The sequence below is a fragment of the Perca flavescens genome, chromosome 16 (assembly GCF_004354835.1).
Source record: "Perca flavescens isolate YP-PL-M2 chromosome 16, PFLA_1.0, whole genome shotgun sequence".
Classification (NCBI taxonomy): domain Eukaryota; kingdom Metazoa; phylum Chordata; class Actinopteri; order Perciformes; family Percidae; genus Perca; species Perca flavescens.
In genome coordinates this window covers 30,865,108-30,936,651 of record NC_041346.1, presented here as the reverse complement: position 1 = coordinate 30,936,651, position 71,544 = coordinate 30,865,108, and the positions used below count along the sequence as shown (strand labels likewise).

Here is a 71,544-nt window from a genome sequence, read left to right as displayed (position 1 = left end):
TACTGGTATGGACCTGTGTGTCTGATATATTTTATACTGGTATGGACCTGTGTGTCTGATATATTTTATACTGGTATGGACCTGTGTCTGATATATTTTATACTGGTATGGACCTGTGTGTCTGATATTGAATAGTGTATTAGTTTTTTTTAGAAGGATCCCAGTAGGTGACACCTAGTCTTCTGCATGACACTACATTACGGCTTACGTGCAGTTTAGTGTCCCAAATGATGAGGGTCTTATTTGAGACAGGTTAAAGGAACACGCCGACTTATTGGGAATTTATCTTATTCACCGTAACCCCCAGAGTTAGACACGTCCATACATACCCTTCTCATCTTCGTGCGTGCTGTAATGCTGTCTGACGGCTCCAGCGGCATCAGGCCAGCACAGAACATGCAGGTGACTGGTTCCAGTAATCCTACTGCTCCGAATAAGTGACAAAATAACACCAACATGTTCCTATTTACATGTTGTGATTTATAGAGTCACAGCGTGTACAAAAAACAACGTAACATGAGACACAGCCGTCTTCTAACAGTAAACAAACCAGGAACTATATTCTCAGGCGGAAGAATATAGTACTTGGGCGGAGTGATATGCTCGCAGCAAGCCTGTCTGAGAATATAGATCCTGGTTTGTTTACTGTTAGAAGATGGCTGTGTCTCATGTTACGTTGTTTTTTGTACACGCTGTGACTCTACAAATCACAACATGTAAATAGGAACATGTTGGAGTTAGTTTGTCACTTTTGTCACAATTGGGAGCAGTAGGCTAGTTGGAACCAGTTACCTGCAGGATCTGTGCTAGGCTAAGCTAATGCTGGAACCGTCAGACAGTGTTACAGCACGCACGGAGATGAGAAGGGTATGTATGAACTAGTCTAACTCTGGGGGTTACAGTGAATAAGATAAAGTCCCAATAAGTCGGCGTGTTCCTTTAAGGTTATGGTTAAGGTTAGGGTAGCACAGCTAGTTTAGCAGGTTCATAATTAATTAAGGACATTGTATGGGGAATTTGGGACACTAAACTGCACGTATAACCTACATTACTTATTATTAGCACAGTAACACACACACACACACACACACACACACACACACACACACACACACACACACACAACTACAAACTATATGACAGTACATGACTCAGCATAACACGCGGGTGTAGAGTTAACATGTAACGTTAGCTAGCTCACACAGACAGAGAACCAAAACATATATTTAACGTTATTATAACAACAACAAAAACAAACATTAGGGACATGTTGTGAACACACAACGTTAAAAGCGATGCTTACCTGTCGGGGATGCCGTTTTTCTTGTTGTACCGGGACATGTTAAAAGTCTCCTTCTGTCTTTAATCTAACTATTTAAATCCTAACAGACCAAACATGAACGTTACCACGTGTAGCTCCAGCCGCTTTTAAAGCTCAAGATTTCTTTATTCCTTTACTTTATACTCACTGACTTCAAGTAGAGAGGTATCTCTGGTCATTTAAAAACACTACATTACTATAGTAGTTTCCATATTTTAAGAAACTAGCCGACTGTTGTCTCGGAAACTGAAGGCAGCTGCCGCCCTCCGGTGTGCCCATAGACGTAAACTGCAGTCGCGTGTGGATGACGTAACGGTGACGTTTCCTGCGGAGATGTTCTGCACTCCGCCTCTATTGTCCCTCCTGAGTTGCCGTAGCTCCTCACAACACCGTCTTGTGATGCTGAGGAAGGTCGCGTGTGAAATCCTTCTGCCCTATTTTATTGTTTTCTTTGAAAGTTGTGTTGTGACCCTTCAATATATATTGTCTCGAAGTTACTCCGACATTAACTAGCTGTGTTGCGACGTTTTTACGGTTAAATATAAGTTGTAACGCTGCTTTGTTTACCTCTTTTTCTTTTCGCGCCGTTTTCTTGCTGTTCCTGTGTGATGTAAATAACGGAGGAGGCTCTCCAGTCCATGTTGAGAGGGTAAACTCTGTTATTTCATGTTTAGGAGCAGAGAAGCGGACAGTAGGAGACAGTAGACCAGAAGCCATTCATGTGAGATTGTCTTCTGCAGGTATGTGGAGCTCTTTGTTCGACGTTATATTCTCGTTGTTGTCTGTGCAGTCACCCAAACCCACGGGCTGTTTAACTTTACCCACTGAAACTGTTAGAAAGTATAAAACATAGTTTCTCATGTTTTTCACATATATTGTTATAATTCAAGTAAGGTTTCCCCAGTCTGTTCTAATTGCTGCTGTTGGCTAGCAATGTGCACATTAAGAGTTGATTGAGATACTATTAGGGCTGCTCCCTCTTAGTCGATTAGTCAACTAATCTGTCGTTTTGGTCTTAGTCAGCTTAGATCTCTTTAGTCCATTAGTCATGTTTGATGCTTTTTTCATGCTGAATGACTTATTTCCAAGAAACATAGGAGCACATCTCTGGTAAACACAAGAATTAAAGGGGTGCTTTTGCATGACTCTTTGCGGAGAAACTCAGATTTACAGATTTGTCGATTAAATCAACTAATCGATTAGTCGATACGATTGAATGAGTGTTAGTCGACTAAGAATTTCTTCAATCGAGCACAGCCCTAGATACTATTCTTTAATGTAATTGTTATGTATGTATGGTAGAAAATGAGATCACTCTGAGACAGTACCGTCTTGTATTGCTGAGGAGCAGAGGGGAGATAGTAGGAAACAGTAGACCAGAAGCCAGTTAATGTGATATTGTCTTCTGCAGAGCAAATACATTTTAGAAAACCGTCAGCTGAAGTTGTTTCCATACCCTGTCCACCTCTACTACAGTTGCGTGCTATATTTCATGGATCCATTTTGTACTTATTATAAAAATGAAAACCAATAAACATAAAAAAGAAGAGACAGAGACACAACACCTGTCCCCTCCAGAGAGACCTCTTATAGGACCACTGAATCCTCATAAAGACCCTACAACGTGACTAGTGTAGTACATATAACACGCTGCATTTTAGCATTTAATATTCAAATATAGGCGTGTATATATATATATATATATATATATATATATATATATACTGTATATATATACGATATATCACATATCACGATACGATGTTATTGCGATTTTAAAGATATTGCAATATTCTGTGATTATATTGCAATTTATAACCTTTTTTCTAACTTCAAATTTCTCCCAATTTTAAATGATGTCCTCAAAAGGAACCTTTGTCGACATCTGTTTCATCTAAAAATATACATTTCTCTGTTTCTTCATCTCACTTCAATGTTATTGCTGCAAAATGGGATTGTCACGCAGACAAACTGACCAACACATATATAATAAAAGATCAATACTTGCCGTCTGTGTATCGATACAGTATTGCCACGGAAAATATTGCGATACTATGCTGTAGCAATTTTTCTCCCACCCCTAGTTTACACGAAGGCTAGTGTAAAAAGTACAGAGGATCAGTCATTTATCAGTAAAAGAAGACTTAAAGCAGGCTGCGGTCCAGTGTGAACATGCTTAAAGGTGTCGTCAGGGTGGAGGATAAATACTGATAAATCATGGATATAAAGTATTTATTTTTCTTTAATTGTGTCTGTAAATGTACGACTCTTTCCCTGAAGTGGTAATGACTGTAAAACCCTGTTTTTATGACACACAGAGACACACAGTCGTTGTCACTGAGCGAGAGGTGAAATGGCGCAGAAAGGAGTTCAGCTGGACCTGGAAACCTTCTCTTGTTCCATCTGTCTGGATCTACTGAAGGATCCGGTGACTACTTCCTGTGGACACAGCTACTGCATGGACTGTATTAAAAGCCACTGGGATGAAGAGGATCGTAACTACAGCTACAGCTGTCCTCAGTGCAGGAAGATGTTCACACCGAGGCCTGTCCTGCTGAAAAACTCCATGTTAGCAGATTTAGTGGAGGAGCTGAAGAAGACTGGACTCCAAGCTGCTCCTGCTGATCACTGCTATGCTGGAGCTGAAGATGTGGCCTGTGATGTCTGCACCGGGAGAAAACTCAAAGCACACAAGTCCTGTCTGATCTGTCTGGTCTCTTTCTGTGAGAAACACCTTCAGCCTCATTATGATGTAGCTCAGTTTAAGAAACACAAGCTGGTGGAGCCGTCCAAGAAGCTCCAGGAGAACGTCTGCTCTCGTCATGATGAGGTGATGAAGATGTTCTGTCGTACTGATCAGCAGCTTATCTGTTATCTCTGCTCTGTGGAGGAACATAAAGGCCACGACACAGTCTCAGCTGCAGCAGAAAGGACTGAGAGGCAGAGAGAGCTCGAGGGGAGTCGACAAAACATCCAGCAGAGCATCCAGTACAGAGAGGAAGAAGTGGAAGTGCTTCAACAGGATGCAGAGTACAGCAAGAAGATCTTCACTGAGATGATCCGTCTCCTGGAGAAAAGAAGCTCTGATGTGAAGCAGCAGGTCAGATCCCAGCAGAAAAGTGAAGAGAGTCGAGTCAGAGAGCTTCAGGAGAAGCTGGAGCAGGAGATCACTGAGCTGAAGAGGAAAGACGCTGAGCTGAAGAAGCTCTCACACACAGAAGATCACACCCAGTTTCTACACAACTACCCCTCACTGTCTCCACTCATCCAATCAGAAGCGAAGAGGACATATACACAACCAGAGCCCAAGACCAGAGCTGAATTCTTAAAATATTCACGTGAAATCACACTGGATCCAAACACGGCAAATAAAAATGTGTTATTATCTAAAGGGAACAGGAAAGCAACATACATAGGACAACCTCAGTCTTATTCTAGTCACCCAGACAGATTCACTAACACGTCTCAGGTCCTGAGTAGAGAGAGTCTGACTGGACGTTGTTACTGGGAGGTGGAGAGGAGAGGGAGAGGAAGAGTTTATATAGCAGTTGCATACAAGACTATGAGAAGAGCACGGGTGCAAGGGTGGGACTTGTATGACTCTGGATTTGGATTCAATGACAAATCTTGGGCGTTAGATTGTATCGACAGCAGTTCTGTATTTTTTTCCGACAGAGTCCATGCTCCCGTCTCAGGTCCCGTGTCCTCCAGAGTAGGAGTGTACCTGGATCACAGTGCAGGTATTCTGTCCTTCTACAGCGTCTGTGAAACCATGACTCTCCTCCACAGAGTCCAGACCACATTCACTCGGCCCCTCTATGCTGGACTAAGGGTTTGGTATTGTGAAAAGGAGTCTGGAGTCTCTGCTGAGTTGTGTCTAAACTGAAATAGGCAGAAGTCATTTAAGGGTTAAATTCTGTGTTTTAACTCTTTGACTTATTTAGTCTCCATGTTTGTTGCTGAGAGCTGATTCTTGTGACATTCTATTTTTTAGACGCTATTTTTTTATGTGTTTACACATTTTTGTAGCTTTATTTTATTATTTTGCGTTTATCAACATTTTTAGTTGACATGTATTTGCTTTTCTAAAAAATAAGAAAAACATTCTCCGTTACACACACATTAAGGGGCAGTGGTGGGTTAAGGATGCGAGCATGGGCCCGGTTCATCTAGATTTACATATATTTGTTTGGCGGACCAAATGTTGTTATCATAATCATAATCAATAACTCATTCTTCTCTTTTACATAGCTGAGATTCTGGTTCAAACAAAGTGATTGTGTGGATGAAGTGAATGTGTTGATGAAATCATTGAACAAGAGTCTTTGAACAGACTTTACTGATGGGATGTGTGAACAAACTGAAGCTTTACATGGTGAATAAACTAACATGAACAAAGTCTTTTCTTCCTGTCTTCATTCCAGGGTTTCAGACAAAGCTGACGGAGAAAATGTGAAACTGATATGAGAGTATAACTGAGGCCCTTTTCCTCCTGAAACACCACAAAGTACAGTGTTCATGTTTAGAGTCAGTCGGTCTCTGTCCTTTCAACTCTCCTCACGAAAACTGCTCCGTCACAGAGAAATGAGCAGAGTTTTCTATCACTTGTTGCTTTCTACAGCCAACATTTCCTCTCTGCACTGAGTCAATAAATATTAAACTAAAACTAACTGTTTCATTAGTAGTTCCTCTCCCCCACCCGTCAGCCCTTAATATTACGTAACCGCATACATTGCCAAAAGCCACAAGGGCGTAACTGCAAAGCATTATGGGTGATATTCCCCTCTGATGTGACCATCATTGTTCACTCACTCCCTCTCCCCATTGCCTGGTCGTATCTAAGGTCCGTCCTATTTACTGGAGCAGTGAACAACATTTGCATTGCAAAAAGCAGCTCATGGGATGTAATGATTGTTTGAGGTATTAGAGAAACAGCAGAGCCGTGCAGAGACCTGTGAAGGGGCAGGGGCTCAAAGTTAAAAAGGGGTGTATGGTCCCCGATTTGAAAATACCACGGTGTTAGGGCTGTGTATAGACACAGTTTAGGCCATGATACTGATGTTACAGTTTAATATATTATCATGTATTACAAAAACTGTAAGCAAGGAGATATAAAAACCTGTCATCATATAAAGAACACACCACTATGTGTACAAAAAACCCTTGTGTTTTCCTCAGGTCAAATTTGACCCCTTTTAAAAGCTTTTTTATATCACAAATATGGGTTTCTTTCAACCAAATTGCCCCAAAATAACCTGGATGCATGCATGAACGTTGTATGGAACCCTGACAACATTCTTTACAGGTAAAATTAATCATTACTTCCATTGAATTTGTTTTTTTTTTATTAAATTTTACAGCATTTGAAAAAGAAGTGTTTTAAAACAGTGTCCTGACTAAACTTTGACATAAACCAGTCTGTGATCCACTCAACACCCTTAACTAATAGTCAAAATAATTCATAATTTCTGTTTTTTTAAACTTAAAAAAATGAGGTATAATGCCATTTAAGTTAGGTTTATTTATATTAAATTTTGACCCGAAGGAAAACAAGTGGATGGTCAACAGGAAGACCGGGGGGGTCTGGGGCTCCTATAAGGGTCATATACAGTATTTACTGGTAAGAAGTAGGGCTGGATCCAAATATCAGACTATAGGGTTATCGACTTGTTGGGTAGGTATTTGATTTTCATTTTGGGATTCGCGTATACGTTATTTTTAACGTAATAGATTAAAGCAGTGTTACATGTTAGCATGGCCAGATGCTAAGCTTGCTATTAAGTGTCTGAGTGTGACTGACCTGATGTAGTACAAAAGTATCATAAATCCTCTATATCAGCCAGTTTCAGGAATTATTCATAGAGTGCTTTTAGTTATAAGATGCTTTAAAATAAGAGGTAAAACATCTCACCTCACCTCACCTGTGTGTGTCAGGTGGGAGATGGTGTGTGGCTGGGACAGGTGCGAGCGGTGCTGTGTGTGTGTGTGTGTGTGTGTGTGTGCGGTCGGTCTGCTGCAGTAGCAGAGTGTGCGTGAGAATGATTGAGTGAGTGATTGAGTGATTGAGTGAGTGAGTGTGTGTGTGTGTGTGTGGGCTGCTGCAGTAGCAGAGTGTGTGTGTGAGTGTGTGCATGTGAGTGATTGAGTGAGTGATTGAGTGAGTGAGTGAGTGAGTGAGTGAGTGTGTGTGTGTGTGTGTGTGTGTGTGTGTGTGTGTGTGGGCTGCTGCAGTAGCAGAGTGTGTGTGTGAGTGTGTGCATGTGAGTGATTGAGTGAGTGAGTGAGTGAGTGAGTGAGTGAGTGAGTGAGTGTGTGTGTGTGTGTGTGTGTGTGTGTGTGTGTGTGGGCTGCTGCAGTAGCAGAGTGTGTGTGTGAGGCGTCTCGTCAGGCAGAACGTGAGGTCTCTTCAGCTGCAGCAGGAAGTCCTGTTCAGGATCTGAGGAACAGACACACACACATCCAAAAACACAACACCAAAATAAAAACAAAATGGGCTCAGCTACACACATACAATAAAAATGAATGAATAAAGAAAGAAAACTTATGCAGCAAAGTACTCTCTCTAATGACTGTTCAGAAAAATCCCTGTAACATAATATCATTGACAATTGGGGTCCAAATAATTCAGATATGGTTCCCAAACTTTATAAAATTGGTTTGATTTGGAATGTATCACACATGTCAGGTATTCAGAGGTACTAAATCAAACACCACTTTATGCCAGCTCTTAACAGTTGGCTGTTTATCACTAATCTACTGCAATAATAGATTCTTCCTAGCTGCATAGGTAAGAATACAGAAGAGTCTCTGGTTTTTAACACTACATATCTAGCAGTGAGACCAAGAATAAGAGACATTGGGTCCATCTGTCATTTTACCCCAAGTAGCTTTTCCATTTCTATCAAGACATGAAATTCTGTGTCTCTGACCAATGTTATGTCTCCGTCTGTCTCTGTGTGTCTCTGTCTCTGCAGATCAACCCCTCCCAGCACAGCTGTGAACCTGCAGACACACCTGTCCGACCATATATGGACTTCCCACTGCAGGCTGTTACATGTCGAAGGATCACGTGTGTTCACGTCTCGCAGTGTTACGTAACTTCGTCCTTTTCCTTCTGTGCTGGGAAACGACACTGTGCAATCTCTCTGCACGTCTCCCTCAGGTGGCTGCTGAACATAAAAACAGGGTTTTACAGTCATTACCACTTCAGGGAAAGAGTCCTACATTTACAGACAGAATTAAAGAAAAATATATACTTTATAGCCATGATTTATAAGTATTTATCCTCCACCCTGACAACACCTTTAACCTCCTGAGACCCAGCCCATTGACTTATGTCCACTGTAGTGGACATTTGAGTTTCATTCCTCTCCTTGGAATCTTTTGTGCAAGTCTCTTAATTCCTGCTGTACTGTACAGAGGACATCCTGGGCTTTTCAGTGATGTGTTATTTGATTGGCTGGGAGGCCGGGAACCGCCTCTATCTTTCAATCCAAAATGGACGGCATAGGAACAAGCACATTTTATGGAAAGATAAGAGATGAGTCAAATATTGTTTGTCTATGGTTTTGTTACTATGATAATCATATATTTTCTTGTTCATTAAGGTGTTAGGAATCATATATTGAATTCTGATAGAAACTACATTATTTATCTTTTGAAAAATTTGCCATTTTATGAATGTCAATTATAGTGGACATCAGGACTATCTTCAAGTAAATAATGACTCCACATCTACCAAATTTGTCTTCTTTCGTACTCAAATGATCCTGTTGTCCACTACAGTGGACATTCTTTAAATGAATAAAAATAAAAAAAATTAAATTGTAAGATGTTTTTTTTAACCTTAAACAGGTATGGAATCACAAAAAAATCTGATTAGGAAAAACAAAATTTTCCTCGGCTCTCAGGAGGCATGTTTACACTGGACCGCAGCCTGTTTTTAGTCAAAGGCCTTCTTTTACTGATAAATTACTGATCCTCTGCACTTTTTACACTAGCCTTTGTGTAAACGGCTACACCCCATTCATGCAGTATTTTATATTAACTTGTATTTTGTAATTTTCTTATTTCTTCATATGTGCATGTGTGTGAAGAACTTTGTAACTGCGTGTTTTTTAAAAGGCTCTGCAAATAAAGTGTTACTTACATTTTACTGTTCCTCTATTGAAATGCTCTCACACACACTACTTAAACGCTCTCATACACACTATTGACATTATTTCAACACACTACTTAAACTCACAAATATACACTATTGAAATGCTCTAACACACACTACCTAAATGCTGTGAACAAGTGATAGAAAACTCTGCTCATTTCTCTGTGACGGAGCAGTTTTCGTGAGGAAAGTTGAAAGGACAGAGACTGACTGACTCTAAACATGAACACTGTACTTTGTGGTGTTTCAGGAGGAAAAGGGCCTCAGTTATACTCTCATATCAGTTTCACATTTTCTCCATCAGCTTTGTATGAAACCCTGGAATGAAGACAGGAAGAAAAGACTTCATGTTCATGTTAGTTTATTCATCATGTAAAGCTTCAGTTTGTTCACACATCCCATCAGTAAAGTCTGTTCAAAGACTCTTGTTCAATGATTTCATCAACACATTCACTTCATCCACACAATCACTTTGTTTGAACCAGAATCTCAGCTATGTAAAAGAGAAGAATGAGTTATTGATTATGCTTATGGTAACAACATTTGGTCCGCCCAACAAATAAATATAGATCTAGATTTCTTTACAAATGTCCACAAAGAGAACAAAGTGTGTAGGATAACGGAGGTCTGGTGCTTTCTCTCTTCAGAGCCATGCAGTGGAAGGGAAACTAAATACACTTTGAGTTTGATTTGATTTCTGTGTCACGCCAAACATTTGGCCCATCCCACATGAGATTACAAGACACCGCTATTTAACAGACATCTTCCTGTCCCGCAAATACATAACGTGGAGAAATACATAAATAACAACAACTAATATCTAGAGAACATCTCGGTAAAAATCTTTTTTTTCTCTTCTCTCAGGATTTCTCAAGATAACACGTGAACAGCCGTCTCACTCTTTGAGCATCATCCATATTTACAAAATCAATATTTGTTTGAATCTGACTAAAACAAAGCATAACCTGTTCACAATAAAAAGGACAGTATAAAAGAAAATGGAACTCATTTTGTATATCATTTACACACCACATCAGACAGATCCTCTTTTCCTCTTCTACAATAACATATCGTCCTGTTTCAACAGTCAAAGGTAAAACACCAGATCTCAACTAAGCACATAGAGAGCTTTGCCTTTTGGACTAATTATATACAACATGATTCTCTGAGCCATATTCAGGTTTAATCATCATAAAAATACACATTTTTGTCTTAGTCCATATATCGTCAGCCCGTTGCTTTTTGTCTTTAGCAAATGCAGATTCTTTAAACAAACCAATATTTAGCTTTTTATTATTCAAAAAAGACTCACCAAACCCATAGTTACAAAACAATATGCATATATCTTTAGACCATGAACCAATAATGTGTTTATCCCAGAGAAATATTTGCATCGTCAACCTATTTGCATCCATATGGAGTAAACAATTCCATAAATGAGCTATACATACCTTCCAGCGAGCCTCACATGATTCCCATCCCATGTCTCCCACTAAAGACAGTTTTGGTGCATATTTGTGCACATCCAAAAAATATCTTTTGGCACCATTTTGTTCTAATTCCCAGATATTTCTAAGGCCTCATACAAATACATCAATACAAATATTCATCAAACATTTAGAGCGCAGAGAAGTTTTCATGTTTCAAACAGACACAGGAAGGAGCGCCGCCTAAAGAAACTCAAACATTTACACAACTAATGACAAGATGTCAAAGTACTGCCCAGAATGTTTGATGGACAGTTGATCTCGGTGCAGTGAAGAAAGGCCACACCAATCAGCTCTCAGCAACAAACATGAAGACTAAATAAGAGTTAAAGAGCTGCATCTTTGAAGGTTTTAAAATAACTTCAACTTTGAGTAATTTCCCCTCAGTCAACACAGCAACTTTACTTATGTTATGGGACTTATAGAACCAGAAACAGACAGTTTCTACCTATGTTATGGGACTTATAGAACCAGAAACATCAGACAGTTTCTACCTATGTTATGGGACTTATAGAACCAGAAACATCAGACAGTTTCTACCTATGTTATGGGACTTATAGAACCAGAACCATCAGACAGTTTCTGTCTCTCTTTAGGTGTCAGGAAGGGAAAAGGAGTAATCCTCTTAAAACAGTTAGATACAAAACAGGATGGAATAAGAAAGCAACAAAATAAAACCATCTCAACAGGTTTAAAACGTCATTAAAAAATCTACAAAATCTTTTATAAAAGCATAAAAAAGTAAGAAAAAAACAACAAAAACGTGTCAACACATGAAAAACGTCGAAAAAATAGAATGACACAACAATCAGCTCTCAGTAACAAACATGGAGACGAAATAAGTAAAAGAATTAAAACATAGAATTTAACCCTTAAATGACTTCTGTCTATTTCAGTTTACACAACTCAGCAGAGTCTCCAGAACAACCATAAATCCAAAGTCCAGCATAGAGGGGCTGAGTGAATGTGGTCTGGACTCTGTGGAGGAGAGTCATGGTTTCAGAGACGCTGTAGAAGGACAGAATACCTGCACTGTGATCCAGGTACACTCCTACTCTGGAGGACCAAGGACCTGAGACGGGAGTTTGGACATTGTTTGACCAAAATGTATAACTGTTGTTACAATCTAATGCCCACGATTTGTCATTGAATCCAAATCCACATTCATTTGACCACCCTGCTCTGCTGATATTCTTGTATGAGACTGATACATCAACTCCTCTCCCTCTCCTCTCCACCTCCCAGTAACAACATCCAGTCAGACTCTCTCTACTCAGGACCTGACACCAGCCAGTAAATCTGTCTGGGTGACTAGAATAAGACTGATGTTCTCTCATTACTGTTGCTCTCCTGTTCCCCTCAGATAATAATAGCTTTGTGTTTGCTGTGTTTGGATCCAGTGTGATTTCACGTGAATATTTTAAGAATCCAGCTCTGGTCTTGGGCTCTGGTTGTGGCAGTAAAACATCCACTTCAGTCCCTGTCAGTGAGACATTTGTCCTTTTCTGCTTATCTCTGACTTCTGACACAGCCACTATTGTGTCGTGGCCTTTATGTTCCTCCACAGAGCAGAGATAACAGATAAGCTGCTGATCAGTACGACAGAACATCTTCATCACCTCATCATGACGAGAGCAGACGTTCTCCTGGAGCTTCTTGGACGGCTCCACCAGCTTGTGTTTCTTGAATGTCTCTGATTCATAATGCGGCTGGAGGTGTTTCTCACAGAAAGAAGCCAGACATTGCAGACAGGACTTGTGTGCTTTGAGTTTTCTCCCGGTGCAGACATCACAGGCCACATCTTCAGCTCCAGCATAGCAGTGATCAGCAGGAGCAGCTTGGAGTCCAGTCTTCTTCAGCTCCTCCACTAAATCTGCTAACATGGTGCTTTTCAGCAGGACAGGCCTCGATGTGAACGTCTTCCTGCACTGAGGACAGCTGTAGCTGGACTTACCATCCTCTACATCCCAGTGGCTTTTAATACAGTTCATGCAGTAGCTGTGTCCACAGGGAGTAGTCACCGGATCCTTCAGTAGATCCAGACAGATGGAACAAGAGAAGGTTTCCCGGTCCAGCTGAACTCCTTTCTGCGCCATTTCACCTCTCGCTCAGTGACAACGACTGTCTGAGTCTCACTTCCTGAGAAGTGAAACTAATCTGAGCTCTGATCTAAAACCAGCATGTGTTTGGTTATCAACTTCAGCTTCATTCCTAAAAGAGGTGTGCAAGTATGCTAGGAAAAGATTTAGTATGTAAGATTAGGCTAACAAAAAAAAAATGTCCTAATGCAACAGTTCGCATTTTGTGTATGTGCATAATATTATAATCATTAAATACATAAAAGGGTTTTATGTCTTTTTTATTTTTAATATTTAATAAAATGGTGATATGATTTTGCTGTAATTCATTAGGAAAGTTGGCTGGGTTGTCTGACGTGGTACCATGGTAACAACAGCCACCAAGGTGTGGTGATGTTCGGTCTCCTGTAAGATTACGTGTTGTGACGTCATCCACACGCGACAGCAGTCGGCAGCTGCCTTCAGTTTCCGAGACAACAGTCAGCTCTACAGCCTAGTTTCTTAAAATATTGAATCTATTATATTAATATAGTGTTTTTAAACAACCAGAGATACCTTTCTACGTGTAGTCAGTGAGTATGATGTAATGAAATAGAGACATATTGAGCTTTAAAACCATCTAACATTCATGTTTTATCTTTTAAGATTTAAATAAACTACACACAAATAATAAGGAAATTTGTGTTTGGTAGATTATTTCTTTGTTGTAACAATGATTCGGGGCAATAAGTCCTATACCATTAGAAATTTTATTCCCCTTTTAAATGATGCCACATTTGTAAGGAACTTGCATTTGTGGGATGAGCACCCCTAAATGCACTGAAGCAGCTGCCATGTGATTGGTTTAGAGGAGGGAGGGGTTATCAAGCTTTGTTCATTCCTGGAAGAGGAGCGCTTTGAGAGAGATACTGGCTGTGTTGCAATGCCCATACTATTATTAGTATGACAGGAAAAGATTTAATATGTCCCAATACATAGTATATCAAATGCAGTATGCCAAATATATGTCCTAATGTATGCAGTGGCATTTTGCCGTATGCAAGCCAGCGTGCTTTTCTGACCCACAATCCTCTGTGCAGCATACCTGAGCAAGAGGCTCAAAGTTCAAGCAGATGTTATCACAGAGTTTGATGTCTCTATTGTTTGCAGACTGTACTGCAGGCAACAGTACATACTTTGTAAGAGCAGCTGCAGTTTGTACTAAAGTAAAAAGAAAAAGTTTCCGATAAGGAATGCAGCAACACTTGTTTACAACAGAGCTCATTTCTCATTTAAAAACTCTGCTGACTTCAGCTTTTAGGAGGTAAACTCTTCTTAGAATCAGAGGGTTTGGAGACAGATCCCCAGTTTACTAAATGACTGAGTTGTCCTGTTATTAAATGTAACTGGTTCTTATCTCTCTCAAACACCTGAGTGAAACTACATCCTAGCTCACACAATCCTAGGTAAGAAAAACAGCTCAAACAGAGCAGTCAAGTCAACGTCAGACAGCAGATACAAACACACTCTGAAGATTAACTCAAGAACTAGATAAAATCATCCAATAGTTTGAGAAGAGCCTTAGGTTAAAATTGTGTATATTTATACTTAATTAGGGCCCGAGCAAGGCCCTATTGAAACTGAAGGAATTATTATTTTCCCGTCAAATGAATTGCCTTTTTGAGGGCCTTAACATATTCAAAAAGTCACCAAATTTGGCAGTCGCATCAAGTCTGGGGAAAATGTACGTATTTTAAGGGTTTCGGGAATAGGCGCACAAAGATGGCTCGCTAGCGCCCCCTACAATGTTAAAATAATTGAGCCCCTGCCGTGCGTTTAACGTAACATATGTAACATGTCAAGATGTACAAAAAACTCCATTAGAGCCATACCCTAAACACAACAGGAAGTCCACCTATTTGATTTCAAAGTTCGAAATTAGTGCGATTTTGGCCATTTCCACATGTCGTACTTTAACGAACTCCTCCTAGAGATTTCATCCGATCAACTTCAAACTTGGTCTGTGCCATCTTAAGACGTTAAAGATGAAAAGTCGTTAAAAGAAAAACTTTTCTTCATATGGCGTGGCCGTGGCGGGGCCATTTCGCCGCCGAAACAGGAAGTGGGTGTAACTCGAGTGTACGTTGTCCAACTGGCTCGAAACCTTTCAGGATTCATAAGAGTCCAACCCTGAGGACAAATAAAGGCTGATATTTACTTAAAGTCATAGCGCCCCCTAGTGGCAACAGGAAGTAGGCCTAAAAGTCAAGGTGCTATACTTTAACGAACTCCTCCTAGAGATTTCATCCGATGGACTTCAAACTTGGTCTGTACCATCCCAACAACTTAACGATGAAAAGTTATTAAAAGAAAAACTTTTTGTCAGATGGTGTAGGCGTGGCGTGGCGGCCATTTTGAGTGTTTAGCGATGAACAAAGAAATTGTTGTAACTTGAGTGTACGTTGTCGTATCTGCCCGAAATTTCTCCCTTATCACAATAGCAACAGGAAATGCGCCTTATATGACAAACATCATCCGATTTACATGAAACTTGAATGTGTGGTCTACATGTGATACTGAGCCGCCCCCTATAATATGACCATGCCCACTTACTCAGGCCACGCCCCCTTTTATAACATTTGAACTGTTCTGGCTCAGGGTTCCACGTTTGTCTCGAGTGAATTTCATCACCTCGCTTCCCACACAAAGATGATAAATGTGTAGAAGGTAGCAGTGGTGGAATGTAACAAAGTAAATTTACTCCAGTACTGTACTTCACTCCAAATGTTGAGGTACTTGTACTTTTTCTTTAGTCTTTTCTTTTCATGCCACTTTCTACTTCTACTCTGCTACATTTCAGAGAGAAATATTGTACTTATTACTCCACTACATTCATCTGACAGCTTTACTTACTATTTTGACCAAATGTTGTTATCCATCCATCCATCCATCTTTGTCCGCTTATCCGGTATCGGGTCGCGGGGGGAGCACCTCCAGCAGGGGACCCCAAACTTCCCTTTCCCGAGCAACATTAACCAGCTCCGACTGGGGGATCCCGAGGCGTTCCCAGGCCAGGTTGGAGATATAATCCCTCCACCTAGTCCTGGGTCTTCCCCGAGGCCTCCTCCCAGCTGGACGTGCCTGGAACACCTCCCTAGGGAGGCGCCCAGGGGGCATCCTTACCAGATGCCCGAACCACCTCAACTGGCTCCTTTCGACGCAAAGGAGCAGCGGCTCTACTCCGAGCTCCTCACGGATGACTGAGCTTCTCACCCTATCTCTAAGGGAGACGCCAGCCACCCTCCTGAGGAAACCCATTTCGGTCGCTTGTACCCTGGATCTCGTTCTTTCGGTCATGACCCAGCCTTCATGACCATAGGTGAGGGTAGGAACCAAAACTGACCGGTAGATCGAGAGCTTTGCCTTCTGGCTCAGCTCTCTTTTTGTCACAACGGTGTGATAGATTGAATGTAATACCGCACCCGCTGCGCCGATTCTCCGACCAATCTCCCGCTCCATTGTCCCCTCACTCGCGAACAAAACCCCAAGGTACTTGAACTCCTTCACTTGGGGTAAGGACTCATTCCCTACCTGGAGTAGGCACTCCATCGGTTTCCTGCTGAGAACCATGGCCTCAGATTTAGAGGTGCTGATCCTCATCCCAACCGCTTCACACTCGGCTGCGAACCAATCCAGTGAGTGCTGAAGGTCACAGGCCGATGATGTGAAGTCCCACCAGATCGAACCGGTAGCGCTCCACCTCCCGCACCAGTTCCGGCTCCTTCCCCCACAGAGAGGTGACGTTCCACGTCCCCAGAGCCAGCGTCTGCTGCCCGGGTCTGGTCCGTCGAGGCCCCTGACCTTCACTGCCACCCGTGTAGCAGCGCACCCGACCCCAGCGGTTCCTCCCACAGGTGGTGGGCCCATGGGATGGAGAGGGAGTTGCCACGTTGCTTCTTCGGGCTGTGCCCGACAGGGCTCCGTGGCAAACCCGGCCACCAGACGCTTGCTGATGAGCCCGCCATCTGGGCCTGGCTCCAGACGGGGGCCCCGGGCTTCCTCCGTGCAGGGTAACTTCACCTCTTCTACGTTGGCTCATAGGGTTTTTGAACCATTCTTTGTCTGGCCCCTCCCCTGAGACCACTTTGCCTTGGGAGACCCTGCCAGGAGCACATAGCTCCAGACAACACAGCCCTCAGGTTCATAGGGACACACAAACCTCTCCACCACGATAAGGTGATGGTTCCCGGAGAGGATTATGATAACAAATGTTGTTATTATAATCATAATTAATAAGTCATTCTTCTCTTTTACATAGCTGAGATTCTGGTTCAAAAAACTGATTGTGTGGATGAAGTGAATGTGTTCATGAAATCATTGAACAAGAGTCTTTGAACAGACTTTACTGATGGGATGTGTGAACAAACTGAAGCTTTACGTGATGAATAAACTAACATGAACAAAGTCTTTTCTTCCTGTCTTCATTCCAGGGTTTCATACAAAGCTGACGGAGAAAATGTGAAACTGATATGAGAGTATAACTGAGGCCCTTTTCCTCCTGAAACACCACAAAGTACAGTGTTCATGTTTAGAGTCAGTCGGTCTCTGTCCTTTCAACTTTCCTCACTAAAACTGCTCACAGAGAAATGAGCAGAGTTTTCTATCACTTGTTTGCACAGTCTGCGCAGAAAAAAGTCCAGAGGATCAGTAATTTATCAGTAAAAGAAGTCGTTTTTTTGACTAAAAACAGGCTGCAGTCCAGTGTAAACATGCTTAAAGGTGTCGTCAGGGGTGGAGGATAAATACTGATAAATCATGGATAATAAAGTATATATTTTTCTTAAAATTATGTCTGTAAATGTACGACTCTTTCACTGAAGTGGTAATGACTGTAAAACTCTGTTTTTATGTTCAGCAGACGAGCACTGAGTCATCTGGAGAAACAAACCTGAGGGAGACGTGCAGAGAGATTGGACAGTGTCGTTTCCCAACACAGAAGGAAAAGGACGAAGTTATGTAACGCTGCGAGACGTAAATGCAAGTGATACTTCGACATGTAACATATCGGACACACAGAGACTTTATCTTTCACCCAGCGAGCAGCAGAAGAAGGATGCAGCGGTGGAGAGGCCGGGTGGATGACCGCAGGGTTTGTAACCGGGCAGTGCTGGTGTCTGTGGCCCAGTTTGTCCCCGGTGTGAGTCTGGGGAGGAGGCCTGGAGCCGACAAGGACACCAAGACTCTCCACCGCACCCTCAGCAAGCTGGGCTTCAAGGTGGACATCCACAGTGACCTGAGCGGGGACGAGATCTACCAGCTGTTTCTGGAAGGTAACACACAGCAACAGTTTTTAAACTCCTTAAATTCTCCTTTTTAGGGTATTTGCATATAACTGATCACCATGTGTTTGATATTAAAATGTTCAGAACAAACTCAGCTTTCTGTAGAGTGAAGCCCACATTCATCCTAGAGCAATGTGTGAAGAGATAATTAGGCCCTAAAGTTGATGTTCACTTTTTGGAATTCTTCAAATCTTTACTCATGTTGATGAATTGTTTTCGTGCTTGAAATTTGTTTACTAAAGTGCTCCGTTCACCAAATGAATAAATTAGTAGATAGATGTATATAAATGTCTGAAATGAAGTGTTGTAATATTGCTTTTTGAGTAGAGAGACATTTCCTAAACAGCAGGAATCCTGTTTAATGTGTAATCTGTATTTATTGTGTCAGCTGGCTCAGAGTTTCTAAATGTGTTGTAAAGATAAACAGACTAACTAACGCTGTTAGCTTCTTAGCATTCAGCATTATTATTCCATGTCAGGCTTCTTTTTAAGAACTGTGTTTGCTCTATGCTAACATTGTGTCTGTCTTTACATGGTAAGACAGGTTGTGCGTTTGCTTCTCTGTGTGCAGCGTCAGCAGAGACACCCAGATATCAAACAGACTGAAGGGTCACGGAGAGATCAGAGCTGCTTATCACTAATACATCAAACTGTACACGCACACACGCTGACATTATTATTGGTCACGTGATCCAAATCTGAAAAACAAAGTCATTAAACATTTACCTGATGGACTGTAGAGCAAACTGTCTGAGCATGTGTGTGTGTGTGCATGTGCATGCATGTGTGTGTCATATATACAGAACATAATGTCATGATATCTAAAAAATAGAGATGCACAGATAGACCGGCAGATGCTATTCTGGCACATGTAGGGAACCTCGTGATTTAACCTGCAACATGTCAGCTGTTTGGAAATTCTTCAGCGTGTCTGCAGAAGATAACCTGCAAGGAAAAAGTAGGGCGTGGAGGGACGACACCAAAAACCAAAATCACATTTTTTTGGATATTGGATGTGAAAAGAAGGAAATGGTTCTAATATTGCACTTTAGATGTGTGTAAATTTCCCACACCAGGAGTAATTTATATAGTTCTATTTTATAGTGATCCATTATCTGTTAAAAAAATTTTCTATTAAAGAAAAGATAGAAAATAAATATTTTTGTGTGCTTTAAAGTGGTTAGAAAAAATTAAATTGGAATCGGCTAAAATCGGTATCGGCCTAGAAAGTTGTATTCGGTGCATCTCTACTAAAAAATAGTTTACAGGACATAAAGTTATTTTGAGTATTAAGTTTCAGGAAAAAGTTGTAAAATTTCAAGGAAAAGGTTGAACATTTCTGAGATAAATGTCAGAATACTTTGGGAATAAAAGTGTGTGTGTGTGTGTGTGTGTGTGTGTGTGTGTGTGTGTGTGTGTGTCTGCAGAGAGCCGGCGGCCTGTGAAGGACTGTCTTCTGGCCGTCTTGTCGTCTCACGGGGACGAGGGATGCGTGTTTGGGGCTGATGGGAAACCCGTCCAACTGTGTTGTCTCTTTTCACATTTTGATAACGAAAAAATGGAGAAGGCCAAAGTGTTCCTCGTACAGGTCTGAGTCTTTACTGTCACACGCACGCACGCATGCACGTACTACACACACACACACACACACACACACACACACACACACACATGCACACACACACACGCACACACACTTTGTAGTTTTCTGTAGTTGTTGTCATATCCAATCCAATCCACTTTATTTATATAGCACGATTTTAACAAACACAAGGTTTCCAAAGTGCTGCACAAAAAGATAAAACAGAATAGATAACACAATAAAAGCACAGAGGTACCCAATATAAAGATAAATGCAATACAAATTTAAATAAAATTAAATAAGTAGAATAATTAAAAACTAAAATGCACTGTCCGCACACAAAATAAGCAAGTATACACAAGATCAACACTCTACCTGGTTTTAAAAGCCAAAGAAAAGAAGTTGGCTTTAAGAAGAGTTTTAAAATGAGACAGAGAGGAGGCCTGTCTAATGTGCAGAGGCAATCCATTCCAAAGTTTTGGAGCTGCAACGGCAAATGCTCAATCCCGTCTGAGCTTAAGCCTAGCTTTAGGCCCCATCGGGAGCAGCTGGTCAGCTGACCTGAGAGATCAGCTGGGAGTGTAGGGGTGCAGCAGCTCAGAGAGGTAAGGTGGGGCAAGGCCATTCAAGGCTTTAAAAACAAATAAAAGAATTTTGTGAATCCTCAAATGGACAGGCAACCAGTGGAGTGAAGCTAAAATAGATGAAATGTGCTCATACTTGCTTGTGCCAGTTAAAAGACGTGCAGCAGCATTTTGTACCAGTTGAAGACAAGCCATGTAAAGTGCATAACAGTAATCCAGCCGAGCAGTCACGAAGGCATGGATTACTGTCTCAAAGTGTTGTCTCTGAAGGACTGGTTTGATTTTTGCCAGCTGCCTTAACTGGAAAAAGCTAGACTTCAACACAGCTTTAATCTGGCTGTCAAATTTGAGGTCAGAGTCCACTTTTACCCCCAAATGTTTTACAATTGGCTTGCGATACTGTGCCAGAGTACCCAGATCAACAAGGGGGGTGGTCACAGAAGTTCCACCAAAGACCATGACTTCTGTCTTTTCTTCATTAAAATTTAGAAAATTCAAAGACATTCAAGCTTTAATGTCATGTAAACAGTGTAGCAGTGGGTTAACAGAGTAGGAATCAGACTTTTTGAGGGGGACGTAGATCTGGCTGAAAAGAAATGCCATGTTTCCTAAGAATGGAACCAAGTGGGAGTAGATAGAGAGAAAATAAAATGTTCTCTTGTATGTTAAGGGTTTTTTTCTGCTTTTAACTACATTTTTCTACATTCTGCTTTTTCAACAGCTTTGTGAAAATTGTATTTATTATTTCATGGATTTTGTCACTTTTGGAGTTTTTTTTCAGGGTTTTGTCACTTTTTGGAGTTTTTCCAGTGCCTTTATTGCCTATCTGCAGTATCTGTAATTTCTTTGCTGTAAATCAAGTTTCCTCTGGAGAGAAAATAAAGGTTTGAAGTGATATGAATATACAGACACACAGACACACACTTCCTGTCCCACCGCCAGGTAAACACTTCTCAATCCTCCTCTCTTCTCCTCCGTTTCTTTCCTCCATCCTCTCCTCAGGTTACGGGGCGTTCATAACTCGGATCCGTCTTCCTCCAGACGTTCTGCACTTTATTAAAGGAGGACGGCAACCGTAACCTGGAGCTGACGCGCCTGATGACCCGCCTCTCCCACCGGGTGGCCTACAGCTTCCAGACCAAAGGCGGGAAGTACGCTGGGAAGAAAGAGATGCCGTGCCTCTAAAGCTGTATTTAATGCACCTGTGTGCGGACGTTTGAGTGTGTAAACTTGCAAAGAAACTCTCCCACACTGTCTAACTAAAAAGTTGCAATGTTTCAGTACTAGACCTTTACTGGGCAAAATTATTAGAAATTTAAGGATGAGGATTTTGCCCGATGAAGGTCTAGTACCAAAACGTTTTTGACCTTTGACCTACTCGTCCCTCTCCTACTGTCTCATGTAATAGATGTGGAAATTATTTTTCTGTTATGTGTTTGAAAAACAACCCAAAAAGAACTACTATATTATTTTAAATTACATCTTAAGGCAGTCTTTCCTGTTCATATAGTTTAATATAAACATGAATTTGGTCTCTTTTTCTCTCTGCTGGCAGCAGAAAGAAGATAAAATCTCTGCACACTTCTGTCTAAAAGTGAAACATTTTGTTGAAAGTCCAAAGTTAGGGGAACGGAGCTGATCGATGACCACACAGAGTATCATGTTCCTGTTTCTGTATGTCATTATGTTTTACTTTTAGCCCCCAGTTACTGTGTTTTAATGCTACCTAATGTTAACATGTCCTGTTTTTACTGCAGCTTATCAGCATCCTTCCTCATCTGCTGCTTGGATTATTTCACCTGTAGTTATAAAATAAGACTGTCAAATGTATTCCTATGATCTTTTAGTGTGTAACATGCTATTTATCTATTTAATATTGAACATTTTGGTGCTCCGTAGTTATTCTAAGTGATGACGAGATGATACCTCATGAAGTGGTGAAGCTTTCCAGCAAAGTGGTTAATTTCTCACGATACCACCTGTTGGTCAAAGAGCGTAAAGCAGGCAGATATATTACCGATGATCTGCTATTTTGCGCAAGTAAATGCTTAGAAACTGACAATCAATTTCCACGTAATCCGTTCATATCAACACAGTGTGTCTTGTGTGTGGTATACTGTCACTAATGATTGTATAACATAACTGTACAATAAATAGATTGCCTTGAGAGGAATGTGGCTATCAAATGTGTTTAAGTCAATCAATGTAAGTCTGGATAAACAGCGCGTGGCTCACGCGCCGGATGTCCCCCTCTCTCTGTGTCGCTGTTCTCAAACTCTGTTCTCTTTGGGAAACAACAACCTTCCAGCTAGCGAGCTTCATGCTGAAAATGTTAAGTTGTGAAGAATATTTGGATGGTACAATGAGGCAGGCCTGCTCGGTTCTTTCGGGGAATAAATACGGGACGTATCTAAAACGATATATGCCTTGATAATCGCTTCACACAAAACTTCCGTGATTTCTCGACACAAGCTCCGAAGCCTCGGGACAGGATGTAACGTCACAAGACATTTCCACAATCTGTAGCAAACCTGTTATGATTGGCTATGGAAAGTAAACTCAGAGGTAGAAGTCAGTAACTAATGCAGAGATTCAAGTGAAGTCTACAAAAGGATTGGGACATGGAGTGTATCGGCCCACATTCTCAGTCTCATTCTGTGTGTGTTATAAGAATAGGTTACTCGGGGGTTGCCTGAGTTCTGAGCCCAGAAATCCGAGGTCAGGGGGCATGTTTCCGACTTTGACCTCGGAAAATCTGAGTTCCGAGTACAAATGGAACGCAGTATAAGATATAAGTGGGTATCATCTGCATAGCAGTTAAAGTTTATGGAGTGTTTCCAAATAATATTACGGAAGAGGAAGCAATTAAATAAAGATCAAGTGTAAATAATTGGTCCAAGGACAGAGCCTTGGGCAACTCCATGACTAACTATGGTGGTAACCATTCCAACATTTATGTCGCTTTTTTTTGGGACATTTTAGTCGCTCTTTTCATTGAGTTTTCTGAATTTTCGTCACTTTTTCTTCAATGTTTTTGTCACTTTGTATGGCGTTCCTGATGCTATTTTAGAAGTTATTGTCGCTTTTTTCAAAGTTTTGGTCGTTTTCTTAAGCTTAGAGGCTTTACTGGCCAAATTTTTGTTGCTTTTTTCATCGTTCTTTATTTTAAAAAAGCAACAAAATTGTGTGTAACTTTAGCGTGCATGAAGGATTCATCTAAAATATAAACAGTATAGATAGTATAATAAATATAGACATATATAGTCTGATTTATTTTTCCCTGAAAGTAAACTTAAAGCTGTTTCAACAATAAATCAATGCTTTGTTCTTTGTTCAATGCTTTGTTTTGTCCTCAAATTTAATTGGTGTATTTGTGAGTACTTACTTTCACTTTCTCCTGAGAACAGGAGACAGCCATGCGTCATCTTGAACATCACGCAGCCCAGTGACCAAATATCAATCGCCTCTGAAAAAGGAAGGCACAAAAAGATTTCTGGAGATCTGAATATGGAAAGAAAGCATCTCACAGAACGAGCAACGCATAAATGTCACACGTTAAAGATTCAAGATACATCTGGAGAGGAACATCTTACAAACTACATCAACAGGAAGTATAACGGAACAGGTTTATATGATTTTGTACAAAAACCTATGCACAACAATTGTATGGTGTCCTAAGGAACTATGTCGACTGCCAGCCGATCAAGTGACAGTTCATTTATGTGATCGGCTGTTTACAGTTAAATAGCCGAGATAATAAAAATAAATTCCGTGGCATTTATTGTTTGTGTTTGTTCATGTTTCACTAAGAGTTTAACAACAATGATAGCAGTCATATCACATCCATATAGGGATAGTAGTAAAACAGCTGTTAACACATCATTAAATAAATGACACGCTGATATCAGATCGGTACTCGGTATCGACCAATAAGTTCAGATATCAGAATCGTTATCAGGAAGCAACAAAGGGTATCGGACCATCTCTGAGTGCATCTCCAGCAGGTGTTGGGACCCAGTGTCCGGTACAAGGTAGTTAAATGTTAGCTACTCTTTAGTCTCATATTGCCAGACATTCCTTAACAGCGCTGCGAAGGAAGGTCTGGCCAGTCCACACAGCATTCCTGGATGGGATAAAAACGTGCTCGTGTTTATTGGCATTTCTTTAAACCAATCACAATCGTCTTGGGCGGTGCTAAGAGCCGGATGGAGCAACGTTATCGTTGCATCTGCTAAATAGCCTCAGGAAGGAAGTTGTTTTGGTGGAACATGTGCTGTTTGGATAATATAAACCTATGTAAGATGTTGCATCAAAGAGGAAGTTATAGACTTACACATATCACCGTGGCTCATTTACAGTCCTGTTCTTTGGATCTCTCGCTGATAGATTTCTTGAACTCGAGGGTGGTTGTCTGTCCATCTGCTCCCAGAAACATTTCACTCAGAACTTATTAGACAATAGTTATAGAAGGTTTTATGATGTCAGGAGCTTCCGTTCTAAAGATATCTTTTAAATGTCAACATAACAACAAACAGTTCTTCCTTTAAAGCGCCCATATTATGCTCATTTTCAGGTTCATAATTGGTGTGAATGCTGGAGGCATTCACATCTATATTCTACACCACTAAAATGTATTTATTTCTATCTTTATTCTTATTCTTCCGCCGGATTTTTGCTCATTAACTCCTTCCACATTTTTCAACATAGAAACTTCATTCATACATCAAAACGTTCGGCTTGATTCAGAATGGTGTGCTACTATTTTTATTATTCATACCATTTATAATTTCCAAGATTTTCAACGTTTAGCGGACATTTTTTCCCCATTAAAGGGGATGGACAAAATGTTCAAAGTTGACACATTTTCATATATTTTCAACTGCTAGCTACTCATTCATACATTCACCGAGAAACTCCATTCAAACTTTAAAACGTTCCCCATCTTTCATACATTCAGTGTTGGTATTCAACTTTCAAATCCCATTAGTACTTTTTAAAATAATCTGTCTTATTTGAAGCCTAGAACTAATGTCTTTCTGCCATTTTTACATTGGTGTGTATGGGATGGAATGTTCGGACTCAGAGGGCAGGGCCCAACTGACAGAGTGGAAAGATGCATAAGCTAAATATTTTTTAGTTTTAACTCCTCATACATTACGTTTACATCAAAATGTAGGTAATCTGGTAATGTGCTCAGGCAGGCAATATGACTTTCACAGGAGGCACAGTGAGCTTCCAAGTGAAGCCATCTCCACCAACTGCCGCACTGCCTCCTGTACAAAATCCTACCAGAAATGCCAGGCGGAGAAGAGAAACAGGCCCTTTTCAGACAGCTGCTGTCCTCACATTTCTTACACCACACACACCATTCTTGGACAGGATGATCAGCAGGGTGTTATGTCTCTGACAGTATTAAACATTTAGAGATAGGAGTTAGGGTTTTTGAGCTAGGAGCAGGACTATCAAAGGTGCATCAGAGCCTTGTTTCTGTGAGAAGGCCTCTCTGAGACAAGAGTCGTCATAGCAACCTTTAACTGCAGTTGGTCATGTGACCTGATCCCTGACATGTTGACCAATGGTGTGAAGCTACTGTTCCTAGTTTACTCCTCTCCTGTCATCCTTTTCCCTTCTCTTCTCCTTTTCTTTTCCTCTTCCTATATTCCTATCTTCCTCTGTTTGTATGTCTGTTGGTGTGTGTGTGTGTGTCTAACTCCTTTCCTTTCTTCCTCTCTTCCTGTGTTTCTGTCTATCTGTTGGTATGTGTGTAACTCCTTTCCTTTCTTCCTCTCTTCTTTCTCTACTTCTCTCCTCCTTTTCTCTTCTCCTCTTCCTCTCTTCTCATCTTCCTGTGTCTGTCTGTTGGTGTGTGTGTGTAACTCTCTCCTTTCTTCCTCTCCTACTCGTCTCCTCCTCCTTCCTCTCCTATACTAATGGTGAATTATTCCTTAGGTTTATGGATAATCTTTCATTAACTGAGTTTTATACAACTTTTAATTTCCATTCATACTTTTTTAAGAACTCTCTGAAATAGGAGTCGTCATGGCAACTTTATCTGCAGTTGGTCATGTGATCTGATCCCTGACATGTTAACCTGTTGCTGTGAAGTGACTATGTGTGACTGTTTGTGTGGTTGTGAGTGTGTGTGTGTCTCTGTCTGTGTGTGTGTCTCTCTCTGTCTGTGTGTGTGTTTGTCTCTCTGTCTGTATGTGTGTGTGTGTATGTGTGTGTGTGTGTTTGTATTAAACATTAAGAGATAACAGTTATGGTTTCCGAGCTGTGTGTGTCTCTCTTTGTGTGTGTGTGTGTCTCTCTGTATGTGTGTGTTTGTATTAAACATGAAGAGATAACAGTTACGGTTTCCGAGCTGTGTGTGCCTCTGTGTGTGTGTGTGTTTGTATTAAACATTAAGAGATAACAGTTACGGTTTCAGAGCTCGAAGCAGAACTATCAAAGGTGTGCCACTACTCCTCTCCTCCTTTCTTCCTCTCCTCCTTTACTCTTCTCCTCCTCTCATTTTCTTCTACTTTTTCCTATCTTACCATCCTCCTGTGTGTGTTTTCGTCCTCTCCTCCTTTCTTCCTCTCCTCCTTTACTCTTCTCCTCCTCTCCTTTTTCCTATCTTACCATCCTCCTCTGTGTGTTTTTGTAAGTGCCTGTTACATTACATTACATGTAATTCAGCTGATGCTTTTATCAAGGGACACATTGGTTGATGCATCACAGTGGGAATCAAACCCAAGTCTCCCACACCAAAGGCATGTGTCATATCCACAGCACCATCGCCACACCTGTTTGTGTGTGTGTGTGCATTTGTACATGTGTCTGTGTCAGTTTATTGAGATTACCCAATGACATATTTCCTGCTTTTCAAACTCATTCATTCTCCTTTAACTGCTTCTTCATTCAAATTCCGCTTCATCATAAAATTGACTAAAAATATTAAATCATAATATTCCGAGAAACTCCGTTCAAACTTTAAAACGTTCCCCATCTTTAATTCAGTCATCACATCATGTTAGCTTACAAAAACACCTCTTCTCCTTTTAACTCCCCTCTTCCTCTATATTCTTTCTCTACTCCTCTTTGGTCAGTTACAAGACAGGATTAGCCGGGAGACTTCTTCTAAACCAGGGCGCACATGTAAGCAGTTGTTTTGTAGATTATGGTGAACGTGTGTTGTAGCAGTGCTTTGCTATTGAGAATGAGGTAGCATGCTAGCGCTAGCATGCTAGCGCTAGCATGCTAACGGTTGCAGTTAGCCAGCTCGTCTTTGCTAGTGACGTAGAAAGCCGTGCAGATGTTGACTAGCTCACCAGGAGACTGAAGGCAGGACACATTCAGAAACCGTATCTCACTCAGAACACCATGGATGAATTTATTTTCAAAGTTTGTATGCGTGTGGAAGCACCACAGACACAAAATAACACCCCAAATCCCAGAAAAAGTGTTTTTTTTTTTCATAATATGGGCACTTTAATGGAATTTAAATGCACACATTAGTTGGGTGCAGGGCTGCAACTAACAGACTGTATTCTTGTCGAAAAAAGAACGTGAGAATTTTTTTTTCAACTTTATTGTAGCTTTTTTAAAACATTCATGATGGGTTTTAAGACATTGTTTAATTTTTTTTTTTTACATTTTTCATACTTTTTGTAGTTTTTTTTAATGACATTTTGTGTGTCCATTACACGTGTCGGTTATGTGTGTCTCTGTCTCTGCAGGTCAAACCCTCCCATCACAGCTGTGAACCTGCAGACACACCTGTCTGACCGTATATGGACTTCCCTCTGCAGGTAAAATAACAGAGCTCAACTGAGCACGTTGGGAGCTTCTGGGGCTGCCCAAATATTTTTCTTAACAAACAAAAACATCTCATCACTTCTAAAATGTCAATACAAGCAAAGAAAACATCAAATTAATTTACAAAAACGTTTAGAAAAGTAAAAAAAAGTGACAAAAAAAAATTGATAAAAGAAAACAAAATAAGAAAAAGCAACAAAAACGTGTAAACACATGAAACACGTCGAAAACACTGACAAAAAAACCATTGAAAAAAAAATAGAACATTACAACCAATCAACTCTCAGCAACAAACAGAGACTGAATAAGTCGAAGAGTTCAAACAGAATTTAACCCTTAAATGACTTCTGTCTATTTCTGTTTACAAAACTCAGCAGAGACTCCAGTATAACCAACAAGCGCAAGTCCAGCATAGAGGGGCTGAGTGAACGTGGTCTGGACTCTGTGGAGGAGAGTCATGGTTTCAGAGACGCTGTAGAAGGACAGAATACCTGCACTGTGATCCAGGTACACTCCTACTCTGGAGGACTCAGGACCTGAGACGGGAGTTTGGACATCGTTGGACCAAAATGTATAACTGTTGTTTTTACAATATAACGCCCAAGATTTGTCATTTCGTCCAAATCCACATTCATCAGACGCCCCTGCTCTGCTGATATTCTTGTATGTGACTGCTACATCAACTCCTCTCCCTCTCCTCTCCACCTCCCAGTAACAACATCCAGTCAGACTCTCTCTACTCAGGACCTGCCACTCTTCAGTGAATCTGTCTGGGTGACTAGAATAAGATTGTTGTTCACTCATTACTGTAGCTTTCCTGTTCCCCTCAGATAATAACAGCCATGTGTATGCTGTGTTTGGATCCAGTGTGATTTCACGTGAATATTTTAAGAATCCAGCTCTGGTCTTGGGCTCTGGTGGTGGCAGTAAAACATCCACTTCAGTCCCTGTCAGTGAGACGTTTGTCCTCTTCTCTCTCAGGACGTCCTGTAGTTTATCTCGGACTTCTGACACGGCTGCTGTCACGTCCTCAAAGCAGCTCAGAGGACAGATATGGATGCTGGATGCTGATTGGCTGAGTGGTGACAGTGAGGGGTAGTTGTGTAGAAACTGGGTGTGATCCTCTGTGTGTGAGAGCTTCTTCAGCTCAGCGTCTTTCCTCTTCAGCTCAGTGATCTCCTGCTCCAGCTTCTCCTGAAGCTCTCTGACTCGACTCTCTTCTCTTTTCTGCTGGGATCTGACCTGCTGCTTCACATCAGAGCTTCTTTTCTCCAGGAGACGGATCAGCTCGGTGAAGATCTTCTCGCTGTCCTCCACTGCTTTATCAGCAGAGAGATTGATGGCCTCCGCCTGCTGTTGAAGCAGCTTCACATCTTTCTCTCTGTCCTGGATTCTCTGCTGGATGTTTTGTCGACTCCCCTCGAGCTCTCTCTGCCTCTCAGCTGTCTCTCCCACAGCGGAGACTTCCTCCTCAGAGCAGAGATAACAGACAAGCTGCTGATCAGTACGGCAGAACATCTTCATCACCTCATCATGACGAGAGCAGACGTTCTCCTGGAGCTTCTTGGACGGCTCCACCAGCTTGTGTTTCTTGAATGTCTCTGATTCATAATGAAACTGAAGGTGTTTCTCACAGAAAGAAGCCAGACATTGCAGACAGGACTTGTGTGCTTTGAGTTTCCTCCCAATGCAGACATCACAGGCCACATCTTCAGCTCCAGCATAGCAGTGATCAGCAGGAGCAGCTTGGAGTCCAGTCTTCTTCAGCTCCTCCACTAAATCTGCTAACATGGAGTTTTTCAGCAGTACAGGCCTCGGTGTGAACGTCTTCCTGCACTGAGGACAGCTGTAGCTGGACTTATGATCCTCTCCATCCCAGTGGCTTTTAATACAGTTCATGCAGTAGCTGTGTCCACAGGGAGTAGTCACCGGATCCTTCAGGAGATCCAGACAGATGGAACAAGAGAAGGCTTCCTGGACCAGCTCAACTCCTTTCTGTGCCATTTCACCTCTCGCTCAGTGACAACGACTGTCTGTGTGTCTCTGTCTCTGTGTTATGTCTCACAATGTTACGTAACTTCGTCCTTTTCCTTCTGTGCTGGGAAACAACACTGTCCAATCTCTCTGCACGTCTCCCTCAGGTGTGTTTTTCCAGATGACTCAGCGCTCGTCTGCTGAACAGAAAAAACAGGGTTTTACAGTCATTACCACTTCAGGGAAAGAGTCCTACATACAGACAGAATTAAAGAAAAATATATACTTTATTATCCATGATTTATCAGTATTTATCCTCCACCCTGACAACACCTTTAAGCATGTTTACACTGGACCGCAGCCTGTTTTTAGTCTTCTTTTACTGATAAATGACTGATCCTCTGTACTTTTTACACTAGCCTTCGTGTAAACTAACTGTCAGTGTTCCTCAATAATACCATTCAAATTTTTTTTTTTTTTATTTGAATAATAATATTTGAATATTAAATGCTAAAATGCAGCCTGTTATAAATATGTACTACACTACTCAGGCTTATGCATTGTCAATACTAAGACAAGTCTCCCTCTCTGACTGCTCAGACGGCTGGTGCTGTGCAGCTCGATTTTGTTTTAAGCCCCCAACCAAGACTTCAAGGCAGCGCTGCAGCCGTCATCTTCAAGGCACCTAAACCATAACCATTGCCTAATCCTAGTGCCTTCCATGCAGCGCTGCCTTGAAATCATGGCGGAAAGAAGGAGACAGCGCTCAGGACGTTTATCAGCCTTGTATAAAAAGGCCATAGCGCTTTGATCGGCTGCCAATCACTCGCGTTCAGACAGCAGAAGGGACAGAATGTAGCAGCTGTAAAGGGACTTTTTTCAGACTACTTCCTTTCCAGTTTTCTTACTTGTTGAAGTAATGTGTGTACTAGCTGGTAGTTAAGTTAAAACTATTCTGTGGCTTGCTAAACTGTCATGGGTTTTACTGCCTTGTTATCTGTGGAGACGTTAAAACTAAGTTTATTCATATTTCAATAAGTGTTCTGCTACGATGTGGATAAGTTTAGGCCTTGTTACGACGGTACATTTATTTGGAGAGAGAGCGAGAGAGATATCACCTTGATAATATTGCTGATGCTGTGTTTCTTATTGCATAGCTGATAGATGTGCAGATTGTTTAATATTACTTGTGCAGCCATGTGTTGATGTATTTAATTATCGATTCATTGTGTCACGCAACTATTAGGCCACCTAGTCGTGGAGATAAAAAAAAATTGAGTTGAGCGCAGTGCGGAGCAGCGTGTAGCGAAAGAAAAGAAAAAAGAGCAGAGCGGGGGTAGAGGAAATACGGAGAGAGACCGGAGAGACCCGTAACGTTGTTCTGAAACACTCGGCGGAGGAAGAGAAATCAGTACGACCCAAGTCATCCAAGGTGTGGGAGCATTTCACACTAAATAAATCAGAAACGTGTTAATTGCAAGATAAGCAAAAGCGACACGGCATGGCACGGGCGCACCACGGTGATGAGTCAGCACCTAAAACGTAAACATGTTGGAGTCCTTGATGAGGAGGAAGGGAGTTCAACAGCAGGGTAAAGTCACTACACTATCCTCCTTCTGTTCCGGTCTGAAGGGAGGAATGTACCGTCCCTCCAGGAGCTCTTCTGGTGCTGCTGTTTACTCGGTAATAACAGTAATAAAGCAGGGGGGGTACAGTTTGCAAGACTAAAGACAGTTTTATTCACTCGCCTTTTTTGGCCCATTAATTTTTCAATCTGTTGTCATGTATATATTATGTGCTTTGTCCCATATCAGTTATTGTTGACAAATATATTAGTGTGTGGTGTATAAATGAACTTAACTTGCACTTACTACAATGATGGTAATAATTTAATGAATAAGTGTGTGTGTGTGTGTGTGTGTGTGTGTGTCTTGTCTGTATCTGCTATTTGGGTTACTTGCCTTTACACAACTATTAACTAAAACAAGTATGTATGTATTGAGTTGATGTAAATCAATGCTTTTTTGTTTTTTTTAATCAGATTCATCGATTAATCGAAAAAATAATCAACAGATTAATCGATTATTAAAATAATCGTTAGTTGCAGCCCTAGTCTGCTAGCTTTCGGGCACATGGTAAATCGCTATTTTATACCACTAACGAGGCTCAAAATAGCACGCCACTTCCATGGTAGCATAATGAGGGCCCATACATACAAACCGAAGCATTGAGAACTTGGTAAGTGTACAGTCAGTTTATTAAAAAAGATCTATTATAACGACAATAGTGTTCATGTTTACATGCAGGCGCCATCTTGAAAAACAGACATTGAATCCCGAACGCTGTGTTTGAGCTATGTTACTGGTTGCAAGGCGTTCGTCGTTCGACTGCTCATTATTGTTTTTATACCGTTGGAAGTGTGGTGACATTTTGAGCCTTGTTAGTGGCATAATACAGTGATTTTTTTCGACTCAGTACACATATTTACCCATAGGTTCATTTTTAATGTGCACATTGCTAGCCAACAGCAGCAATTAGAACAGACTGGGGAAACCTTACTTGAATTATAACAATATATGTGAAAAACATGAGAAACAATGTTTTATACTTTCTAACAGTTTCAGTGGGTAAAGTTAAACAGCACGTGGGTTCGGGTGACTGTACAGATAACAACAAGAATATAACGTCTAACAAAGAGCTCCACATACCTGCAGAAGACAATCTCACATGAATGGCTTCTGGTCTACTGTCTCCTACTGTCCGCTTCTCTGCTCCTAAACATGAAATAACAGAGTTTACCCTCTCAACATGGACTGGAGAGCCTCCTCCGTTATTTACATCACACAGGAACAGCAAGAAAACCGCGCGAAAAGAAAAAGAGGTAAACAAAGCAGCGTTACAACTTATATTTAACCGTAAAAACGTCACAACACAGCTAGTTAATATCCGGGTAACTTTGAGACAATATATATTGAAGAGTAACAACACAACTTTCAAAGAAAACAATAAAATAGCGCAGCAGCATTTCACACGCAACCAACCTCAGCATCACAAAACGGTTTTGTGAGGAGGACAACGAAGCTACGGCAACTCAGGAGGGACAATACATGCGCAGGCGCAGTGCAGCAACAACATCACCGCAGGAAACTAGCAATATAATGAATAAATTCAACTAAATAAGATAACATTCACAAATACCCAACAAATAATGAAATGATGATTACAATTAAATAAAATAAGAATTGGAAATTAGAATTAATAAAGTTTATTTTAAACTCTGTTACACCCATTGGTTACACCTCCTGAGTTGCCGTAGTTTCCGTCTTGTGATGCTGAGGTATATCAATGGGTAGGTCGTGTGTAAAATGCTGCTGCGCTATTTTATTGTTTTCTTTATTTTAGTAGTTAGTTTTTAAATTGTATTGTGAACCTTCATTATATATTTTCTCAAAGTTAACTAGCTGTGTTTTGCCGTTTTTAGGGTTAGGGTTAGCAGAGGAGCAGACAGTAGGAGACAGTAGACCAGAAGCCATTCATCTGATGTTGTCTTCTGCAGGTTTGTGGAGCTCTTTGTTAGACGTTATATTCTTGTTGTTATCTGTACAGTCACCCAAACCCACGTCCTGTTTAACTTTGCCCACTGAAACTGTTAGAAAGTATAAAACATAGTTTCTCATGTTTTTCACATATATTGTTATAATTCAAGTAAGGTTTTCCCAGTCTGTTCTAATTGCTGCTGTTGGCTAGAAATGTGCACATTAAGAGTTGAATGAGATACTATACTGTAATGGCATTTTTATGTACATGGTAGAAAATGGAATCATTCTTCTGTCTTGTATTGCTGAGGAGCAGAGGTGAGGATAGTAGGAAACTGTAGACCTGGGGCCAGTTTCAGGAAGGAGGTTTAACAGACTGAGTCTAACCCTGATGTCTGAGTTGATTTACCCTGAGATGGGAAACTCTGAGTTTTCGGTTCCAGAACAGCTGATTTGAGTTGGTTCAATCAGACCTAAGGGCATGCACCACCAATATAAAATGATACTTCGATTCACCATGGCAACAACCACAAACAAACTGGTCGGCGGAAATCATGCTCAGATACAGTGAGTTTGAACATGCATTTCGTTAAAAAAGCAACACAGTGGCTGCTGTAAAAGAGAGAGGCTTTGCGTGGGAGAAAAATTGCTGCAAGAGTAAATGCGCAAGTTCTAGGGCTGCAGCTATCTATTATTTTAGTAATCAAGTATTCTACAGATTATTCCATTGATTAATCATCAATAAAACATTGCTTACAATATCATCTCTAAAAAACTAAAGATTTATTGCAGTTAAGTGCCATATTACATTGTTTTTAAAGAAAACATTTTCTGAAATACAATAACAACCTCAAACTAAGGCATAAATTAAACATACATTAACATGACCTTAAGTTGTGCACCTTAACTTTCAGAACTGCAAGTTTCAACCTGAGACTGATCTGTTTATAGGCCTATATGTAAATATTAGTTATACTCAAACTATTTTAACTTATATATTTGATTACAATGTCACACAGCTCTGTTACACTTATGTATTAGATCATTGATCAGCTGTTTTTCCGTGAAGAGAGAGAGTGACAGAAAATGGTGCGCAACAATCAGCTGTTTTTCCGAAGGGATAGTCAACAAGTCGGCTCTTTAGATCAGATCGTAGTCACCACTACGTATTCTCTTGTCTTTGTTTTTAGTAGTTGTTGTGTGTTGTGTAGTTTCATCGTCCATACGACTCTTACTTTTGTCGGGTCTGCTTGGTGGAATGGATGATTAAGTTAGATGTTATCTGTTGAGATGCTGAAGCATGTTGTGTTATTATTGTGGTAAACTAGTTCCATTTTGCAGTAGACACACTGTACAGAGTTTTCGTTTTAATTACGTTTGAACTGATTCCAAACTTTGGACACTTTCTGTCATTTTCTCCAGCCTGTCTCTTCTCTTAGCCCCTCGCTATTTACGCTTTTTCTTCATTTTGTAATCTGCGCCTGTCAATCTTCATGGCCCCATGTGCGACAGTAATAATCATCCGTGCGGAAACACCGTGAGCGATACAACGTTGGTAACATTGATTAAACAAAGCTTCGATGCAAAATGATTTGCCTCGAGGATTTTTAGTAATCAAATTATTCGAGTTACTTGAGGAATTGTTTCAGTCTTATTAAATTCCAATATAGTATATTAATATCATATTTAATCATTTCAATTCAATTTTATTTATAGTATCAAATCATAACAAGAGTTATCTCAAGACACTTTACAGATAGAGTACGTCTAGACCACACTCTATAATTTACAAAGACCCAACAATTACAATAATTCCCCCAAGAGCAAGCATTTAGTGTGACAGTGGTGAGGAAAAACTCCCTTTGAAGGAAGAAACCTCGGACAGACCCAGACTCTTGGTAGGTGGTGTATGACGGTCCCGGTTGGGGGTGTGATGAACAGTGGCAATAATAGTCATTATAAAGATAATGGAACTAGGACAAGAAATAGTTGTTGTAGTAGTTTGTGGCACTGCAGGGCATTACAGGATGTGGCATGGCACAGCAGAGCATAGGAGGATGCAGCAGGACACTGCAGTCAATCATAAGAATAATATTACTGGTAAAATGGTATTGAACCTATAATATATTTCATTTGGTGGAATCCTGTGGACGAAAAAGTCCTAGGCCTACTGCTCCCATTCTAAGGCTGCAGCACCATCATTGACATGACATGACGCCACATGTACGAAGTTTGTAATACTGGTTATATATTTATTGTGTTTTATTAATGTTAATTCTGTTTGCTAAGGCTATATATTATTGGCTTGCAAAGTAGCTATCCGTTGCTAATGCTAACGTTAGCTAATGTATGTCAAAAAGCAGTAGCTGACTTACGTTACTGCCAAGATATGGTTTCATTTTAAATATATTTAAAAATAAATAAGGATTTACTAACGTTACCATGCACAGTGCAAACACATGACAACACGAGTCTTACAACACCTGTGTGGTCTCCAGTGAAACCATATCTTGGCAGTAGTTAGCTAACGCTTCTGCTTTTTGAGATAAATTAGCTTTAGCAAAGGGTAGCTCCTTCGCAATCTAATATATCAACAGAATAAAGGTTACTAAAACACTATGTACACTAATGTAACCAGTATTAAAAACTACTTACATGTGGCTATAGTGTGAGATGCAGGTAGGTTCAGTCTTGCATTACAAGACATAACTTAGCTACAGTGCTGTCTGCGAGGCCTGTTCAGATGACCTGTCGGCTGCATAGACCGGATGTTATGCTCCGCTGCTGTGTGCTAAGTTAGCTAGATTGCTAGTGAAGAATGAGTCAAACTAACGTTAGTCACACAAGGAGACATGAGTCAAACAAAACGACATTATAATACACACAAATATTGAGACATTTCTGTGATATAGCTAACTCAATAATACAAAATACTGATCGAAATGTGTTTTAATCCAGTAATGTTAGTCAAACAGCGCCACTGCAGTCAGTATATGCTTTACCAGTATCCTGACCAACAGGTGTTGACTGAAAAAGAAACTTTTATGGCAACGAAAAAAAAGTATTGAAAAATTATTTATCTTTTGGTGCCAAATTTCGGTTCCAAAAGCGTATGAGCGCGTAAGCACAAGCTTATCTGTCCTCTCTACATATTGACACACAGGGGAGCTCCCACCGACACACACACACACACACATACACACGGAGAGGCGTGGACGGAGTAAACTGTCTGCAGTTTTGTTTAAGTCACAGAGAGTCACGGTTGGTTTCAAGTGTGGTTACAGTTTTTTAAAACTTGACGCAGACAGCGTTTGCTGTGATATGATAATATTATTAATAATAATAATAATGATGATAATGATATTAATGGCGAGCCGAAAGCGGTCGCGGTGCTGTTGACGTTACACTTCCTCTTAGACAAGCAGGCGCAACAGAGGTTTCTCTGCCCTGATGACTGACTGACAGGCTGAGCTTGCAAGGCAAGACACTTTTATTAATGTTACTCTGAGTGAGCAGTTTTACAAGAATTTTTTAATTTTGATAACTGTTTTGATTCACAATTAAAGTGGAAAATAAAAGCTTTGTGTTTAATGTATTTTTGTTGATGTTGAAATGGATTTTAAAACATATGGTATCGAAAAAAGTATCGTTAGGAGCCGGCATCGAAACTGAGGCATCGAAATTGGCACCGGATCGAAAGATTTTGAATGATACCCAGCCCTAGCGTCTGCCCTATTTCTGATACCGTGGCGGCAGAAATTTTTTGCCACTAAAATAATCAACATAGAGGAAACACTGGGATAAATCATGGATATAAAGTATATATTTTTCTTTAATTGTGTCTGTAAATGTGCGACTCTTTCCCTGAAGTGGTAATGACTGTAAAACCCTGTTTTTCTGTTCAGCAGACGAGCGTTGAGTCATCTGGAGAAACACACCTGAGGGAGATGTGCAGAGAGATTGGACAGTGTCGTTTCCCAGCACAGAAGGAAAAGGACGAAGTTACGTAAACCTGAGAGAGGTAAACGCATGTGATCCTTCGATTTATAACATCCTGCAGAGGTGTGTCTGCAGGTTCACAGCTGTGCTGGGAGGGTTTGACCTGCAGAGACAGAGACACACAGAGACAGACAGTCGTCACTGAGCGAGAGGTGAAATGGCGCAGAAAGGAGTTCATCTGTGCCGGGAAACCTTCTCTTGTTCCATCTGTCTGGATCTCCTGAAGGATCCGGTGACTACTCCCTGTGGACACAGCTACTGCATGAACTGTATTAAAAGCCACTGGAATGTAGAGGATGGTAAGTACAGTTACAGCTGTCCTCAGTGCAGGAAGACATTCACACCGAGGCCTGTCCTGCTGAAAAACACCATGTTAGCAGATTTAGTGGAGGAGCTGAAGAAGACTGGACTCCAAGCTGCTCCTGCTGATCACTGCTATGCTGGAGCTGAAGATGTGGCCTGTGATGTCTGCACCGGGAGAAAACTCAAAGCACACAAGTCCTGTCTGCAATGTCTGGTCTCTTATTGTGAGAAACACCTTCAGCCTCATTTTGAATCCCCTGCTTTCGAGAAACACAAGCTGGTGGAGCCGTCCAAGAAGCTCCAGGAGAACGTCTGCTCTCGTCATGATGAGGTGATGAAGATGTTCTGCCGTACTGATCAGCAGCTTATCTGTAATCTCTGCTCTGTGGAAGAACATAAAGGCCACGACACAGTCTCAGCTGCAGCAGAGAGAGCTGAGAGGCAGAGAGAGCTCGAGGGGAGTCGACAAAACATCCAGCAGAGAATCCAGGACAGAGAGAAAGATGTGAAGCTGCTTCAACAGCAGGCGGAGGCCATCAATCTCTCTGCTGATAAAGCAGTGGAGGACAGCGAGAAGATCTTCACCGAGCTGATCCGTCTCCTGGAGAAAAGAAGCTCTGATGTGAAGCAGCAGGTCAGATCCCAGCAGAAAAGAGAAGAGAGTCGAGTCAGAGAGCTTCAGGAGAAGCTGGAGCAGGAGATCACTGAGCTGAAGAGGAAAGACGCTGAGCTGAAGAAGCTCTCACACACAGAGGATCACACCCAGTTTCTACACAACTACCCCTCACTGTCACCTCTCAGCCAATCAGCATCCAGCATCCATATCTGTCCTCTGAGCTGCTTTGAGGACGTGACAGCAGCCGTGTCAGAAGTCAGAGATAAACTACAGGACGTCCTGAGAGAGAAGAGGACAAACGTCTCACTGACAGGGACTGAAGTGGATGTTTTACTGCCACAACCAGAGCCCAAGACCAGAGCTGGATTCTTAAAATATTCACGTGAAATCACACTGGATCCAAACACAGCAAACGCATGGCTATTGTTATCTGAGGGGAACAGGAAAGTAACATTAATGGGTCTACATCAGTCTTATTCTAGTCACCCAGACAGATTCACTGACTGGTATCAGGTCCTGAGTAGAGAGAGTCTGACTGGAAGTTGTTACTGGGAAGTGGAGAGGAGAGGGAGAGGAGTTAAAGTAGATAACTAAGTAGTAGCATACAAGAATATCAGCAGGAGGGTTAGGTGAAAGTGTATTTGGAAACAATGACAAATCTTGGGCATTAGATTGTATCAACAACAGTTATACATTTTACTACAACAATGTCCGAACTCCCGTCTCAGGTCCTTGGTCCTCCAGAGTAGGAGTGTACCTGGATCACAGTGCAGGTATTCTGTCCTTCTACAGCGTCTCTGAAACCATGACTCTCCTCCACAGAGTCCAGACCACATTCACTCAGCCCCTCTATGCTGGACTTTGGATTTATTGTTCTGGAGCCTCTGCTGAGTTGTGTAAACTGAAATAGACAGAAATCATTTAAGGGTTAAATTCTGTTTTTTTTTCTTCATTTTAATTCTTTGACTTATTTAGTCTCCATATTTGTTGCTGAGAGCTGATTGTTGTGACATTCTATTTTTTCGACATTTTTCTGTCAGTGTTTTTGACGTTTTTCATTTGTTTACACATTTTTGTTGCTTTTTTCTGTTGTTTATTTCTTTGGTTTTATCAACATTTTTGTCACTTTTTTTGACATTTATTTGATTTTCTAAACATTTTTGTAAATTAGTTTTATGTTTTTTTTTGCTTGTATTGACGTTTTAGAAGTGATGAGATGTTTTTGTTTGTTGAGAAAACCATTCAGGGAGCCCCAGAAGCTCTCAATGTGCCCAGTTGAGATCTGTTATTTCACCTTTGATTGTTGAAACAGAACATGTTAAAAAAGATCTTTACCGAGATGATCTGTAGATATTAGTTGTTTGTTAATCATATTTTGCCACGTTGGCGTGACCCAGAAATCAAATCAAACTAAAAGTGTATTTAGTTTCTCTTCCACTGCATGGCTCTGAAAAGAGAAAGCACCAGACCTCCTTTATCCTACACACTTTGTTCTCTTTGTGGACATTTATAAAGAAATCTTGATTTTAGATTTATTTGTTAGGCAGACAAAATGTTATCATAATCATAATCAATAACTAATTCTTCTCTTTTACATGGCTGAGATTCTGGTTCAAACAAAGTGATTGTGTGGATGAAGTGAATCTGTTCATGAAATCATTGAACAAGAGTCTTTGAACAGACTTTACTGATGGGATGTGTGAACAAACTGAAGCTTTACATGATGAATAAACTAACATGAACAAAGTCTTTTCTTCCTGTCTTCATTCCAGGGTTTCATTCAAAGCTGCATGTACAGCTACATGCTCTCATATATTAAACCCTTTGCATATCTGCAAACAAGTCTCCTCTGATTGAAATGAGAGTATAACTGAGGCCCTTTTCCTCCTGAAACACCACAAAGTACAGTGTTCATGTTTAGAGTCAGTCGGTCTCTGTCCTTTCAACTTTCCTCACTAAAACTGCTCCGTCACAGAGAAATGTTTTCTATCACTTGTTACTTTTTACAGCCAACATTTCCTCTCTGCACTGAGTCAATAAATATTGCATAGACTTAAAAGAGCATTTCAATAGTGTATATGGGTGTGTATAGTAGTGTGTGACAGCTTCTCAGTAGTGTGTATGAGTGTTTCAATAGTGTATATAAGGGTGTTTAAGTTGTATGTTAAACAAATTTTAATAGTGTATACGAAAGTGAGAGCATTTCAATATTGTATAATCTATAGTGTTCTGGTTTCAGAATGATAAAGACAATTGAAGAACAATTAGATATTTCCATGTAAACTATCATGTTTTCGCCAAATGATGTAAAGATGTTTAGTCATTCTATTATCTGAAATGTCTTGAAATGTAGTGCAAATAGCTCCGGTAAATGGGATGAACATCTCCTTGGGAGAAATAGATTTAGAGTGAGCCCCGGATGTTTCCAACGTCTGGCTCCGGTTGTGAGGACGTCAGAAAGTGACAGCTCTGATTACGTTAAGTTAGTTATTGCCAACAACAACTTCTACATTTATATTATTATATTCATGTATAAATGTATGATCAATAAAGTAACTACCTACAACAGCAGTCAGATAAATAGACAAAAATATAAATGTGTGGAACACATACCAATTAGTGTTTTTCAGAGCTATATGTACAAGTGCTTCATGAGCAGCAGCTTGAATCTGTGAACATCAAACTCCCTTCAGAACAATAATAATATTCATGTTGTGTAGATCCTACCTGAAATAAAGAGTTTGCAGAGTCATGCCATGCCTGGCTTCAGACCTCGGCATGGTCGAACGACAAACGCCGTGCAACCAGTAACATAGCTCAGACAAGGCGTTCGTGATTCAACTGCTCATGACTGTTTTCCCAGATGGCGCCTGCATGTAAGCATGAACGCTACGGTCTTTATAATCTATCTTTTAAATAAACTGTCTGTACACTTACAAAGTTCTCAATGCTTAGATTAACATTTAGGGACCCTCATTATGCTACTGTTGAAGTGTGGTGCTATTTTGAGCCTTGATAGTGGTATTAAATAGTGATTGACATGTGCCCCGAAAGCTAGCGTTAGCAGCTAACCACTGGTTTGCGGTAGCTTATTAAAAGCTAGAGACACATTTGTTTAGCATGAAAACATATCCCAGAGAACGTTTGACTCAGTACAGAAAGGTTATTAACTCCTAGGTTCATTTTGTGCCTGAATTGCCCTTTAACCAACAAACTTTATTAAATAATGAAAAAATATTCCCAAAAGTAGCCAACAAAGAAACAAAGAGCCGTGTTCTATTTTCCTCGACAACTAGTCTATTTACCTTGGAACTCGTTTTTTACGAGGTCAAAGTCGGAAACATGCCCCCTGACCTCGTATTTACGAGCTCAGAACTCGTACAACCTCGCAGTAGCCGAGTTCAAAATCCAACATGGCTGCCCCCTGTATCAACAGTTGTGAAAGCTGCAGTAACATAAAGTTATAAGCACTTCTGTCTTATTTGTGTCACTAAATCAGTCGTTCACACAGGCATGTCCAACTTCTATCTGTGGACATGTTCTTACGCTGTTTGCATGCACAAAAAAACGGCGTAATATGTTGTTATCAACTGGTTGCTAACAATAGGTAACTGGGCTAGAGCTATAATGAAAACAATGAAAATCCGACTTTTAAATAGAACGCATTCAACTCGGGTATGACGTCATTCCCAGTTGCGGCTTCCGAGTTCCGAGGTGAATAGAATGCAGCATTACTTCCTGAATTAAGTGGTAACAATGAACCACTGAGGTGTTTGGTCAGGTGGCAAATATATTGGCCAATGAGCTCATGTAGTGTCATTTTGAATGGCAGTGTTTTGAAATGGCAAACATGTGACTTTATGTCAGATTGTTGTGTCTTATGCAGAGAACCATGTTCAGTGCATTTAAAAAGTGTCACTTTGAATTGCAAAATGTGTGTGAAGCAGACTTGAGAAGAGGTTTGGCTCTCTGTGTGTCAGTTTAAATAATTGTGCTATGCAGTTCATTTTAGTGTGTTAGCAATTGGAAACAACTGTAACGTATTACAGTTTTTCTTGATTGCTTTGACCTGCTTAAAGAAACTGGGATCCACTTGGTTAGGCCATGTGGCCCCATAGATCAGTGTGCAGGATTAGGCCATGTGGCCCCATAGATCAGTCTGCAGGGTTAGGCCATGCGGCCCCATAGATCACTTAGCAGGGTTAGGCCATGTGGCCCCATAGATCAGTGTGCAGGGTTAGACCATGTGGCCCCATAGATCAGTCTGCAGGGTTAGACCATGTGGTCCCATTGTCATGACAGAAGAGACTGAGTATCAATAGTGGCTATTTCTTATACTCTACAGTAATAGATGTTTATACTTTACTGTAATATATTTTATTTTTATTTTCTTAATTTCTTATACTCTAATAGATTTTATTGTGGTTTACATGTATTTTGTGTAATATTTACAGTATTTCAGTTTTCAGCCACAGTTTGAAAATAAGAATCAATGGAATCAATAAAATTTGCATCAAATCATTTCTGATTCTGGATCCAATTCTTTGCAAGAAGGCAAATTTGACAACAAATGACTCTGGCATGAAAGCTCCGTACAGTGATAGGCTACAATGACAAGCAATGGTGCCCTGATTCACCCTGAGGGCTGTATTTAGTATTTTGTCGTCCACTTCGTAATGGTTGATTGGAAGAGCTCATACACTTGTTTGCAAGTTGTGTTGTTTGAATGCATGAAGTGAAGGAGTTCAAGTACCTTTTTTGTTCGCGAGTGAGGGGACAATGGAGCGGGAGATTGGTCGGAGATTGGGCGCAGCGGGTGCGGTATTGCATTCAATTTATCGCACCGTTGTGACGAAAAGAGAGCTGAGCCAGAAGGCAAAGCTCTCGATCTACCGGTCAGTTTTCGTTCCTACCCTCACCTATGGTCATGAAGGCTGGGTCATGACCGAAAGAACGAGATCCAGGGTACAAGCGGCTGAAATGGGTTTCCTCAGGAGGGTGGCTGGCGTCTCCCTTAGAGATAGGGTGAGAAGCTCAGTCATCCGTGAGGAGCTCGGAGTAGAGCCGCTGCTCCTTCGCGTTGAAAGGAGCCAGTTGAGGTGGTTCGGGCGTCTGGTAAGGATGCCCCCTGGGCGCCTCCCTAGGGAGGTGTTCCAGGCACGTCCAGCTGGGAGGAGGCCTCGGGGAAGACCCAGGACTAGGTGGAGGGATTATATCTCCAACCTGGCCTGGGAACGCCGGGATCCCCAGTCGGAGCTGGTTAATGTTGCTCGGGAAAGGGAAGTTTGGGGTCCCCTGCTGGAGCTGCTGCCCCCGCGACCCGACACCGGATAAGCGGACGAAGATGGATGGATGGATGGTTGTTTGAATGCAAAATTTGCTTTTGTTGCATATTTTAAATGTTTTGGCACGGTTAGAGCCTTTTGCAAACAAAATGTTTCATTTTGACCATGAGTGCCACTGTTTCGTTGAGTTGACTGCTGTATCAATGCAATCAAGAAAAACTGTAACCTCAAAACCTGGCGCCACATTTACATAAAAAAACTGGTATCTTATAAAATAAAAATGTTCATGTGATAGAATTTCACTCTTTTCTTTAAAGAAACTATTGAGTGAAGTGTAAAGTCCCTTAAATAATTCAAAGTGTAAAGATGAAACGTTAGTATTTAGTTGGTGTTTGATGCTAGTGTTTGTACTCTCAGTGTGTTCTGGGTGACAGTGTGTATGTTGTCTCAGTTAGGATTGTTTGTGAGTGTTTGGCTGCACTGAGCCTGTTTTGAGACGTGTATGAAGAGTTGTGTTGCTGTGAATGAGTTGTGCAGCTGATGTGAACTGTTTAGTTCAGGTGACTGTTGGTAATGCAGACTGTGGTTAGAGTTTTGCACACGAGGCTTCAGTTGTGACAACTGTCGTTTAGCAATCCAAAAAAATTTCTGCACACAAAACATGTAGTTTATAAAATCTGATGTTTTATGCCACGTGTCAAACTCAAGGTCCGCGGGCCAAATCCGGCCCCTCGCAGATTTTGATCCGGCTCTCATATCAATTTAGGTTCACGATGCATTTTGGCCCACCTAGTTTTTGTCACTTTGTCCGAAGTTATTGTCACTTTTGCTGATGCTTTTTTCTATGATTGCTAAGGAAGTTTCCGGCTGACTTTTTTAGGGTTTTATGTCGACCAAACTGTAAGTGAGAAGACATTTTAAGATATGCAATAAGTCTTCCTTGTAGTCTTTTTAGGTGTTTTTTGTAGCCACATAAGTTATTCTAAAGATTTTTTGTAGCCCCTGGTGATGTTCTAAAGGTTCTCTAGCATGTTTTAGGGTCTTTTTGAGGATTTAGTGGTCCTATAAGAGGAACAAGAGGTTCTTGTAGTCTCTCAGGAGGGGACAAGCTTTGTGTCTCTGTCTCTGTGCGTCTCTTTGTGTGTGTCTCCGGGCTCTATTTTAACGATTAAAGCGCACAGCGTGGAGTGCCTGGCGCAGGTGCGTTTAGGGCGTGTCCAAATCCACTTTTGCTAGATTGATGGCGAAAAAAAAAGGTCCGTGCACCGTGCGCATGGTTAAAAAGGGTTGTACTGTTGTGGTTACGGACATTTCTGTTGCCTGTTTTGTATGTTTCTGTTTACCCTGTTTTGACCGTGTTGTATTTTGTGTGTTTGAATGAGATCTTAGCTGGGAGTCACAGCTCATGGTCTCAACTCTTCAGCCAGTGGATACACTGTGAACACTTACCTGCTCGACTGCAGGAGATGCAAAGAAAACATTTCAGCGGCATTTGATGAAATACTAGATGACTACAATATATGGTAGATTTTATCATCACTGATAATGCAGCTAACATGAAGAAGTCTTTTAAAGTCATTATGGCATACCACTCAGATGACAGTGAGGATGACAGTGAGGATGAGGAGGACATGGTTAGTGAACAGCTAGATACAGACTTTCTTCTTGGTTCCCGTCAACGGCTATCCTGCTTTGCCCACAGTTTACAACTGGTTATTGGAGAGGGGATGAAAGAAGTAAAAGTGATGTTTCGGACAATCTCAAAAATAGTGAAACTTGCCATTCTGCTGCATAGCTGTCTTTATGATCGATTTGAGGTTGTTTTTGGAAGTGGTAAAAGCATTCCAGTCTCAAATGTTACAAGGTGGAATTCGCAATAGAGACAAATACAAGCAGTCATCGAATAAGATTGCACTTGCCTGATGGATACTCCTCTCAGCTGCTACCGTGCTATCGCGCGAGATCACGCACAGAGCACAACATCTATTGCCAGAAAAGACTACTGGATAAGAAGATCAAAGAAGCGAGTGGACAGCAGAAGCAGCTACTGCGGCGTGAGGCGATAGGACAAGATGCCACACAGTTGTATATATCCCGGCTGCAGTTTAAAAGCAATAGATGTTGGGCTCTGTGCAGGATCTCGCACGATAGGCAAGTGTTATTTAAATATACTTCTGGTGTAGTTACAAACTTTCTAATGCATTGTTTTATAAGTACAGAAACTATTTGTACTACTGTAGACGTTTGGTATAATTCCGGGCATTATTAGTGGGGTACTTTACAAGATACAAATGTGGATCCATTAGCGCCTGCACTAAGCTAACTACCTGATAACGCTAACTCGACCAACGCTATAACAAGGCAAAAAAGCTTATGGGGGGGTTGTTTGGCTCGAAGGTCAAGGTGCAAAGCAGCCTAGGGTGAAATTACTCAAAACCATCACTTTAAACGCTCTCGAAATTATTTTAACAGTACTTAAACACACAAATACACACACTTAAATGCTGTGAACAAGTGATAGAAAACTGCTCATTTCTCTGTGACGGAGCAGTTTTCGTGAGGAGAGTTGAAAGGACAGAGACCGACTGACTCTAAACATGAACACTGTACTTTGTGGTGTTTCAGGAGGAAAAGGGCCTCAGTTTTACTCTCATATCAGTTTCACATTTTCTCCATCAGCTTTGTCTGAAACCCTGGAATGAAGACAGGAAGAAAAGACTTTGTTCATGTTAGTTTATTCATCATGTAAAGCTTCAGTTTGTTCACACATCCCATCAGTAAAGTCTGTTCAAAGACTCTTGTTCAATGATTTCATCAACAGATTCACTTCATCCACACAATCACTTTGTTTGAACCAGAATCTCAGCTATGTAAAAAAGAAGAATTAATTATTGATTATGATAACAACATTTGGTCTGCGAAACAAATAAATGTTAATCTAGATTTCTTTAAAAATGTCCAGAAAGAGAACAAAGTGTGTAAGATAAAGGAGGTCTGGTGCTTTCTCTTTTCAGAGCCATGCAGTGGAATAGAAACTAAATACACTTTTAGTTTGATTTGATTTCTGGGTCACGCCAAACATTTGGCCCGTCCCACATGGTATTACAAGACACCGCTATTTAACAGACATCTTCCTGTCCCACAGATACATAACATGGAGAAATACATATAACATAAATAACAAATAACAACTAATATCTACAGATCATCTCGGTAAAGATCTTTTTTAACATATCGTCCTGTTTCAACAATCAAAGGTAAAATAACAGATCTCAACAGAGCACATTGAGAGCTTCTGGGGCTCCCCAAATATTTTTCTCAACAAAAAACATCTCATCATTTCTAAAACGTCAATACAAGCCAAAAGAATGTCAAACTAATTTACAAAAACATTTAGAAAAGCAAATAAATGTCGAAAAAAGTGACAAAAAATGTTGATAAAAGCAAAAAAACTTTGCAACAAAAATGTGTAAACACATGTAAAACGTAAAAAAAAATAGAATGACACAACAATCAGCTCTCAGCAACAAACATGGACACCAAATAAGTTGAAGAGTTAAAACACAGAATTTAACCCTTAAATGACTTCTGTCTATTTCAGTTTACACAACTCAGCAGAGTCTCCAGTATAAACATAAAGTCCAGCATAGAGGGGCTGAGTGAATGTGGTCTGGACTCTGTGGAGGAGAGTCATGGTTTCAGAGACGCTGTAGAAGGACAGAATACCTGCACTGTGATCCAGGTACACTCCTACTCTGGAGGACTCAGGACCTGAGACGGGAGTTAGGACTTTGTCGGACCAAAATGAATAACTGTTGTTGATACAATATAACGCCCAAGATTTGTCATTTTGTCCAAATAAACATTTACCCAACCAACCTGCTCTGCTGATATTCTTGTATGCGACAGCTACATAAACTCCTCCTCTCCCTCTCCTCTCCACCTCCCAGTAACAACATCCAGTCAGACTCTCTCTACTCAGGACCTGAAACCAGGCAGTGAATCTGTCTGGGTGACTAGAATAAGACTGTTGTTGTCTCATAAATGTAGCTCTCCTGTTCCCCTCAGATAATAACAGCCACGTGTTTGCTGTGTTTGGATCCAGTGTGATTTCACGTGAATATTTTAAGAATTCAGCTCTGGTCTTGGGCTCTGGTTGTGGCAGTAAAACATCCACTTCAGTCCCTGTCAGTGAGACGTTTGTCCTCTTCTCTCCCAGAACATCCAGTAGTGTATATCTGACTTCTGACACGGACGCTGTCACGTCGTGGCCTTTATGTTCCTCCACAGAGCAGAGATAACAGATAAGCTGCTGATCAGTACGACAGAAAATCTTCATCACCTCATCATGACGAGAGCAGACGTTCTCCTGGAGCTTCTTGGACGGCTCCACCAGCTTGTGTTTCTTTAACTGAGCTACATCATAATGAGGTTGAAGGTGTTTCTCACAGTAAGAGACCAGACAGATCAGACAGGACTTGTGTGCTTTGAGTTTTCTCCCGGTGCAGACATCACAGGCCACATCTTCAGCTCCAGCATAGCAGTGATCAGCAGGAGCAGCTTGGAGTCCAGTCTTCTTCAGCTCCTCCACTAAATCTGCTAACATGGTGTTTTTCAGCAGGACAGGCCTCGATGTGAACGTCTTCCTGCACTGAGGACAGCTGTAGCTGGACTTACAGTCCTCTACATCCCAGTGGCTTTTAATACAGTTCATGCAGTAGCTGTGTCCACAGGAAGTAGTCACCGGATCCTTCAGTAGATCCAGACAGATGGAACAAGAGAAGGTTTCCTGGTCCAGCTGAACTGCTTTCTGCGCCATTTCACCTCTCGCTCAGTGACAACGACTGTCTGAGTCTCACTTCCTGAGAAGTGAAACTAGTCTGAGCTCTGATGTTAAAACAGCAGTGATACGTACTTCCTCAGGATGTTGTTCCCCCGGTTGAATTTTGCAGTTTGCAAGAGAGCGTGCTTTTCTTACCCACAATCCTCTGTGCAGCATATCTGATCAAGAGGCTCAAAGTTCAAGCTGCGATGTTATCACAGAGTTTCATGTCCCGACTGTCTGCAGACTGTACTGCAGGCAACAGTACGTACTTTTTAAGAGCAGCTGCAGCTGACTTCAGCTTTTAGGAGAATTAGAATCAGAGGGTTTGGAGACGTTCCCCAGTTTACTAAATGACTGAGTTGTCCTGTAATTAAATTGAATAAAAGTTGATATTGTTTACAATAATTCAAACACAGCTCTTGACAGAATCAGAGTAAAATATAAAGGGACCTTAACTCTAACTGGTTCTTATCTCTCTCAAACACCTGAGTGAAACTAAATCCTAGCTCACACAATCCTAGGTAAGAAAAACAGCTCAAACAGAGCAGTCAAGTTAACATCAGACAGCAGATACAGTAACAGTGAAGCAGAGAAGCCTATTTAAAGAAAGTACTCAGCCTAGATTCAAGCAGTCTAGCAGTAAGAAACCTCCACAAGTCCAATGCACACTGCATGTTTATTATAAAAGGTTTCTATCAGCCTGAAAACATGTTGTTAACCAGCGCCAGAAATGGACATTTCATCACTTAATTAATGCTTACATTTATATTTAATATTATCTTTGAGACGGATGCATTTACAGATTTACATTTACATCTGGATAAAATTAGTTCTACATAAGTAAAATACAAGTACCTCAGAAGGATACTTAGGTCCAGTACTGGAGTAAATGTCGGTGGTTCCTCTCCACTGTGTAGTAATCCCACTCAAGACTTGACTACTGCAATTCTGTTTTTACTTGTCTAAATAAGTCCGCCCTGAACAAACTGCAAATTGTTCAAAATTCTGCTGCTAGACTTTTAACAGGTGCTCCTCGAAGGTCTCATATTACTCCAGTCTTGTCGGCTCTCCATTGGCTCCCTGTAAAATTCAGGATTGATTTTAAGATTTTAGTGCTGACTTTCAGAGCCTTCAACGGTCAGGCCCCACAGTACATCCTGGACCTTTTGAAGCCGTATTCCTCTGGCCGGACTCTTCAGTCCCCTGGCCAGAACCTGCTTGTAGTCCCTAAGACTCGTTATAAGACCCGAGGGGACATGTCTTTTGAGTTTGTTGCTCCCAGACTATGGAATGCCCTGCCCCTGTCCATACGTCTGGCAGACTCTGATGTAGGGCTGGGCGATATGGTTGAAAACTGTATCACGATATAAGTTTTTCATATCGGTCAATATCGATAATTATTGATATTTTTTATGACCTATTTAAAATAAGGACCAGGAGAAAAATATATTAAATTTAAACATTTTTATTTTAAACTTAACCTTCCTCTGATTATAATCCCCTCAGTTATAAAAGCAGAAATGTCAACACAACCATGGAAAACACTCAAATAATTAAAATGTAAACAGGTCTAAAATCACAATGAACACTTAGCAATTATCTCTTAACATTAAGGTGCAAAATTAAAGAATAAGTAAGAAATGCTTAATAAAGTGTCATAAAATAGTGCAAAGTGTTAGCTAAATATAAGAAACCTGAGAAGGAACTATTTTCTGCAGGTTTAGTGCTAGGTTGGTAACCTGGCTTCTGGACAGTGCTCAGCATGTCTTCCTCCGTTATTTCTTTGTAGCGTTTAGTAAGGCGCTGATGCAGAGTACCTCTCCATGGTGGTCTGCTGCTTGTAGTGTTTAGTAAGGCGCTGATGCAGAGTACCTCTCCATGGTGGTCTGCTGCTTGTAGTGTTTAGTAAGGCGCTGATGCAGAGTACCTCTCCATGGTGGTCTGCTGCTTGTAGTGTTTAGTAAGGCGCTGATGCAGAGTACCTCTCCATGGTGGTCTGCTGCTTGTAGTGTTTAGTAAGGCGCTGATGCAGAGTACCTCTCCATGGTGGTCTGCTGCTTGTAGTGTTTAGTAAGGCGCTGATGCAGAGTACCTCTCCATGGTGGTCTGCTGCTTGTAGTGTTTAGTAAGGCGCTGATGCAGAGTACCTCTCCATGGTGGTCTGCTGCTTGTGCCGTGTTGCAGCTGCAGATGTTGTTGGACATTGATGGCGAATATGGCTGTGCTCCAAAGTGTGAGCGCGGCTAAAGTGGTAAAACAAGTTTATGGTAGTACCAGTGTTGGTGGGGACGACGGTCTGACGACATTGGTCTGACTACGGTCAGACTTATAAAATCCCCAAAACTGCCATACTGACTTTTCCTGTTTTATCAACGATTTCCTCACTCGCTGCGGCACTCACTTTCCACTCCACGCCGGTTCTGTTATTGAAGAACACGAGACAGCGATGTGGCGCAACCAAACATGATACTGTTACATGATTGGCTGTTAGTGTCACTCCCCACGTTGCTAAGTTGCCAGAAAGTGAGGGCCTTTGTTCATGCAACCAAACTTGATTCACAACCTCTGGTTTCTTCCAATGGTTTCTTCTGATGAAGAAAAACAAGTTATCGAACGTTTTATCGACCGCATTTTCTATTGATATTGATTATGTGTCTATCGCGATACATATCGTTATTGTTTTATTGCCCAGCCCCACTCTGATGTCTCTTTTAAAAAGGATCTGAAAACATGTTTATTTAGGAAAGCTTTTGGTTGATGGGTTTTCACTAGTGTCACTTTAATTTTACATATGTATACACATTCTACATTGTTTGTTTTACCTCTTCTTTTGTACAGCACTTTGCGATTTTATCTGTGAAAAGCGCTTTATAAATAAATTTTACTTACTTACTTACTTACTTACTCCACTGATGTTGCTCGTTATGACGGCAACCAGCAGATGGAGACACATATCTGGTCTGATATCTGAAAAAGATTTCATCCATCCGATAGTTTGAGTGATATTTCGGTCGGCACCAACTGAGTGACAGACGCTGTAATCCCTAAAACAACGGCTCAGAAACATCAAAAACACTTTGAAATGTTTCACAGTCTGGCTCAGGGTTCCTCCTTCGTGTGAATTTCATCACCTCACTTCCCACACAAAGGTGATAAATGTGTAGAAGGTAGCAGTGGTGGAATGTAACTAAGTACATATACTCCAGTACTGTACTTCACTCCAAATGTTGAGGTACTTGTACTTTTTCTTGAGTCTTTTCTTTTCATGCCACTTTCTACTTCTACTCCACTACATTTCAGGGAGAAATATTGTACTTTTTACTCCACTACATTCATCTGACAGCTTTAGTTACTAGTTACTTTACACATTACAGTTGTTTTCCATTGCGAAATGACAGTGGGCACAACTGGAGCTACATGTGCAAAACTCTAACTACAGTCTGCACAGCAGCAGTTCATGTGAACCAAACTCTAGTTTGTTTTTTCATTGCTTGAACATAGCTGTAGCGCGCTGGGCTTACGTGTTTACATTTATATCTGGCAACCCGGCCTGGCTGTCAAACTGGACAGTTGATACCAACACACAGGACAAAACACAAACAGACATTCTGTCACAGAACAGAAATTTCAAAAGGAGAAAATACTGGCATTTGCAGTGTTGGCAGAAAAGATAGAATTTCAACTTAGCATGTTTCCTTAATATCTGATGACGCATTGGGGTCAATTTTGGATTTATTATAGTAAACATATTACATATTGGACCTTTAATAATTCCACATTATCAATAAAATATAGTTTTATGATACATTCTCATTTCCTTCTCAACAAACTGTGACGGCCCTCTGTAATCTGGCAGGGCCTCTCTGTGGGAGTGATACCTCTCTGGTCTTACCCATCTTTGTTTCCATCTTTGTTTGAATTGACTGCAGATCCGGTGCACCTGGGAGCTGGCAGCTGATAAAGCTCCACCTGGTCAGACTAGACTTCTCTCTCTTCACTACCATCCAGACATCAACCATGGCCTGATCACCCCGCCTTCCACATTTTGTTTTGGGTTTATTTAAGTTAGTTAAATTCCGTTTAGTTTATTCTTTTGTTAAATAAATCACTTTTGATCATTTACGATGCCTCGCTCCCTCTTTTGTCATGGCCTTTGAGCCAGGTTGTGACAAAATGGGGGCTCGTGCCGGTTTTTGTGTTTGGTTAGTGTGTGTTGTGGTTTAGTTTGTTGGGAGCGTGGCAGCCCGTTGGACTGGTAAGAAGTTTTTTTTTGCTTTGGTTATTGTTTGTTTGTTTGTTTGTTTGGTAGTGCGGTGGTGCTGTACGTTGGTTTGGCTGGTTGAGCTGGGTAGTGAGGGCTTGTTTTCTGGCATTTGTATTATATCTTTGTTGGTGTTTTTGTTTTGTAAGTTGTTTGCTACGGTCGACGGGTGATCCGGGTGGCTGGTGTGGGTCCTCGTGTGCGTGTTGTTTATGGTGGATGGAGTTTTCTCTTGTAGGCTGTAGCGACGGTCCACTTTTGGGCTTGTTGAGCTGATCTTTGATAGTGCTGTGGCGAACGTGGGTGAAGCTTTTGGCTTGGGAGCATGTCCGTGGTTTTCGGAGGGTTGCTAGCGTGCTAGTTGCTCTCCCTTGCCAGCAGTCATTAGTGCATAAGTGGCCACCACAAGTAGCTGCATGAAGACTAGGGTTGAGTTAGTTAGCGGGATTGATCTAGATAGCGGGGAAGCTCCATACCAGGTGGGGGTTGGTCCTCTTAATGCGCACAGGGACGTTGCACTGTCTTGCTGGGTCTGTTGCTGTCGTTTTGTTTTGCCAGTTGTAGTTTGTTGTGATGGCGGAGTGTGATGCGTTTATTGCGGCTCCGTCTGAGGAGGCGTTGGGGCGTTGTACTAAGGAGCAGTTGCTGATGATTGCGGAACACTTCTCGGTAGTGATAAGCAATAAACGCTTTAAAGAGAACATTAGGGTAGTATAACTTACGACTACTGCCACCGTTTAATGAGAAAGATCCCGATACGTTTTTCTGGTTTGAGCGTGTCGCTAAGGCTAGGGATTGGCCTGATGAAGATTGTGCATTGATGCTTCAATGTGTGCTGACGGGCGCAGGAAGCTTATTCTTCGTTGAGTACAGTGGATAGCTCAGGCTATGCGACTAAAGTCTGCTGTGTTAAAAGCGTATGAGTTAGTGCCAGAGGCATTTTGCCAACGTTTCAGGTCCTGGGAGAGACTTAGTGGTCAAACTTATATGGAGGTTGCTCGGGAACTGGCTGCGCTGGAGGTCACTACTTTTGAGGGTCTGTGTGATCTTGTGGTTTTGGAGCAGTTTAAGGATGCTTCCTGGTTACATTGCAACATGTCTTAGTGAGAAGCAGTGTGTCACGGCGGCGGGTGCGGCTACGTCAGGCGATGAGTACTTGTTGCTTCATAAAGGAGGTTTTAGAGAGCGGGCTACAATGCGTGAGCGTTCTTGGAGAGCTGGTGCGCCAATCTCGGAGGCGGTATCGCGAGGTGATGCTGTCCACACGAATTGTAACTACTGTCATGGAAGGCTGATTGTCCGCTCCTGCATTTTAAAAACAAACCTGGAGTATCGAGGGTTAAGCCTGTGGCAGCCGCTGCACGAGTTGTTGTGGACTGTGTATCTGAGTTGCTTACTACAGAGCTTGAACCGGATGTCTTGGCAGCCTATGCTCCTTTTATTATAGATGGCTTTGTGTCACTGGTAGGAAGTGGGACTAAGGTGGCGGTAAAAATCGTGAGGGATACAGGGGCCTTTGACTCCTACATTGTAGGATCTATGCTGCCGCTGTCTGATGACACTGATACGGGCGATTATATACTTAGTCGTGGCATGGGTTTAACCGTTTTGCCCATACCATTACATAAGTTGGTCCTGGACTGTGAGCTGGTGAAGGGCGAGGTAGCCGTTGGTGTGCGTCCGGCGTTGCCCATTGAGGGGATTCATTTCATTCTGGGTAACGGGCTGGTTGGTGGGCGTGTTTGGGCTGATTCTCCTCCTTTGCCAGTGGTTACATCTTGCCCGGTTATGGCTGTTGTTGATCATATTAACGCTGACTTGCCAGGAGTTTTCTCAGCCTATCTGTGTCATTAACTGAATTGGTACAGGAACAGCAGAGTGACTCTTCCCTTAAAGTAATGTTTGATATGGTTGCATCTGCTACGGAGATCACCAGTGTAGCACGTGGGTATTTTGTTCAAAATGGCTTGTTTAGGAAGTGGTTGACTCTGGGTACTGACGTTGTTGGAGATGCTGTCGTTCAGTTGGTGGTACCAAATTTCGTCCTTGTCTTAAAAGTTGCTCACGATGAGAGTGGGCACTTTGGTGTGAGAAAACTTATCTTAACATCTTGAAGGATTTCTTTTGGCCGCGGGTGAAGAAAGATGTTGCAGCTTACATTAAAACATGTCATGTGTGTCAGCTAACGGGTAAGCCCAATCAGTCTGTTAAGCCTGCTCCATTACAACCTATTATGGTTGTGAATGAACCATTTGAGCATTTGATTGTGGATTGTGTGGGTCCGTTGCCATGTTCTAAGTCTGGCTGTAAATACCTACTAACTGTGATGTGTCAAAACACTCGCTATCCTGCTGCATATCCGTTGAGGGCTATTACCACTAAGGCGGTGGTGAAAGCACTAAGTCGGTTTATTTCGGTCTTTGGCATTCCGAAGGTCATCCAGAGCGATCAGGGGGTACCAGTGTACGCTAGTGTCCATACTTAGGTAAACAACACAACATGAATCCACATTCACATCCCAACTATCATATGCACTTTTAAGATGATTTCTGTTTGACTAATTGCTAATTTAACTCCCTTTTTAAAACTGATCTCACTTGTAATCTGTGTTAAATGTAGTGGTAATATGTTCCAGTTTGATATCGCCCTATACGGTTGTGCTCATAAGTGTACATAACCGGAAAGAATTTGTCCTTTTTAAGAAAATACAAGTTATAAGGAAAAACATGTTACTTTCATTTTAATAGAATTCAAATTAAACTATAAAGCATTACAGAATAGTGCAATGATTAAACAAAACATAGAAATAACTAAAATAATGAGATGGTCCCAGTTCAAAAGTGTAAATACCCTTAGATCTTAATACTGTGTATTTTCTCCTTTTGCATCAATGACAACTTGCAGGCTTTTGTGATAGTTGTCAATGAGTGCCTTTATTTTCTCAGATGGTAGAGATGCCCAATCTTCTTGACAAAAAGCCTCCATGTCCTGTAAATTCTTGGGTTGTCTTGCATGGACTGCATGTTTGAGTTCTCCCAAAAGAGGCTCAATGATATTGAGGTCAGGAGACTGTGATGGCCACTCTAGAACATTCACTTTGTTCTGCTGAGGCCACTGAAGGATTGACTTGGCCTTCTGCTTCGGATAATTGTCATGTTGGAGTGTGGAGTGTGTCCCTTGCACAGATTATGGGCTGATGAGTGCAAATTGTCATCCAATATTTTCTGATAACATGTTGCATTCATTTTGCCATCAACTTTGACTAACTGTCCTGTGCCTCTGTAGCAATGTGCCAATGTCTCAGAAGAGCTATGACATTTGTTGGCTATTTGTACATAGGCACTAATTACAATTAAATATGTCACAGGTGTGCCTACAAAGCCAATTAAATCTGGGTGTGTCAATTTGTGTGTATATTATCAGGCCAAAGATTAAAGGGTATGTAAACTTCTGATCAGGGCAATTTGGGGTGATTTTAGTCATCATTAGTAGTTAAAAAGGGCAAACACAATTATGTAATAATAAATGTCTTCACCTGACCACTATCCATAAATAAAAGAGAGGTTTTCTGCATGATCAGTCATATTTTCCAAAAACTAGCCAGAATTTCACAAATTCTGGCAGTATGTACACTTAACTGTACATGACAGTTTTCTTTATGCCATTAGTTTTAGGTAAAGGTAGTGTGAAGCGTCTCATGAAGGCGTGCCTAGTGTTGTGATAGTGTCTGTCACGTGATAATTTGAAAGGTTATCATGTGATGTGGGGTGGAATTCATTTCATCATTCTATATGCCAAATTATATATTCACAAGCAGACATTTTCTAATTAATTTCCCTAACGTACCTTTTCTCATAGAACTAAAATCTCTACTCAATCACTTAGATTGTTAAACAACAAAACAAGTATTAGACTTGTAGAAACTGTAGAACGTTTTCCCCCTGAAGCCTCTTTCTAATTGTGATTTCATATGTTTACATGTAAGAGGTATATGTAAACATATGAAATCACAATTAGTAATTATTTCTTTACGTAATGAATCTGTTTTTTTATTGTTTGTCTTTTCTCATGTATTTTTTTTATTCATAACTTTATAATTAAACTTGAGGTTTTTGAGCTATTGTTGTTAACCTGTGCAAATACATCTACTGATGCTGCTGGACACATCTTCAGTGATGTTCCTGGAATCATTGGGTGTTTCAGGTCTTTCAACATCATACACCCTCATCCAGGCGACCCAGCTGAGGCTGATCAGACCCCAGCCTGTGTCCAGTTGGCGACTTTGCCCCCCATGGATCTCCTCTCTTGAGCTATAGCCATCTTGAGGCTTTCTCTGCCGCTCTTCTCCTCCTCACTCCATCAATGCCTAACAGATTGAAGGCTCTGAACAGGGATCGGGCTGCAAAACCCCAGTCCCTCGTACTTGGCGAGCTTCCTTTCAAAGGCCTCTTCCAGGCGGTCTTTCCAAGGGTCTCTTAGCTCCAACAGAGCCACTTGTTTGGTGGACTCGGACAAGAGAACAACATCTAGAACATGATTCTTTGTATAAAGACATATTTGAAACTCCTGACAGTTTCTACAGGGGATCCAGGATCAAGTTTATCAGGAGCGTCTTGTGTGTTGCTGGATAAGATAAGTTCTTTGGTGTCACATTTGTGTTAAACACTCTCCTTACACCACCGCTGTAGAGAAATTTATTAAAATATGTTTGACCTTTTGCAGAGTCGCCCTCACATCCAAGCCAACTAGCGTCACATCAGCAGCATACTGTACTATAAAGTATCAGTGTTGGATTTTAAACTCGGTGGTTTACAGAGAAAATAACAAGGGGGGGATACAATGGTGTAATGTTATGCACCTGTGTTCAGAGTACTTATCTCTGACACCTTTTACACACATTCTAGGATTGTGAGATTATTATACAGAAATGAAAGGGTTTTATGACAGTTGAGTTTGATAACTTTCAGTTGATTTTAAACCAGTAAATGGAACATTTAAGAGACTTTGAGTAAGAGTCAGAAGTATGGAGACATCAGCAAAACCTGAGGAGCCAAGAAGTATTTTATAACAAGAAATGTAATGTTTTCTGATGTAGAAGACATTTTAACTGAGGTGTCATTTAAAATGAGGAAACAAAGTCCAAACTGAAGGTGCCACTCCTCATCCTGGCATGAATCACAGCTTGATAACCCCTCCCTGTATTGTACAATGACAATGAAGCTGAACCTTGAACCTGGATCCCTTGATAAGACAGTCACACATACTGTAAGTCACAGTCAGACAGTTGTCACTGAGAGGTGAAATGGCGCAGAAAGGAGTTCAGCTGGACCGGGAAACCTTCTCTTGTTCCATCTGTCTGGATCTACTGAAGGATCCGGTGACTACTCCCTGTGGACACAGCTACTGCATGAACTGTATTAAAGCCACTGGGATGGAGAGAATCATAATAACATCCACAGCTGTCCTCAGTGCAGGAAGACGTTCACACCGAGGCCTGTCCTGCTGAAAAACACCATGTTAGCAGATTTAGTGGAGGAGCTGAAGAATACTGGACTCCAAGCTGCTCCTGCTGATCACTGCTATGCTGGAGCTGAAGATGTGGCCTGTGATGTCTGCACCGGGAGAAAACTCAAAGCACACAAGTCCTGTCTGCAATGTCTGGCTTCTTTCTGTGAGAAACACCTTCAGCTTCATTTTGAATCAGAGACATTCAAGAAACACAAGCTGGTGGAGCCGTCCAAGAAGCTCCAGGAGAACGTCTGCTCTCGTCATGATGAGGTGATGAAGATGTTCTGTCGTACTGATCAGCAGCTTGTCTGTAATCTCTGCTCTGTGGAGGAACATAAAGGCCACGACACAGTCTCAGCTGCAGCAGAGAGAGCTGAGAGGCAGAGAGAGCTCGAGGGGAGTCGAAAAAACATCCAGCAGAGAATCCAGGACAGAGAGAAAGATGTGAAGCTGCTTCAACAGCAGGCGGAGGCCATCAATCTCTCTGCTGATAAAGCAGTGGAGGACAGCGAGAAGATCTTCACCGAGCTGATCCGTCTCCTGGAGAAAAGAAGCTCTGATGTGAAGCAGCAGGTCAGATCCCAGCAGAAAAGAGAAGAGAGTCGAGTCAGAGAGCTTCAGGAGAAGCTGGAGCAGGAGATCACTGAGCTGAAGAGGAAAGACGCTGAGCTGAAGAAGCTCTCACACACAGAGGATCACACCCAGTTTCTACACAACTACCCCTCACTGTCACCTCTCAGCCAATCAGCATCCAGCATCCATATCTGTCCTCTGAGCTGCTTTGAGGACGTGACAGCAGCCGTGTCAGAAGTCCGAGATAAACTACAGGACGTCCTGAGAGAGAAGAGGACAAACGTCTCACTGACAGGGACTGAAGTGGATGTTTTACTGCCACAACCAGGGCCCAAGACCAGAGCTGGATTCTTAAAATATTCACGTGAAAGCTACAGTAATGAGTGAACAACAGTCTTATTCTAGTCACCCAGACAGATTCACTGGCTGGTTTCAGGTCCTGAGTAGAGAGAGTCTGACTGGACGTTGTTACTGGGAGGTGGAGAGGAGAGGGAGAGGAGTTGATGTATCAGTCACATACAAAAATATCAGCAGAGCAGGGGGGTTGGATGAATGTGGATTTGGACTAAATGACAAATCTTGGGTGTTAGATTGTAACAACAACAGTTATACATTTTATTTCAACAAAGTCCAAACTCCCTTCTCAGGTCCTTGGTCCTCCAGAGTAGGAGTGTACCTGGATCACAGTGCAGGTATTCTGTCCTTCTACAGCGTCTCTGAAACCATGACTCTCCTCCACAGAGTCCAGACCACATTCACTCAGCCCCTCTATGCTGGACTAATGCTGTATTGGTCTTAGGGAGTCTGCTGAGTTGTGTAAACTGAAATAGACAGAAGTCATTTAAGGGTTAAATTCTGTTTTAACTCTTCGACTTATTTAGTCTCTGTTTGTTGCTGAGAGCTGATTGGTTGTAACATTCTATTTTTTTTCTACGTTTTTGTCAGTGTTTGATGTTTTTTGTGTTCACACGTTTTTGTTGCTTTTTTCTTATTTTTTTGCTTTTGTGAACATTTTCTGTCACTTTTTTCGACATTTATTTGCTTTTCTAAACGTCTTTCTAAATTAGTTAGAGTTTTTTTTTGTATTGACATTTTAGAAGCGATGAGATGTTTTTGTTTGTTGATTAAAAACATTCACGGAGCCCCAGAAGCTCTCAATGTGCTCAGTTGAGATCTGTTATTTTACCTTTGATTGTTGAAACAGGACGATATGTTAAAAAAGATCTTTACCAATATGATCTGTAGATATTAGCTATTGTTTGTTATTCATGTATTTCTCCACGTTATGTATATGTGGGACCACCCCCCCGCCCTTTAATATTACGTAACAGTATACATTGCCAAAAGCCACAAGAACATAACTGCAAAGCATTGTGGGTGATGTTCCCCTCTGAAGTGACCATCGTTTCTCACTCGCTCCCTCTCCCGTTGCCTGGTCCTATCTAAGGTCCGTCCTATTTACTGGAGCAGTGAACAACATTTGCATTGCAAAAAGCAGCTCATGGGATGGGAAAGATTGTTCCAGGTATTAGAGAAAGAGCAGAGCCGTGCAGAGACCTGTGAAGGGGCAGGGGCTCAAAGTTAAAAAGGGGCATATGGTCCCCGATTTTAGACCACCACGGTGTTAGGGCTGTGTATAGCCACAGTATAGGCCATGATACTGATGTTACCGTTTAATATATTATCATGTATTACAAAACTGTAAGCAAGGAGATCTAAAAACCTGTCCTAGTATAAATAACACACCACTATATGTAAAAACAAATCAGTCAACCAACCTTGTGTTTTCTTCAGGTCAAATTTGACACGTTTTAACTTTTTATAGCATTTGAAAAAGAAAAATGGTTTTAAGACAGTGTCCTGACTAAACTTTGACATAAACCAGTCTGTAATCCACTCAACATCCTCTCATCTTAATAGTAAAAATAATAATTGGGTTAACCAATCAGAAGAGGCAGATGTGCATTGTGTGGGTGAAGAAGAGCGAGAAAGTCAAAGCTTGCTGACACTGCTAAGTGTCTCCCTGGGACTGACCTGATGTCATGTTCAGCTTACTGGTTCCAGAGGGAGCTACAGCTGGGGACATGCTTCCAGGAGACATGACTGCTCCACACAAAGAGCTCAAACTGACCTCAATAAGGCCCCAGATAAAGCTGAGAGGGATTCAACTATTGGAGAACTGCAACCCTTGTCTTTCATATATTTTGACGGGGGAGAAATCTATAATATTTGGTGTTTCAGCATCATGGACAGTCCCCTCTGTTTTAGTAATAATGCTCTGTTTCAGCACCATGGACAGCCTCCTCTGTTTTAGTAACAATGCTCTGTTTCAGTACCATGGACAGTCCCCTATGTTTTAGTAACAAGGCTCTGTTTCAGCACCATGGACAGTCCCCTCTGTTTTAGTAGCAAGGCTCTGTTTTAGTAACAATGCTCTGTTTCAGCACCATGGACAGTCCCCTATGTTTTAGTAACAAGGCTCTGTTTCAGCACCATGGACAGCCCCCTATGTTTTAGTAACAAGATTCTGTTTCAACACCATGGACAGCCCCCTCTGTTTTAGTAACAAGGCTCTGTTTCAGCACCATGGACAGTCCCCTCTGTTTTAGTAACAAGGCTCTGTTTCAGCACCATGGACAGTCCCCTCTGTTTTAGTAACAAGGCTCTGTTTCAGCACCATGGACAGTCCCCTCTGTTTTAGTAACAAGGCTCTGTTTCTGCAGATGGTTATATTATCATTGGTTTGTAATAAGCTATCAGAGGATGGCATGAATAGACTTAGTGTTATTTTTTAACAAAAGACAACAACTGTGGACATACTGTAACTGTGCTGTAGAGATAACAACAGAGCTCATAAAGCCAGTCAGCCTCAGTTATTACATTACGTCATTTTCCTTTGTAGGGTAATCAAGTCATAATCAGCTTTAACCTGAAGGAGAACTTACCAGACAGTCCCACTTCTTCTCAGAGTGGGACATCCTGAAGATGTAGAAGCCAACGACACCAAGAGAAAACATCAGCTTTGAAAACTGGGAAAATAGAACGTTAACTTTATCTTTTTGAAACTAAACAATAAGTCTCTTTTTATTGAGTAGCTATTAACGCTATAACGTTGATACTTTTATGGCAGCGACCAAAAAACTCAGATCCTACTAGTATTGAAAATATTATTTATCTTTCGGTGCCAAATTTCGGTTCCAAAAGCATCTGAGCGCATAAGCGCAAGCTTATCTGTCCTCTCGGCATATTGACAGAGAGCGGAGCTCCGACACACACCCAGAGGTGCGGGCGGAGTAAACTCAAGCCAACTACGTGGGCTCTGCAGTTTTGTTGAAGTCACGGCGATGCCGATAAAGAGGTTTTCAAGTGTGGTTACAGTTTTTCGAAACTTCACGCGGACAGCGAGCTGCGTATGATATTAATGGCGAGGCCAAAACGGTCGCAGTGCTGTTGACGTTACACTTCCTCTGAGACGAGCAGGCACAACGGTGGTTTCTGACAGGCTGAGCTTGTAAGGCAAGGCAACTTTATTTCTACAGCACCTTTCAGCAACAAGGCAATTCAATTGCATTCCTTTGCACTTAATTTAGTTCTCCATTAGTTAAAGCTCCCATGGCATGAAAATGTCCCTTCATGAGGTTTTTTAACATTAATATGCGTTCCCCCAGCCTGCCTATGGTCCCCCAGTGTCTAGAAATGGTGATATGTGTAAACCGAGCCCTGGGTATCCTGCTCTGTATCCTGGTCTTTTCCATTGTCAGTTCCTTTGTGTGAATCTCTCTCTGTTTGTTTCTTACAGTCCTCCCCTTCACCGTTTCTCTGCCTCCAGTCAGCTGGTCTCACCATCCGCTCCCCTCCTCGTGGCTCCCTGCTCCGTTCTGCCTCCGCTCTCACTTCGAGCCTTCCCCACTTCGACTCCTCTGCTCCCCGGACTCCAGTGCCTTCCCCTCGGACCTCTCAGCCCCAGTCCCCCCGCTCTCCCGGAGCTTCCTCTCATTCCCCAGTCCCAGTACTCGTGCCCTTGCTTCGGTCCCTGGTGTCTGCTTCCCCACACCCCCATTCCTGCACTTCCATTCATTACCCTAATAAACCTTTACCCTGAGCCTTGCCTTCGGGTCCCTTCGGTCTTATTTGTAACAACTATACTATGACTTTTTCATCACTTTTTGACGTGCTATACTTTGACTTTTTGTCACTTTTTTGACACATTATACTATGACTTTTTCGACTTTTTTTGACAAGTTATACTGACTTTTTATCTCTTTTTCGACACGCTATACTATGACTTTTTATAAACACTTTTTTCAACATACTATACAATGACATTTTTCGACATGCTACATCATGATTTCTTTCTCACTTTTTCGACATAGTCAATCAAAATCACAATCAAAAGAACTTTATATGTCCTGTGATGGAACTTCATGTGTGGCCAGGCACATTCAGACACAACATACAACAATACAAAGTCAACAATCATACCAGAGAATATATAATCCTAAATCTTAAAATCTGATTACAAACAAATCAGGTTGCTAGTAACCAAATACAGACACAGTACACAGTATACTATACTATGACTTTTTTTTCGATACAAGATACTATCACTTTTCCATCATGCTATACTGTGACTTAAAAATAAATAATAATTTCGACATATTATACTAGGACGTTTTAATCACTTTTTTAGACATACTGCACTAGGACTTTTTAATCACTTTTTTTCGACTTTTTTATCACTTTTTTGGACATACTATACTGACTTTTTTCGACATGCTATACTATGACTTTTTAAAAAAACATTTTGACATGCAACACTTTGATTTTTTATAACTTTTTCAACATACTTTACTATGACTTTTCGACATGCTATACTATGACTTTTTTGTAATCACTTTTTTCGACATACTATACTATCACTTTTTTATGACATTTTTGACATACTATACTATCATTTTTCCATCCCAAATGCTATACTATAACTTTTTCAACAATTTTTCCAACATGCGCTACTATAAATTTTCCATTACGACATGCTATACTATGACTTTTTTATCAATTTTTTTCACATACTATAATATGACATTTTAATGTTTTTATTAAACATACTATACTATGACTTTTTTCGACATGCTATACTGCCTTTTAACACTACATTAGCCATACTGGGTGGTGATGGCCCAGTGGATATGACACATGCCTTTGGTGTGGGAGACCTGTGTTCAAGTCCCACTGCAGTACATTGATCTATGTGTCCCTGAGCAAGACACTTAACCTCTAGTTGCTCCAGAGGTGTGTGACCTCTGACATATAGGGCAATTGTAAGTTGCTTTGGATAAAAGCATCAGCTAAACAACATGTAATAATAACAACCTTTTCCCGACTATGACTTTTTTATCACTTTTTTCGACTTTTCTATCACTCTTTTGGACATACTATACTGACTTTTTTCAACATCTATACTGACTTTTTTAACAATTTTTTCGACATACTATACTATGACGTTTTTATCACTTTTTTTCGTCATACTATACTATGACTTTTTATCACTTTCTTTCCAAATACTATACTATTCATTTTTTATCACTTTTTTGACTTTTTATCACGTTTTGCACATACTATACTATACTTCGACATGCTATACTATGATTTTTTTTCGACATACTATAGTATCACTTTTCCATCCTGACATGCTATACTGTGACTTTTTTAACAATTGTTCGACATACTATACTATGACTTTAAATAACTTTTTTCAACATACTTTACAATGACTTTTCAACATACTATACCATGTCTTTAAATAACTTTTTTCGACATACTTTACTATGACTTTTCGATATACTATACTATAACTTGTTTTTAATCACTTTTTTATCACTTTTGTTGACATACTATACTATCACTTTTCCATCCCAAATGATATACTATAACTTTTTTTTTAAATTTCAACATACTATACTATGACTTTTTATCACTTTTTTCGACATACTATACTATCACTTTTCCATCCCAAATGCCATACTATAACTTTATCACTTTTTTCGACATATATGACTTTTTTTGTCACTTTTTTCGACAAACTATACTATGACTTTTTATCACTTTTTTCGACAAACTATACAATGACTTTTTATCACTTTTTTTTGGACAAACTATACTATGACTTTTTATCACTTTTTTCAACATACTATACTATGACGTTTTTATCAATTTTTTCGACATACTATAATATGACTTTTTAATGACTTTATTCAACATACTATACTATGACTTTTTTTGACATGATATACTATGACTTTTAACACACCTAAACATTAATCATACTGGGTGGTGATGTCCCAGTGGATATGACACATTCCTTTGGTGTGGGAGACCTGGGTTCGAGTCCCACTGCAGTACATTGATCTATGTGTCCCTGAGCAAAACACTTAACCTCTAGTTGCTCCAGAGGTTTGCGACCTCTGACATATATGGCAATTGTAAGTTGCTTTGGATAAAAGCATCAGCTAAATAGCATGTCATAATAATGACATTTTTTTACCAAGGCCCTTTTATCACTTTTTCAACATACTATACTATTACTATTTTATCACTTTTTTCCACTTTTCTATGACTTTTTTGGACATACTATACTGACCTTTTTCGACATGCTATACTATGACTTTTTTAACAATTATTTCGACATACTATACTATGACTTTTTTATCACTTTTTTGACTTTTTTATCACGTTTTGGACATACAATACTAAGACTTTTTTTGACATACTATACTATGACTTGTTTTTAATCACTTTTTTATCATTTTTGTTGACATACTATACTATGACTTGTTTTTAATCACTTTTTTATCATATTTGTTGACATACTATACTATCACTTTTCCATCCCGAATGATATACTATAACTTTTTTAACAATTTTTTCAACATACTATACTATGACTTTTTATCACTTTTTTCGACATACTATACTATGATTTTTTAGAATTTTTTTCGACATGCTATACTCTGACTTTTTCATCACTTTTATGATGTACTATACTATGACTTTTTATCACTTTTTCCACAAGTTATACTATGACTTTTTATCTCTTTTTTTCGACATGCTACATCATGATTTTTTTCTCACTTTTTCGACATAGTCAATCAAAATCACAATCAAAATAACTTTATTTGTCCTGTGATGGAACTTCATGTGTGGTCAGTCACATTCAGACACAACATACAACAATACATAGTCAACAATCGTACCAGAGAATATATAATCCTAAATCTTAAAATCTGATTACAAACCAATCAGGTTGCTAGTAACCAAATACAGACACAGTACACAATATACTATACTATGACTTTTTTTTCGACACAAGATACTATCACTTTTCCATCATGCTATACTGTGACTTTAAAAAAAATTATTTCGACATACTATACTATGACTTTTTTATCACTTTTTTGGACATACTATACTGACTTTTTTCGACATGCTATACTATCACTTTTTTATGCCTTTTTTTGACATGCTATACTATGACTTTTTTTTTCGTTTCTTCAACATACTATACTATGACGTTTAAAAAAAAAATTCGACATACTTTTTTATCACTTTTATCGACTTTTTATCACTTTTTTTGGACGTACTATACTATGACTTTTTTCGACATGCTATACTATGACTTTTTATGCCTTTTTTCGACATGCTATACTATGACTTTTAATGCCTTTTTTCGACATGCTATACCAGGGGTGGCGAACCTGTGGCTCTTGAGCCGTATGTGGCTCTTTGCCGGCTCCTTTGAGGCTCTTACTGTGTGGCTGGGGGCTGTGTTATTGGTGGATTTTTTTTTTTACTTTTGAAACATTTCAGATAAGTAAAAAAAAAAAAAAAAAGCAATTGAATGGATCTGCCAATACATTTGCCAATTATTTTAAAATAAAAAATAATGCAGCAGAGTTTTTTTATGGACAGATTCTGCAACCTGAGGAAAAAAAGCGGCCACAGATCACCTTCCTCATTAACCCTTTTACTGCTGATTGTCTGAAAGCCCCTCTAGTGACAAATGAGTGAAAGAGTGGCCACAACAGAGTACAACCAGACCTAAAAAGGATTGTGGATAACAAAGACTGTCAGGTTTCCCACTGATGCTTTTTATTTTTTAGACATACTATAACATGACTTTTTAATGTTTTTATTCAACATATAATATGACTTTTTTTTCGACATGCTATACTGCCTTTTAACACTACATTAGGCATACCGGGTGGTGATTGCCCAGTGGATATGAGCCGTTCCTTTGGTGTGGGAGACCATGGTTCAAATCCCACTGCAGTACATCAATCGATGTGTCCTTGAGCAAGACATTTAACCTCTAGTTGCTCCAGAGGTGTGTGACCTCTGACATATATGGCAATTGTAAGTTGCTTTGGATAAAAGCATCAGCTAAACAACATGTAATAATAACAACCTTTTCCCACTATGACTTTTTATTACTTTTTTGGCGTACTATATTACTTTTTTATCACTTTTTTGACATGCTATACTATGACTTTTTCAACATTCTACACCATTTTTTCTCACTTTTTCAACATAGTCAATCAAAATCACAATCAAAAGAACTATATTTGTCCTGTGATGGAACTTCATGTGTGGTCAGGCACATTCAGACACAACATACAACAATACATAGTCAACAATCATACCAGAGAATATATAATCCTAAATCTTAAGATCAGCAATCTGATTACAAACAAATAAGGTTGCTAGTAACCAAATACAGACACAGTACACAGTATACTATACTATGACTTTTTTTATCACTTTTTTTGGCATATTATGACTTTTTTTTATCACTTTTTTTTAATATACTATACCATGGCTGCAGCAACAGGCTGCCGCACGACACAGTGACAACAGGCTGTACTGGGAAATCAACAGCAATGCTGTTCACAAGAAGGGGATGAGCAGACTCTATTTCCTGAGGAAGCTGAGATCCTTTGTGTGCAGCAGGATGTTGGAGATGTTCTCCCAGTCTGTTGTGGCCAGTGCTGTGTCCTCCTCCGCCATCTGCTGGGAAAGCAGCATCAGAACCAGCGACACAAACAGACTGCACACACTGATCAGGAAGGCTGGCTCCGTTATTGGACAAACAGGTGACATTTGAAGCTGTGGTGGAGAGGAAGTCGACCCCACACTGGTCGACCCCACACTGGTCCTACAGCGGAGCACCTTCTCTAAAAAATCATTCCTGCCACAGCTGTGTTTGAGATAATCTCATTACCTCACACATTACATCATTGCACTATTATGCTACCTGCACTCTGGTTACTTCATATTTAATAGTATACATATTTTATTTTGTTTTATATACTATGTATGTAGGTTGTAAATGGTATTCTACACTTGTATATACATGTACATTCTTTTTCATCCCTCTAAGTGTATTTTTTTCTGAAGTTGTTCAGGCATTTTTGCACTTTGCTATCTTATTTTATTTAATCTTATTTAATATTTCTAGTACATTTATTGTCTTTTCTGTATGTGTATGCGTGAATATGTCCTTGTAACTTGCTGCTTGTAACAGTAATTTCCTATCCCTTTTTGATGACTTTTTTCGACATACTATATTATGACTACTTTTGACATACTATACTATGCCTATATCAATATACTATAATATTATTTTTGTATGACTTTTTCAACATCTATACTATGATATTTTTTTAAGATACTAAGATTTTTTTTTTGCCTTTATTAAGACAGGACAGCTTAGACATGAAAGGGGAGATAGAAGGGAATGACATGCAGGAAAGGGCTGCTGCGTCTAGGACTGAGCCTTTTTCTATATGGGCACACACTCTATCGGGTGAGCTACCCAGGCACCAATACTTTTTATCCGACATACTATGACTTTTTTTTAATAACTTTATCCGACAGGCACTGCATTAAATGAAAAAGTTATCGTTCAATATGTTTCAGTTTTTCTTTTCCCCTGAGACATCAGTGTATGTTTGAATCTGCAGAGCTGACCAGCAGAGGAGCAGTGTGTGTGTGTGTTTTGGAACATGTGTGCAGTTCTGAGTAAACCACTTTGGGGAATAGGTAGGACATGGTAGTGTTTCTCCAGCCTGTGCCAAACATCTAATTGCTGCAGCTATCAGATTATGCAAAACTGTCTCAACAGAGGCCTATTGTTTCTTTCTTTTATTAAGTGGAAGGGACACTTACTAATCAAGTGTATATATAAAAAAAACATTGAACATCAGCCATTTGTTTTCCTTTTCTAATTGCTATCAAGAATTCAAGAGCTGGCCTCATGTCCTAAAGCTTTTCCTATGTTCCAACACATTGACTAAAAAGATAGTATTCCTACTAAAAACAGATGCAGAGCGACAATAGGTATACATCATATATTTCATGTTGTTCCAGTGTGTAAACATGATGTACTGCAGCTTTAGACAACCTCTCTCTGTGTGTTGTCGCACTTCCTACTGCTAAATGCACTTGTTAGTTTGGTGACCCAGGAGCCCCCCCGTGGCCACAGTAGGAACATGCAGGTAGGTTCCTAATTCTTCAGGCTTAATGTGACCTTCTACATTTGATTCTGGCTCAAGCTTCGTGTTGCTTCGGGGCTGTCGATTTAGAAAAATGAGGTACGCCCAGGATCCTCCAACTTAAATTCAACGCTTTTTAAGACCTTTTTAATACCATTTCAAATGAAATTCAATGCCAACTTCGTACCCATTCCGACAGAAGTATGAGGGGAAAATGTCAAATCTGTATACATTTTAAACCCTAGAAAATAATGATGTACAAGTAGTCCACTTGAATTAAATAAAACATTTTATATATATCAATTTATTGGATCACAATATAATCCAATAAAATAAGATATATTACACTGCATAATGAGCACTTTTACTTTTGGTACTTTAAGTATATTTTGATAATACTTTTGTATTATTACCTAAGGAAGATGTTGAATGAAGGACTTGTAACTGACATTGCAACAAGTTATTTGTAACTCTACAACACTATTGTTTCTATTTTTACTGCAATACATAATCTGAGTAAGTCTTCCACCTCTGGAGATGCCCACCAACAGTCGTGCATGAACACCTGCAGCAGTGTTTAACAGTGGAAACACACCGCTCACTTCAGCGTTTCCTTGCAGCTCTGCTACAGTAGCAGCTAACCGCTAACGTTACCTGCCGGTCACATGGTCTCACCGAGCAGATTGATGCGCTCACAGATCCAATCTTTGCAGATCTTACCGCTCGGTGTTTGGCTAGCTAATAAGCCGTTAGCCTGTTAGCTTGAGCTTTGTCTGAAGGCCTTTGTAACAAAATCCAAGACTTTGTGTACCAAATTCAAGGCTTTTAAGGCCTTAATTTGAGATTATCAAATTTAAAGGGGTGATAGAATGATTATATAGGGTATTTTACACTGTTCCTTAATGTCTCCTAATGGGGTATGTAACATTGGTTGGGCTGAAAATTGCCCGAATGCTATTTTATTAGGCCCTTAACTACCCTGTGAATATGGCTCTATTTGGAACAAGAGCTTTTCTTCCAAATATGGTATGCTCATGAATATTCAGAATGAGCTACTGATTGGTTTGAGCAAACTACATAGAAACACATGGGAGACTTGACAGCAGGTCTCACTGCAAAGTTATACATTGTTTGTCGGGCTATTACGTTATTTAATTCACTTCTGAGACTTTTTTAAGCGAGAAATTAACTATATAAAGCTCAAATATGGGACGTTTTACGAAAATTTATGGCTTGCTGCAAATTTGGTAAGACTGTGTGTCGGAGTTCAGCTGCCGGTGCTGCCTGTGTTGCTGCCTCGCTGCACGGCCTGCCTTCCTCCACAGACCCCGGCCTGCTGTGAGGTAGCTGGAGCTCCGTCACGCCTGGCAGCCCACACCACTCCATACCTGCGCAAAGTCACCGTTTTGGGGTTAATGGACCAAACGCTGCTGCGCTGACAGAGCTCCAGGGCCTGCAGCTCCCCTCTTCCTGCTAGCTAAATGGCCCGTGTGTGAGAGTGATAGAGCGGTCAGCGAGCTTGTTACGCCAGCAATCTCTTACAACAGTTCCAGTTTATCTTGGCTGGCTGCATAACTAGAGTAGCTATATTTACAGTTTGAATTTTGTCACGCCACTTATACAACATATCTCTAAAGGTCTTATAAAGCTAACAACAGTGTCCGATTTCAAGTTAATGAATTTTTGTGAAGATTAGGGGTTTCATTATCTATAACTGTCCCTTCAATCCTAGCTATGTGTAGCTACAAATCACGGATAGTTAGCTTCATTTTAGGCATAA

At 40.7% G+C, this 71,544-nt stretch overlaps 5 protein-coding genes and 1 pseudogene across 11 annotated transcripts in view; 3 read left to right on the top strand and 3 right to left on the bottom strand.

The window, feature by feature from the left end:
• The window catches only part of dusp11 (dual specificity phosphatase 11 (RNA/RNP complex 1-interacting)), an 11,028-nt gene extending 9,353 nt beyond the window's left edge, over positions 1-1,675 (bottom strand). Inside the window, exons 1-2 of one of the 3 annotated variants that reach the window (XM_028602126.1) lie at positions 1,470-1,674; positions 1,304-1,382 (exon numbers count right to left, since the gene is read on the bottom strand). In XM_028602126.1, coding sequence (XP_028457927.1) covers positions 1,304-1,341 — 38 coding nt within the window. In that variant the 5' untranslated portion in view covers positions 1,342-1,382; positions 1,470-1,674. Of the gene's footprint in view, positions 1-1,303 lie in introns of all 3 variants that reach the window. The other 2 variants (XM_028602127.1, XM_028602125.1) reach the window with 2 other exon arrangements.
• LOC114571254 (E3 ubiquitin/ISG15 ligase TRIM25-like) lies at positions 1,630-5,719 on the top strand. 2 transcript variants are annotated; one of them, XM_028602124.1, is made up of 3 exons: positions 1,630-1,732; positions 1,996-2,061; positions 3,640-5,719. In XM_028602124.1, the coding sequence occupies exon 3, from the start codon at positions 3,675-3,677 to the stop codon at positions 5,205-5,207; it is 1,533 nt and encodes a 510-aa protein (XP_028457925.1). In that variant the 5' UTR covers positions 1,630-1,732; positions 1,996-2,061; positions 3,640-3,674; the 3' UTR covers positions 5,208-5,719. The 2 variants fall into 2 exon arrangements, with proteins under 2 accessions (XP_028457925.1, XP_028457924.1); XM_028602123.1 differs by having other exon boundaries at positions 1,676-2,061.
• A 2,692-nt stretch (positions 5,720-8,411) lies between these two features.
• LOC114570556 (E3 ubiquitin/ISG15 ligase TRIM25-like) lies at positions 8,412-13,103 on the bottom strand. The gene is made up of 2 exons (XM_028600884.1): positions 12,497-13,103; positions 8,412-8,490 (listed from the first exon to the last, which is right to left on the bottom strand). The coding sequence occupies exons 1-2, from the start codon at positions 13,063-13,065 to the stop codon at positions 8,412-8,414; spliced, it is 648 nt and encodes a 215-aa protein (XP_028456685.1). The 5' UTR covers positions 13,066-13,103.
• A 15,432-nt stretch (positions 13,104-28,535) lies between these two features.
• LOC114570615 (tripartite motif-containing protein 16-like) lies at positions 28,536-48,900 on the bottom strand. 3 transcript variants are annotated; one of them, XM_028600971.1, is made up of 3 exons: positions 33,350-33,429; positions 33,017-33,082; positions 28,536-30,508 (listed from the first exon to the last, which is right to left on the bottom strand). In XM_028600971.1, the coding sequence occupies exon 3, from the start codon at positions 30,336-30,338 to the stop codon at positions 28,686-28,688; it is 1,653 nt and encodes a 550-aa protein (XP_028456772.1). In that variant the 5' UTR covers positions 30,339-30,508; positions 33,017-33,082; positions 33,350-33,429; the 3' UTR covers positions 28,536-28,685. The 3 variants fall into 3 exon arrangements, with proteins under 3 accessions (XP_028456772.1, XP_028456773.1, XP_028456774.1); XM_028600972.1 differs by having other exon boundaries at positions 28,536-30,505; XM_028600973.1 differs by lacking the exons at positions 33,017-33,082; positions 33,350-33,429 and adding an exon at positions 48,441-48,900 and having other exon boundaries at positions 28,536-29,912.
• LOC114570617 (tripartite motif-containing protein 16-like) lies at positions 33,600-63,322 on the top strand. Of its 2 annotated transcripts, XR_003694550.1 has the most exons (4): positions 33,600-33,657; positions 33,790-33,864; positions 37,750-37,865; positions 63,014-63,322. XR_003694550.1 is itself a non-coding variant. In XM_028600974.1 (3 exons), the coding sequence occupies exon 3, from the start codon at positions 38,001-38,003 to the stop codon at positions 39,354-39,356; it is 1,356 nt and encodes a 451-aa protein (XP_028456775.1). In that variant the 5' UTR covers positions 33,600-33,657; positions 33,790-33,864; positions 37,750-38,000; the 3' UTR covers positions 39,357-39,452. The 2 variants fall into 2 exon arrangements, 1 of the variants encoding a protein (XP_028456775.1); XM_028600974.1 differs by lacking the exon at positions 63,014-63,322 and having other exon boundaries at positions 37,750-39,452.
• On the top strand, positions 58,144-60,139 carry LOC114570616 (tripartite motif-containing protein 16-like; annotated as a pseudogene).
• Positions 63,323-71,544: the final 8,222 nt, after the last annotated feature.

Excerpts from the sequence above, each read along its gene's own strand:
- LOC114571254 (XM_028602124.1), top strand. The coding sequence starts at position 3,675 with ATGGCGCAGAAAGGAGTTCAGCTGGACCTGGAAACCTTCTCTTGTTCC.
- LOC114570556 (XM_028600884.1), bottom strand. The coding sequence starts at position 13,065 with ATGGCGCAGAAAGGAGTTCAGCTGGACCGGGAAACCTTCTCTTGTTCC. Across the intron at positions 8,491-12,496 it reads CACGACACAATAGTGGCTGT|CAGCCACCTGAGGGAGACGT; the intron begins GTCAGAAGTCAG and ends TTTTATGTTCAG.
- LOC114570617 (XM_028600974.1), top strand. The coding sequence starts at position 38,001 with ATGGCGCAGAAAGGAGTTCATCTGTGCCGGGAAACCTTCTCTTGTTCC.
- LOC114570615 (XM_028600973.1), bottom strand. The coding sequence starts at position 48,866 with ATGGCGCAGAAAGCAGTTCAGCTGGACCAGGAAACCTTCTCTTGTTCC. Across the intron at positions 29,913-48,440 it reads AGTTAAAGAAACACAAGCTG|GTGGAGCCGTCCAAGAAGCT; the intron begins GTGGAGCCGTCC and ends AAACACAAGCTG.